This window comes from Mustelus asterias, chromosome 20, assembly GCF_964213995.1.
Source record: "Mustelus asterias chromosome 20, sMusAst1.hap1.1, whole genome shotgun sequence".
Classification (NCBI taxonomy): Eukaryota; Metazoa; Chordata; class Chondrichthyes; order Carcharhiniformes; family Triakidae; genus Mustelus; species Mustelus asterias.
The window spans coordinates 49720522-49781754 of NC_135820.1; the positions used below are offsets into that span (position 1 = coordinate 49720522).

At 43.0% G+C, this 61233-nt stretch overlaps 1 protein-coding gene across 1 annotated transcript; it reads right to left on the bottom strand.

Annotated features, from left to right (window-relative positions):
- Positions 1-2000: 2000 nt before the first annotated feature.
- On the bottom strand, positions 2001-16272 carry LOC144508518 (peptidase inhibitor R3HDML-like). The gene is made up of 5 exons (XM_078236508.1): positions 16000-16272; positions 8551-8669; positions 6644-6776; positions 3500-3615; positions 2001-2136 (listed from the first exon to the last, which is right to left on the bottom strand). Exons 1-5 carry the CDS (start codon positions 16270-16272, stop codon positions 2001-2003), a joined length of 777 nt encoding a protein of 258 aa, XP_078092634.1.
- Positions 16273-61233: the final 44961 nt, after the last annotated feature.

A 61233-nucleotide genomic window follows, 5' to 3' on the forward strand; every position in this document is an offset into this window, starting at 1 on the left:
TGCATTGAAGCACAGGTGTGCAACAATGGCGTTAAAATCTTCTCTTGACATTTGCCATTTGGAAACATCATTGTACAGGATTTTCCACTGACTGAATGGGCTTCCAGCTGATGGTAACATGTTCTGGTGACACACTGTCATTCATGAGTGTATGGTGGCAAGGATCAGGTTGCAATCTGCAAAATGTTCATTCCACAAACAAACACCACCAGAAACACAGGTATCACTGGAGGGAAGGAAATGTTTAACCCCCTGGATTGACACAATTATAGGAACTTTCTGAGAACTTCTCGGGTGGACTTGAAACTCAACATAAAACTCCAATATGCCAGGATGTGTTTTTTCTTTTTAAGAAAGGGAAACTTCAATTAGTCACAGCTCAATTGTCAATGCGGAAACAGTGGGTGAATGATTATGCAACTGACCTACCACCTATTAGTCTATTTCACCCCAAATGACTTTGTCAAGTGATCAGTGGGAAAAAATAATTGCCTGATGGTCACGATTGGACATTTTAAAATCAGGTGCCATCCATTGGAAATCCAGCATTTTTAAAAAATAAGGCGCCAGGCCAGTGGGCCCAGTTTTGCCACTGGATCTCATGAATAATTTATATTTGGAAGCCAGACTTTCCTCAGGGCAGTGAATTTTAAAATTAAATGATTGTAATTTAAGTGCTCTTTGTTCATTTGTAAAGGAGGGGTCAAATTGACAGATGTAGCAGCCATGCTCAGGCCCCATATCTTGACAGGCATTTAAAGTTTACTCTTAGTACGGCACTATACTCCTGAAATAGCCGCATGCGACAGAGATCATGGCCGAGATTCTCCGGCCTCCGAGCCGTGTGTTTCCTGCCGCCGGGAGGTGGCGTGTTGTTTGCTAGCGGCGGGATTCTCTGGGCCCGCCGCTGTCAATGGGGATTCCCATTGATGTCACCCCACGAAGGCGGGAAACCCACAGGCGGGAGTGTGCTGCCTGCGGGACTGGAGAATCCTGCCGGCACGAATGGCCGGAGAATTCTGACCCATATTTTTATTGTTGGTTGTTGTTGATCAGCTGGAAAGCTGAGAATGCCATCGTAGTAAAATAATGGATAATAAAAATGCTTACGTAAGGTTCAACTTCACTCTACAATATCACAACGATCATCTTGTGACATCGCAGTTGTTGAGATATGACCAATAGAGGGTGATCTTGAATTGCATTTCTCTTTGTGATGTTCATTCCAAGCTCATGTATTCATAAATAAGGTACATTATTTAATACCAATTGTTCATGGTGCCTTTAGCCACAGATGAAAATGGATCTGATATGTTGTAACTGTATTAAGTGATACCTTTAAAATACTGACATTTTGAAGATTATGTTACAATATTTTATACAGTTGGAAGTTCTACCCTACGGGATTCTCTCGTGTGTGGTAGAACTGAACCAATTACCCATTCGTACAAAGGAAAGAGTTGAGTGATTACCCCATCAATGAGGAGGTAAAAATCTCTACTCATGTTCAAACACATACAATTATAAATATACAGAACAATCTCTGCAAATACCTTTGACAACGTCATCAGGAAGAGGAGTGATAACCACCTGTTTTCTTTGCTTTGAAACAGACTCAAATGGGGCAGCTATTGCCAGTGCTGTCGGTTGCCTGGGATACCAGAACACGGAAACCATTCAGATTTACTCTGTTTTTTAAAAAAAATCACAACACTTCATACAATCAGTACTGTCTTTTCGAAGGTCTGGAAATCACTGAGGATTTGTCAGGGGTAATGATCTCATTCATAATGAAATACATTGAATAGTTGGATCAGCTTTTTAAGTAAACCTCGCACAGCTACTTTGTTGAGACAGCATTGAGAGTTATTTTTTCCTCCAGATTATTTCTGATAACTGTTTATGTCAAATGACTTGGTTTAATAATTTTAGTTACAAGTCGGAAACCAGACACTCATGTTAACCTCTTCCCATTTTCATCAAAATATACACAGCATAAGTTACTTGAATGGGAACAACCGATTTGACTTGACCCCTGGAACACATAGGTTGTTACTACAGGAGCCTCCATAGCTGGGTGGGCAAGCTGAACATGGTTTCCCTGCCTTGTATGGAGCTTCTCCAATCCAGTTTCCCCTGTGGTAGAAAAATATAATGACAAGCATCATTGTAATGTGCTATAGTTTATACAATATTATAAACCATGCAGAAAGCATGACTCACGTTCATGCTTAGTTCCTTCTGTCAGAACGACAGCTCAGGTTTGGGGGCGGTACAGTGGCGCAGTGGTTAGCACTGCTGCCTCACAGCAAGAAGTTTAACAACACCAGGTTAAAGTCCAACAGGTTTATTTGGTAGCAAAAGCCACACACAGCACCAGGGACCCGAGTTCAATTCCGGCCTCGGGTCACTGTGTGGAATTTGCGTGTTCTCCCCATGTCTGCGTAGGTTTCATCCAGGTGCTCTGGTTTCCTCCCACAGTCCAAAGATGTGGGGGTTAGGTTGATTGGCCATGCTAAATTGCCCCTAGTGTCAGGGGATTAGCAGGGTTAAAAAAAAAAGTGTGGTAAATGTGTGGTTAGGGGGCGTGGTTAGGCCCTGGTGAGATTGTGGTCGGTGCAGAGTCCTTCTGCACTGTGGGGATTCTATGATTCAACTTTGCAAGAGTAATGTTGGTGAAACTGTCAGCATTCACCATCATTACTGTTCTGAAACTGGCAGCAACTTGTGGAGTTCACAAATGTGCAGTTAAACACAGAAATCCAGAGGTTGCTGGCAGTAATTCTATGCTTTCCCATTGCGTGCAATGTTGAAGACACTCCAGGTTGCTAGCTGTGTTAATGTAAATGTGAGCTGAGAGAGATAATGCTGTGTTACTCTAATGTGTCAAATTCTTAATAAAGCATGTGATTATTGAAGATTTTATGATCAGTTGCAGGTTGGAAATGATTGAACAGTTTATTTCCAACAATTGACACTGCTTTCTTACCTTACCATTTCATTTTAAAGTAACACAAACTACAGCTCTCAGAAGATTCATTAATATAAAACGGCAAAACACTATATTAATATAATTTAATTCAGTGACCTGGATTAAATCTTACATATAGTTCATAGTGTGGTATTATTGTCATAGGATGGCCTTAAGAAGATAATTTTAACATCTGTTGCGAACCAAGATTATGGCTGGAATTCTCCAGCTGTTCACGCCGGTGGGATTCTCCGGTCCCGCTGCAGTGAATGAAGATTTGGCTGAGTACCAAATTCTCCGCCCTCGCTCGCAGCGGCAGTGGGGCGTGCAAGTCCGAAGAATTCTGCCCAATGTTATCATTAAAAGCACGCAACTTGCCTGACACAACTGTTCATTTTCTTTTAATTGTGTTTTGGACGGGGATTACAATTTAGATAACCCTGTTGTGTTACGTTTACATTTGCTGTGGGTGCGCCATCCCTGAAAATGCTCACGATGAGTGTAGTTTAAACTAAAACTAACACTTACTTTATCGAATAGTTGCACACGAGGAATGTGGAGCGACGCCATACAGATCCCCAGACGTTCATGTTATTGCAAGTGTGCACAGCACACCCAATTCTGTTTGATGCAGCCCAGACCATCTGAAAAATAGAGAACAATCCTAATCTCAATCAACTTTAAAATCACCGCAATGAACATGGTAACTGAGCTACATTATCAACACTTCATGTGTTGATACCTTCAGCTGAGAATATCAAAATACGTGGTTAAAAATACATATATTTCATTAAGAAAATAGATTTTTAAAATGTTGCTACTGAAATACAAAAGACTATGTGGGGGCAATTTTGAGTCCACATTAGCCGTCAGCATAATCGATGACGCAGGCACAAAACTCACGCAAGTCGGGAAACGAGATTCTCGCCAGCAAGATCTCGTTTGCCGATTTTCCACGCCCCTCGCTTGTGATGTAACGAGGATCCCACCCGTCCCATTTTCATAAATTTAAATTGAAAATAATAATTTAATTGGCACAACTCGGCTGCAACTGTACAAAACTCTGGTGCGGCTGCACTTGGAGTATTGCGTACAGTTCTGGTCACCGCATTATAGGAAAGATGTGGAAGCATTGAACAAACAAAGAACAAAGAACAATACAGCACAGGAACAGGCCCTTCGGCCCTCCAAGCCCGTGCCGCTCTCTGGTCCAAACTAGACCATTCTTTTGTATCCCTCCATTCCCACTCTGTTCATATGGCTATCTAGATAAGTCTTAAACGTTCCCAGTGTGTCCGCCTCCACCACCTTGCCTGGCAGTGCATTCCAGGCCCCCACCACCCTCTGTGTAAAATATGTCCTTCTGATATCTGTGTTAAACCTCCCCCCCTTCACCTTGAACCTATGACCCCTCGTGAACGTCACCACCGACCTGGGGAAAAGCTTCCCACCGTTCACCCTATCTATGCCTTTCATAATTTTATACACCTCTATTAAGTGCCCCCTCATCCTCCGTCTTTCCAGGGAGATTGGAAAGGGTGCAGAGGAGATTTACCAGGATGTTGCCTGGTATGGTGGGAAGATCATATGAGGAAAGGCTGAGGGACTTGAGGTTGTTTTCGTTAGAGAGAAGAAGGTTGAGAGGTGACTTAATAGAGGCATACAAGATGATCAGAGGATTAGATAGGGTGGATAGTGAGAGCCTTTTTCCTCGGATGGTGATGGCTAACACGAGGGGACATAGCTTTAAATTGAGCGGTGAGAGATATAGGACAGATATTAGAGGTAGGTTCTTTACTCAGAGTAGTAAAGGCGTGGAATTCCCTGCCTGCAGCAGTAGTGGACTCATCAACATTAAGAGCATTCAAATGGTTATTGGCTAAACATATGGATGATATTGGAATAGTGTAGATTAGAGGGATTTAGATTGGTTTCACTGGTCGGCGCAACATCAAGGGCCGAAGGGCCTGTACTGCGCTGTAATGTTCTATGTTCTAACTACTGCTGGAATATTGACAGTGCCAACAGACTTTGCAGTGTTCATTGCCTTCAGCCATTTCTTGATATCACGTGGAGTGAATCAAATTGGCTGATGTTATGATGTTGGAGACTTCTGGAGGAAGCCAAGATGGATCCACTCGGCACTTAAGGCTGAAGATTTGTTGTGAATACTTCAGCCTTATTTTTTGCACTGAAGTGCTTGGGCTCCTCCACCATTGAGGATGGGCATATTTATGGAGCCTCCTCCTCCACTGACTTGTTTAATTGTCCACAACTATTCACGGCTGAATGTGTCAAGATTGCAGAGCTCAGATCCGATCCATTGGTTGTGAGATTGCTGATCTCTGTCTTTTACTTGCTGCTTATGCCATTCGGCACGCAAGTAATTCTGTTTTGTAGCTTCACCAGGTTGACACCTCATTTTTAGATATGCCTGGTGCTACCCCTGGCATGCCCTCCTGCACTCCAGATTGAGTAAGAAGTTTAACAACACCAGGTTAAAGTCCAACAGGTTTATTTGGTAGCAAAAGCCACACAAGCTTTCGGAGCTCTAAGCCCCTTCTTCAGGTGAGTGGGAACTCTGTTCACAAACAGAGCTTATAAAGACACAGACTCAATTTACATGAATAATGGTTGGAATGCGAATACTTACAACTAATCAAGTCTTTAAGAAACTAAACAATGTGAATGGAGAGAGCATCAAATTTGCTACCAAATAAACCTGTTGGACTTTAACCTGGTGTTGTTAAACTTCTTACTGTGTTTACCCCAGTCCAACGCCGGCATCTCCACATCATGACTCCAGATTGAACCAGGGTTCAATCCCCTTGCTTGGTGGTAGACCGGAGGATATGCCAAGACATGAGGTTACGAGTTATGGTTGAGTACAATTCGGTTGCTGCTGATGGCCCAAAGCGCCTCATGGATGCCCAATCTTGAGTTGCTAGATCGCTTTGAAATCTATCCCATTGAACATGCTGGTAGTACCACACAACACAATGGAGGTTATCCTATATGTGAAGACATGACTTTGTCTCCACAAGGACTGTGTGTTGGTCACTCCTAGATACCGTATGGACAAATGCATCTGTGGCAGGCAGGTTGGTGAGGAAGTTCTTCCCTCTTGTTGCTTCCCTCACCACCTGCCGCAATCCCAGTCCAGCAGCTATGTCCTTTAGGATCTGGCCAGCTCGATCTGTGATGGTACTACTAAGCCACTCTGGTGGTGGATAAGGAAGTCCCCCACCCAGAGCACATTCTGTGCCTTTCCACCCTCAAATTTCCTCCAAGTGGTGTTCAACCTGGAGGAGTGATGATTCATCAGCTGAGGGGGGAACGGTACATGGTAATCAGCAGAAGGTTTCCTGCCCATATTTGACCTGGTGCCATGAGATTTTCTGTCGTCCAGAGTCAATATTCAAGATTAGTAAAAATGAGCAAATCTAATGCAAAGATGTGCCTGCCAAATATTTCCAGCATTTGCTGTTTATGTTTCAGGATTCCAGTACAATAAAAACTATAGCTGTTTGATGCCACATAGACATTATTTATACTAATTTTGGGACTCACTGACGAATGTGCATTCCACAAATTATTTCCCATTGTAACAGTATATTATTCCACCGAAGAATAATCAGTGTCCTTTATATAAATAAATTAGTTTTCAAGTACCTGTGTATAGTGGGAACAAACTGCTCCACTGCATGTATTGGGACATTTTGGATTGCATTCTGTAGGATACGGAAAGGAATAATGACGCCTTTCATCATACCAGGATCTCACGAGATCTAAAATAGACCGATAGCTGAGAAAAAAACAAATACATTATTTTTTGCAAAAAATAATTAGCACAACGTTCAACAATCTCTTCACTGAAATAATTCAGTCTATATAGAAATGTAGGAACTGGAGTAACCCAACAAGCCTGTTACATCATTCATTGAGATTATGTATGAACACAACATCTCTGAAATATAAATCAATAACATCTTACATCTAACAAGAAAATACTTAGTGAATAAAATTAAAAACTTGAACAGAATTACTGCATTAATTTAATGGTAATAACATTAATCATGCTTCACAAAAAATACACCATTGGTGAAGAAAGATACTTTATTTACTTCAACTGCTAAAGTTTCTTTTCAAAATTCTGTTGGACTGACAGAATCTTACTCACCAGTCAGGGAACCGGTGAGGGACACTCTGTCAGTTCCATGGGGGATGCTTGGTGGGAATTCAATGGTAACATGTCAGGACTTACCCGCGATTTAGCTTCCCAGTGGTGGAAGAACCAGTGGGAGCGGTACTAGCTGACAGCAATGCACCCACCAGAGGTCCAGGTTCATTGTGAAACCCCTGAGTAAAAGGGGGATGGGGGTTGTGGTGTAAGGGTTGCAGAAAGGGTGTAGGGAGTCAGAGGCGAGGGCTAAGGGGTGGCTTTCAACTTCTCCCCACAGCCCACCAATGCCTTCCTGATGCAGGTCTCTCAATCAGGCACACACTCCCGACTATGTAGGCCCATCATTTAGGGTGGCTGCCAAATCGACAGCCTTATGGTCCTCATTTAATCAGTGAGCCATTACTAATTTATGATGGGCTCAAGAATAATGGGTATCAATTGGTTCATCAATGGGTCGAATTGACATCCTTCCACCAGTGGCTGGGGATCCCACAACAGCCTCTGTCACCCTCCGACCTAATCCGGGATGTTTTACTGGAAGACTGATCATAGAATCCCTACAGTGCAAAAGGAGGCCATTCAGCCCATCGAGGCTGCACCAACCACAATCCCACCCAGGCCCTATTCCCATAACCCCGCATATTTACCCTGCTAATCTCCCTGACACTAAGGGGCAATTTCACATGGCTAACCAACCTAACCCCCATATCTTTGGACTGTGGGAGGAAACTGGAGCACCCGGAAGAAACCGACGCTGACACGGGGAGAATGTGCAAACTCCACACAGACAGTGACCCAAAGCCGGAATTGAACTCGAGTCCCTGGCGCTGTGAGGCAGCAGTGCTAACCACTGTGCCACCATGCTGCCCGTGATTTGAGGCCCCTCTCGCAATTAAGGGGGGACTGGTCATATTTGCTGTTGAGACGGACGGCACGAAATTCAGCGCAGCACTATTCCTCATCACCAACCAATGCTGAAGAGATACACAGGTATAAACATTGGGTGAAGATTAATCTTGGCTTTGATGCTTTCATGGTGAACAGCCTCTTGACACTCACTGATTATGTTCACAGATAAAGAAAGACCTTTTGAGTAAGAAACTAGAGAAACAAACATTGTATGAAGAACCTGAGCTGAGTTAACTTAAAAGAAAGACGCAGAAATATTAAATTGCACCTGACAGTGAATTGGCCACAGCACATTATGGGGAATTCTCACATAGGAAAGACTGTGGCCAAGACACACATTATATTCTCCAATGTCACTTTCTATTGAGAAATGAAAAAACAGACAGAATGTGTAACAATCTGGAACTAATAATTTTCTGCAGGTCCCAAACCTTCCATAAACACGTTGTTCTTACCCTGAATTAGGGAATGGGCCTCCTTTACTTACCGGCCTGACTGAATAGACATATTTTGACCAACATATTTCAACAAGCTTGATGGTCCATGATCCCATATGCAATGAGCTGCCCATGCTTCAGCAGACTTCACTAGTCTGTCATCCCAGAGCTGTGAGAGGAGCAAAATGAAACTTCATTTGATATACTGAATGTCGAAATTATCCTCGCTGATCTAAAGAATTAACAGATTGATGGAAAACATATACACCTAATGTTCTGTTTTTCTTTCAGCACTTTTGATTGTAAGACTACCATTGAAAAATGTGCACCAACATTTTCCAAATCTGTAATGGCACAATGGCTGGAGTCAATTTTATCTGAATCTTCAACATTCTATGAATCCAAATACAGCAAAACTTGTCAGACACATGACGGGGTTTGGGGGGGGGTTTATGTAAACAGTTCTTCTCAAAGTTTCTCTTATCTAAGAGAATGCCCTCTTCTCTTCTCTTACCTTGTCTATGACTCTATGAGATGTTCGATGGATTATCATGAAAATGCATGCATGACGTGATGATGAATTTTTTGTTTTAATAGTTTTGGGAATTTTTAAAAAATTCATTTTACGGGATGTAGGCTTCACTGGTTAGGTTGGCATTTATTGCCCATCCCGAGTTACATTTGAGAAAGTTGTGGTGAGCTGCCTTCTTGAACTGTTGCAATCCTTAAGGTGTAAGTACACCCACAGTGCTGTTAGGGAAGGAGTTCCATGTTTTTGACCCAGCTACAGTGAATGAACGGGGATATATTTCCAAGTCAAGATGGTGAGTGGAGGCATTCTGTAAAGAATGCTTGTCCATGATTAATTGAACTGTGGGAAGGTTAATAGAGACAGTTTGTGGGAACTGAGAGATAAAAAAGGTAAAGTTGTTAGGTTCAGGCATTGTAATGAGAGGTTATGGTGAGGTTGGCTTTACAGTAAATAAGTTGAATTTAAAATTTGCATTCTGAGATAAGCAGGGACTTAACTTTTCAACTGTTGAATTTCAACAGGATGTTCTGTCATGACAAGGAATGTTTACAACTTACCAAGGTTCCATAAGTAAACAGGGAAAGGTATATTAAATTTTATTGACCTGAAAGTGGAGGCAATAGGAAAACATGAAAGATTTTTATATTTGGAAATACTGAGTTCAAAGATGTGTTTGAGGACATTTAAATCTGAGATGAATGGGGAAAAAGATACTTAAGGAAAGATGTTTAGCTGGGTTGTCGTCGGTGCAGACTCGATGGGCCGAATGGCCTCTTTCTGTGCTGTAGGGTTTCTATGATTCTATGAGTTGAAGTAGCTGTGCGGGGGAAAATGTCCTGGGACCAGATCCGTGATGGGAGAAGGTGTGAAAGTTGTGAATATGAAGTAGCCATCCAGTGAAGCCAGAAAAGTATATCTGTTTTCAGAAGGCAGTCTGTTTCTGAACCTTTCTTTTGGATTTCCACATCAGAATAGATGTGTTTGAGGAGTCATGCGATATACCTTTATTAAATTGGCAGCAGTTCTTTGTCTTGGATAATATTACTGGAATTTTATCCAGTCCAAAGATTTGTGGGTTAGGTTGATTGGCCATGCGAAATTGCCCCTTAGTGTTCCAGGGTGTGTAGGTTGGGATTAATGGGGTAAATAGGTGGGGTGACAGGGATAAGGTCTAGGTAAGATGCTTTCTTGGAGAGAGTTGGTACAGACTTAATGGGCTGAATGGCCTGCTTCTGCACTGTAGGGATTCTATGATTATCTATAAGGGAGTTGTTGACAAGATGGGGGTTTACTTGTGTGTTCTGACCAAATGGGATATTTTGGGGGCTGTTTTGTAAGACTGTTTTAACTGTGAAAATTTAATCTTATGGCCTTAAGTGTTTCTTTCTTCTTAATAGATCTTTTATTTTTTTAAATCCTTAATGTCTTACTGGAGTTCAATGCTACTGAGGTCAATAGTTTTGCCTCCTAATTTTCAAAATGCAAACAAAAAGGTTATGAACAGTAAGACAGGTTTCCCTCTGGGATTTGGCTTGCTCAACAATAACATCTGCTGTGGTTGTAACAATGGCTGTGGAAACATTTCTTGTTGCAGGAACTTTGTGTAGTAAATTGCTACAGTGAGGCACCACTGTAATAATAGAATGTCTCAATATAGATCATGTGGTTTTTATGATGCCTTTGGTTCCCCACATCTCAAAGCAGATAAAGATTGAAAACTCAATGAGAAGGTCTCATAAGACGTCTCTGTTGGTAACATTCAAATTAAACTACATCCCAGTTAGTGCAAGACTGAAGACTTGTCATAAGAGAGATGTGTAGCCAACGGTCAGCAACCTAAAGTATTCCAGAATAAAGTGAAAAATGCAATGCTTCTCTTGGCTAATCAATAGTGAACAATCCTGTCATTGCTATGGATAAATATTGAATAGGTTGAAAATAGCCTGTCTAACTTTCAGGCGTGGGACCCCGATTTTAAATTTGAATACAATGTTGCATGTGAGAAACTCAGTCTTGCTCCAGAAACGTGACCCAGCAACATTAATTCCCACGCCTCATTTAAAACCCACCAGACTTCTCTCCATTCTGAGTGGAAGATTGATGGGAGTAGAGTGAATCATGTGGATCAGAGACCACTGGCATTAGAGAGATGACAGGATCAGCTGATAGATATGCCTCATAGGAGTTTCATGATTGAGAAGGAGGAAAGAGTCCAGAGCAGGGGATCCCTTAGCTTTCCCTATGGGGACTTGAAGGTATACTCATGCTCCTCTTTTTGTAGGTGCAGGCTTGATGGGTCAAATACCCTCCTTCTGCGCTGTAGGGATTCCATTCTATGATTCTCTCTGAATTCTTCTCTTGGCTGTCTTCACCTGTTGAGGTATGAGTACAATTGGGTGCTTATGATGTTGATGCATGATGCTGTGACTCAGGACTTTCAGGATCTAATAGCTGTTAGTAAACCCTCTGATCAATGTATGACTCAGTGAAATGGTAATGGCTAGAGTCAGCCTGCCTGATACCACCATCTCTCAGCATGGCAGCACATGTCATTCCCTCAGAATAGCACATCAGTGAGAAGTGGCATGAGATTCATAGAATCCCTACAGTGCAGAAGGAGGGCATTTGGCCCATCAAGTCTGCATCAGCCACAATCCCACTCAGGCTCTATTCCATCTATTTACCCTGCTAGTCCCCCTAACACTAAGGGGCCAATCAACCTAACCTGCACATCTTTGAACTGTGGGAGGAAACCAGAGCACCCAGAGGAAACCCACGCAGACACGGGGAGAATGTGCAGACTCCACACTGACAGTGACCCGAGGCCGGAATTGAACCCGGGCCCCTGGCGCTGTGAGGCAGCAGTGCTAACCACTGTGCCACCGTGCCACCCGATTGTCAAAGAGCAAGTTCCAGAAATGCAGCCAGAAATGACACCCTGCCAGAAACAAATTCTCATTAGACTAGAACCACCTCAGTCCCATCACCCTATTGTAGTGCATGAACAACCAATTACCTCTCCTAATACTGACCCTCAGTTTGCATCCATAGAAACCATTGGACTGGGTGAAAGAAGTTACCACAACATGATATTTACATTGAAAAAAATGGAAGTCCTCCATTCTTTCTGAGGGGCTATTCGACAGGAGCACACAAAGCAATGTGGGTGCATTTGATTGCATCATGGACCTTGTGAAGCCAGCAACCCCATAAAACTGAATGATCATTTATTGCTGCTGTCTTGTGCTGGTGATATTGGGAAGGATTCCATAGTTCTCATGTGAGATACATCAGTGAATGGAATCTACACCACATGTAGGAAATTGTCCAAAATTGGTGAAAAATGACAGAAGCATTCATTGATGTTGGACAGCCCTCATTTGCCCTCGTGTTTTTAAATGGGAATTCCTATTCTCAACAGAATCTCCAGATGACAATATAATTTTAAATAGTTAAAAATCTCAGGCGATTAGAAAGCAAATATTGTTTTAACAATGAATAGCACATAAATACATTTTGCCAAAACACTTATTCAGAGCAGAGCATGGTCACAATAATCACCATATTCAGTATTAGCAAATTGATGTGATATCTTTTTACTCTTAGTACTGCAAGGAAGATATTTCCTATATTAGAATATATTAATGTCAAATCTCACAATAGGTACCATGAAGAGATCAATGTATGCTTGTTGCTTCATCTTAAAGAATGGTTAATTAACAAATTAATACATAATATTAATGTTTGCTTCAAAAGACGATAATGAAGTTTGATGAATGAAGTTTGGTTTGCAGTCATAGAATCATAGAATCCTTACAATGCAGAAGGAGGCCATTCAGCCCATCGAGTCTGCACCGACCACAATCCCACCCAGGCCCTATTCCCGTAACCCCACATATTTACCCTGACATGAGGGTCAATTTAGCATGGCCAATCAACCTAAACCGCACATCTTTGGACTGTGGGAGGAAACCAGAGCACCCGGAAGAAACCCACGCAGACACGGGGGGAACATGCAAACTCCACACAGACACTGACCCAAGGCCGGAATTGAACCTGGGTCCCTGGCGCTCTGAGGCAGCAGTGCTAACCACTGTGCCACCGTGCCACCCTAAGGCGGCATTCTGAGGCATCAACTCATCAGGTAGCATTTGAACCAACCTAATTGTGGGTCAAATTGAAAAGGTCAAAACTTTTGGCTCAAATTCTTGAATCAAAAGTATTGTACAAGGCAGGAATGAAACTCATGCATTAAAACAGGTAATATTCAGTGTTGCAATAATTCCATATGATCTAGATATGTATCTCAGATATGGTATTTTACAGGTTATACACCTTGCAATAGTTTTGAAGGCATTTTACTGATGGATTTTGACCCAGGCACAGATTTTATTCAACCAGAAACCCAAATGTCACACAACAAAGTAAGTCCATCACAAGAAATAAAATAATTGGGCCCCAATTTACTCTCAAACTAGTGGTGAGGCTAATGGTGCTCATTGTTACTAATGCACAAATGAGGCAGAACAAATCTGCAGTTAAACATGAAAACTTTGAGGTTTCTGTCTGAGATATTCCAAGCTCCCATTAGTTTCACAAAAATGGCATCTCACTGATGGGCTCCCATTCAGATGTGTTGAATGGCATGAAGTTTCTGTACTTGCCTATTCAATTAAACTCACCACACAAGTTAGGGCTTGTCCATTTTAGTCTAAATTACATTTTCAACAGTGTAATAAGGATTAATTACTGCCCAAAAATCTCTTTGATGCTGAAAATTAACTTTTCTAAGTGTGAAGCCTTATTCTTTCAACTTGTAATTGTTGGAAATTTAAATCAATTAACTAATTTTTTTAAAAATCGACTTTCTCTTAATTCAATCTTTCTTCCCCATTATTCTTGTTTCAGTGTCTGATTTGATATTAGATACACCATTCCAGCTTACACTTCCTGGTTCTGATTTTGTGTTGCTCAATGATAATCCTTCGCTCTGATCGGTTAAGGAGTTACAGTTGTTTGCTCTATTCCCACAGATTCCAGATGCCCTGTAGGAGGTGCTGTGCCATTTCAACCCCCTCCACCCCACCCGAAGTTGGTGGAGTGGGCAGATAGGTGGCAGATGAAGGTCAACGCAGAGAAGCGTGAGGTAATGCATTTTGGTAGGACAAACATGAATAACCAATGTAAAATAAGGAGTACAATTCTTAAGGGGATGCAGGAGCAGAGGATGATAGATCATTGCAGGCTGGACAGGTGGAGAGAGCAGTTAATAAAGCAGACAGTATCCTGAGCTTTATTAATAGGGGCATAGAGTACAAAAACAAGGAGGTTATGATGAATGTACACAAGACATCAGTTAAAACTCAGCTGGAATATTGTGTACAGTTCCAGGCAACACACTATACGAAGGATGCAAATGCATTGGAAAGAACACAGAAGAGGTTTACAAGGATGGTTCCAGGAATGAGAAACTTCAGTTTTGAGGATAGATTGGAGAGGCTGGGATTGCTCTCCATGAAGAGAAGGCCAAGAGGAGATTTGATAGAGATGTTCAAAATCATGAGGGGGCTGGACAGAGTTGATAGGGAGAAACTGATCCCACTCGTAAAAGGATCAAGGAGGAAAGGGCATGGATTTAAAGTGATTTGTAAAAGAAGCGAATGCAATATGAGAAAAAAACTTTTTCACTTTGAAGTAATAGAGAGCGGTCTGATCTGCCAAGTGCCTGTGGAAGCTGTGCTCCATAAACAAATCTCTCCCCACAATGTCCTTTGTGCTATTCGCCAGTAAAGCAACAGGATACTGATGCTTAAGAGTCAAGAACCAGGCAACTGCTTTTCAAATGGAACCACAAAGAAGTCCAGAGAGTGAAGCCAAGCTAATGAAGAATTCCAGCCAGATTTGCATTCCTTGGATCCCATCTTAAGAAATCTCAGAACACCAGTTTAAAATCCAACAGGTTTATTTGGAATCACGAGCTTTCAGAGCACTGCTCCTTCATCAGGTGAAGGAGCTGCGCTTCGAAAGCTCGTAATTCCAAATAAACTTGTTGGACTTTAACCTGGTGTTGTGAGACTTCTTACTGTGCCCACCCCAGTCCAACACTGGCATCTCCACATCATGGATCTCACCTGGCACTCCCTCTGAATAGTTTAATATTTTGAAATATTTAGATGATCCCTGCTCTCGAAACATTACAATTCAGCTTCTCCCAGGATTACAGACTTTGTAAAGTGGGGTTGACCCTGCGGTGGGTTTTACAATTCATTCTGTGTCAGACAGAAGTGGAGGCAGACGACCTACCCTCAGGAGTCGCATTCCCTTTTCTGGAGAAGCGGTTTGAACACTGATGCCGGAATTTTACCGGCACGCCCGCCCTGGAATCGGGGCAGGCGAGGCTTGCAGAACGGCATTCTCCATTGGCCTCGGACGGGATCTTACGAGTCTCGGGTGGGCAAGGCGGTAAAATTCTGGCATGAATCTGGATTACGGGATTCACATTTCCAGCTCAGGACTGGTGCAATGCACAGAACAAGCGTGTGCAGACACGATGGTCCGAATGGCCTCCTTCTGAAGAATACCAATTCTGTCAATGCAGATGGATCTGCTAACCTGTGCTCCTCTAAGTGGCTACTGGGATCAAAGCAGAAGGTGCTGTGTGATAGCATTCCAAAATTTAGAATAGACAGGGCAGCAAGGTTTGTCTCAATCACAGGAAATGCTGGAAAATCTCAGCAGGTCTGACAGCATCTATGGAGAGAGAATAGAGTCAACGTTTGGAGTCAGGACAAGTGTTGGCTCTATTCTCTCTCCACAGATTTTCTGGTTTTTTCAGATTCCAGCATGCGCAGTAATTCCCTTTTATCTTGAGGTTTATCTCAAACCCATTTAGCTTCATTCTTTTTCATGATATCCGATTTATTGAAACGAGTTATAGATTTGATGGGATCAGATTAATCCCACTCACCATGTATTCCATGTTGGCGGCAGGTGGGAATACCTGCGACCTCACCCTGTTGTGATAATCCAGGATCTCGTTTCGGTCTCTTGGGGAGATGTGCCGCTTGCGTCTGCTGCGGGGAACTCCGCCGGCAAAGGGAAACTTGCCCAAGTCAGGGTCGGTCTCCGCCGTTGGGTTCAGTGTCAGTTCGGTGACATTGGAGAACACAAGCGCCTCAGACTTCTGAGTGACCCATAATAGCAAGGTTGTCAAATACAGGTGGAAGTGTAAATGAGCCATCGTGACACCGCCTGCACACTCAAACCGGGTTTCCAAATTAAGATCTGAATCAAATATATATTAAAAAAAGAGCTAATTTCAATAGTTGCAATTCAAAAAAAAAGTCACATCCTGCTTGTCTTTTTGCAAGATAAAGAACGCAGGATTAACTCTGCATCTTAACTAAATAAACCCGAAGTGTGAACTCTGCCACATACCTGAGCCTGTTAGCCAAGAACAGCAGAGACCCAAACTGGAGCCTGGCGTTTACCAACACTTCAGCATGTGGGAAGGAAATGAATCAGGTCAGTTTCAGCACGCTTCTGCTGCAATTTAACAGATGGACCTGTATAAAGTTCCCCGGGGGAAACGTCAACGTGTTTGAAGACCTGTGATAGGCTATGGAGGTATTTAGAGTTTCCTGTGCAGAGCACATCATCACCAGTTCATTCCAATTCCTCTGAACAGTGAGCTATTCAGTGTTCACTTTGCACAACATACAGGACATTAGAAGTTAAAGGAAAGCAACCAGCAGTAGCATATGTACTAAATTAAAGTGTTGATATTAGTTTTGATATTTAGTTCACTTCATTGAGACATGAGGGCCTGAGCTCTGAGCTAGATCTATATGTTTAAGTGTGTCATGATTTTTAAAGATAAAGTAAGCCAAATATAAAGCAATATTCAATGTGCCTGTTCATCACATATGGGTTTGGACCAGAACACTCTGATTTAGTCATTAGCTTTCTATCATATTCCCTGAATTACCTGCTTGACTTTTACATCCCCTAATAGGCCACCATGGTAGCACAGTGGTTAGCACTGCTGCCTCACGGTGCCAGGGATCTGGGTTCGATTCCCGGCTTGGGTCACTGTCTGTGTGGAGCCTACACGTTCTACCTGTGTCTGTGTGGGTTTCCTCTGGTTTCCTTCTGCAGTCTAAAAGACGAGCTGGTTATGCTAAAAAATTCTCCCTCAGTGTACCAGAACAGGTGCTGGAGTATGGTGACTCGGGGCCTTTCACAGTAGCTTCATTGCAGTGTTACTTGTGACACTAATAAATAATCTTTAATATAAACCTTCATATAGAGGACAGTGTTCATTTAGCCCTATAATTCATTAGCAGGTGCAAATACCTTCTACTCCTGTGCATTGTAATGCTTGATGGCAGGAAAATAAAATGCAAACTCAGACGTGTTGCTCCTCTCTATCTGAATTTCCTGTGTTTGGTGAACCAGCACAGCACCAGACAAATGGAGACTTGAGCATGGGGGAATATTGATGATATACAGTGGTGATGCTGCACTTTAGAATGTATGCAGCCTTCGTTCAGAGGCATATGGCTGACTTCACCCCGGTAAGACTGACCAGAGGAATAAGTTTCTTTCTTAGTCCATTCAGTCCTGAACGACCCTATTTGTACTAATTACACTGCCCTGAAATTAGCCCAGGATTCCCCGGATGATCTGCCCTACCTTTAGTGGTAATTGTGGATTCTGCCATAGGCCAGAATCTCCGAGGAGTGACAGTCACCATTGGATTACCACTTGGCTCGTGTTAATTTACCTCAGTCAAGAGCTGCGTACTCCTGTAGAAGGGTCATTTAGATCCAAAATGTTAACTCTGTTGCTCTCCACAGATGCTGCCAGGCCTGTCGAGTTTACCCAGCATTTTCTGTTTTTATTGCTATATACTTTTCGGCCGACCTTCAGATTCTGGTCTGGTGAGAAATGTGCATGTAGTGCCTCCTGTGGACTCTGAATGGCTTGGGGGTGGGGGGGGGGGGGGGGGGGGGGTGAAATCCATCACGCAAACCAGACGCCCATCTATTGACTCTGTCTATACTTCCCGCTGCCTCGGCAAAGCAGCCAGCATAATTAAGGACACGACTCACCCTGGACATTCTCTCTTCCACCTTCGCCCGTTGGGAAAAAGATACAAAAGTCTGAGGTCACGTACCAACCGACTCAAGAACAGCTTCTTCCCTGCTGCTGTCAGACTTTTGAATGGACTTACCTTGCATTAAGTTGATCTTTCTCTGCACCCTAGCTATGACTGTAACACTACATTCTGCATTCTCTCGTTTCCTTCTCTATGAGCGGGATGCTTTGTCTGCATAGTGCACAAGAAACAATACTTTTCACTGTACACTAATACATGTGACAATAATAAATAAAATCAAATTAAAGGTCTCACCCCTTTTATGACACTAGCTGCTATAAAGCAGGTATGTTTGAAGGTCCCAGTCACTTTGAGAAGTCAGGGAAAAGGTAAGTGTGTAAGCTAAGTGGGTAGGATTGGGAGTGGAGGGGGTAGTTGTGGGGTTGGATGGATCAAGGGGATGGGTCAGGTGGTCATCCAGGGGGTTTTTGAGAGACCAATTGAGGAGGGGGAGTGTGTAGTCAGGGGTGGGCAGGGGTTTGGGAGGGTGAACTTGGGTGGGAGTATAGTTGGGGATTGAGGGCAAGTCAGGGGTGGGGATTAATCGGGGGGATTGGGAGCATCTCTGAGGGGTTGGGGTAGTCATGAGGTTGGGAGGGTCGTCGGGATGGAGATTAGTTGGAGTGGACATTAGTTGGGGCACCAGGAAAGTGATTGGGTGGTGGTGGGGGATTGTTGATAGAGTGAGGGAGTGGGCAGGGGGGAAGTCGAGGGTGGGCAGGGGGGGGATCCAGTGGCGGTTACTAGGGTCAATACTACAGTTATCCAACAGTTATAAACAGGGGTGGCATGATGGCACAGTGGTTAGCATTGCTGCCTCGCAGCGCCAGGGGCCCAGGTTCAATTCTGGCCTTGGGTCACTGTCTGTATGCAGTTTGCACTTTCCGTGTCTGCATGGGTTTCCTCAGGGTGCTCCAGTTTCCTCCTACAGTCCAAAGGTGTGGTTAATTGGCCATGCTATATTGACCTTAGTGTCGGGAGATTAGCAGGGTAAATGTGCGGGATTACAGGATTAGGGCCTGAGTGGGATTGTGGTCAGTACAGACACGATGGGCCAAATGGTCTCCTTTTGTACTGTAGGGATTCTATGATAAGTGGTTTTAATCCTTCGAAATTTTTCTGTATAACTATTCTGGTAAGACAATCGGAACCATCTGAAATCTTCGACTTAATTTGGACTATTGGCTGGTTTGCAGTGCAGGGGAGATACTCGTCACAAGTTCAAGCTTCATAGGTAATTCCTGTGCAGTCCATGGGGACCTCTGATGTGTTTACAGGTGGCACAGTGGCATAGTGGTTAGCACTGCTGCCCCACAATGCCAGGGGCCCAGGTTCAATTCCGGCCTCGGGTGACTGTGTGGAATTTACACATTCTCTCCATGTCTGCGTGGGTTTCCTCCTGGTGCTCCGGTTTCCTCCCACACTCCAAAGATGCGCAGGTTAGGTTAATTGCCCATGCTAAATTGACCCTTAGTGTCGGGGGATTAGCGGGGTAAATAGGTGAGGTTATGTGGCTAGGGCCTGGGTGGGATTGTTGTCAGTCCAGGCTCGATGGGCCGAATGGCCTCCTTCTGCACTGTAGGGATTCTATGATTCTCCAGTGCATCTTCTGCGGTACCTCCAGAGTACAACCCCCTGGGGAATGCAAGTTTTGGGCCAAGCATGACATGCCAATTTCAGGCAAATTAAGCTGAAAGGTCCAGTGCAAATGAACAGCACTCTATCCAATGATGCATAGGTATCCTGGGTTTTAATATGAGATATCCGATAACCGTCATGGATTCAAATCTGTGGTTGATTTGTTAACAGCACAAAGGATAAAAAAAATTTAAGTGGAAGGAAGGAACAATTAGGTGATAGCAAATTTGGATAAAAATTAAAATAATCTGAAATATAGCTGAGGTTAAGAAATTTCCCAACAGTGTAGGATCTGTTACAATGCATTTTTATTTCAACAACTAATTGAAAACAGACTGAGGATTAGGCCTCTAGCCCTCCTCATCTGCATTACCCCCAGCCATTGGATCATCCTTGAAGCAGGGCTGGCTGAACACTTCTCAAAGGTTCCTGTGAATTATGACACAGTTGAATCCTGCTCTAGCACTGCTGTTGTTGCAGTTTATTAACTAAATTAATAAAAGTAAATTAATTTAACATCACTATGATTTTATGCCAAATAATGCAAGAAATGTTTTCTGTGAAATGAAATTGATATATCATGTTGGATACTGCAAACCACTGTACAAACCTGCAGAGCTCCTTGCCAAATTTATATTTTTGTAAGTATATCTATACAACATTGAACTAATATTGGGCATCTAAAGACATATGGCAAAGTGAAAAGTTCAAACAAGGAATGGGCATGAGTGACTTATAGAAGTGAACAAACTTTCTTAAAATGCAGTCAGTAGTGAAATTCATGCAAGTTATAACATGTACTTTACCCCCAGCCTGCTGAATAAACTAAAACTCAATTTAGAACATCGAATGCTTGACAAGTGTTGTAAGAGTTTAACTACGTTCCACACTACGTCAGTAAATCCACATCATTTCTATATTCAATTGTAGTAAATATAAATTAACATCCAAAATATTGCTTTAGGACTGGATTAAATTTCAGAACATTTACATTAGTAGGAAGTGTGTACAATAAATCAATCCTTAATGAGCATGCATTGGACTTAACATCGATCAGCTATTTTCCGGCTCTCTTTATTTATGGTGGAAACTGATCTAAGGTTGCCATCTTTGGCAGGTGGTCCTTAATCGCAAGGGTTTTTCTGGATGAGATGACTCTACTGCAGTATCCACTGCATGGAGACGTTATGTGGCTCCGAGACCCAAAATAGGGTCAGTAGTTTTTTTTTTCTGGTTGGACCAGTGGTGTGATTGCATTCTGAGCTCTGTGTAGCTGAAAATCCATGTAAGGGTTGGTAGTCAGCTAATCAAAATCCAGTTGAAGAGATGGGTGGTTGCTTCAAAATGGGCAGCTGGAGTCGAGAGAAACAGGCAAGAATGTTGAAAATTAAAAAGAAGATAAGACAAAAAAAATACATAAATGTGAAAATATTGCACCTTAGCAACTAGAATTGAAAGAGAGAGGCTAGGAAAACAGAAACAGGAAAGAGATGTATGCCTCAATATTAACCCCTCTGCATTGGGAAGGGAGGGACTTAACCGAGTAAATATGCATAATGTGACCAGAACCTGCTGCATACAGGCCCAATATAGATTTTACAGCAATGGATTAGGTGGTGTCCAAGTCTCTTATTTAAATCACGGTCCCACTCTTCAATTGAGAGCCTGATTTCAAATAACTGCTGCTGCATGTGTTTCTCAGGGTTTGGGAAATCCAGCAATGAAAATGGATTCTTGAACTTCTGTCCCTCTAAAGTGCTTTCTTTACCATTCCTTATTGACTGCAGGAGAAGGAGCCAGGCTCTTCAACCAAGCCATTAGACTCACCATTGCCAACCATGGCCCCTCTCTATCCCTCCTGATTGTGAACTCTCTCTTCCTATTGTGTCCCTGTGTGGCACTGTGGCACAATGGTTAGCACTGCTGCCTCACAGCGCCAGGGACCTGGGTTCAATTCCGGTCTTGGGTGACTATCTGTGTGGAGTTGGCACATTCTCCCTGTGTCTGTGTGGGTTTCCTCCGGATGCTCTGGTTTCCTCCCATAGTCCAAAGATGTGTCGGTTAAGTGGATTGGCAACTCTAAATTGCCTCTTAGTGTCCAAGGATGCATAGGTCAAGTGAATTAGTCATGGTAAATGTGCAGTGTTATGGGGATAGGACAGAGCAAGAGTAGGCCTGAGTAAGATGCTCTTTTGGAGAGTCGGTGCAGATTTGATTGGCCAAATGACCTCCTTCTGTACTGTAGGGATTCTATTGTTCCATCGGCTACAAAGTCTGACCTCACATCTGCTACAATGATCAATTATCCCCCCTTCCAAAATGCCATGGACCATCTACAGCTGCGGCTTTCTGCCACTGTCTTTGCCTCTTGACTGCTGGACAAGTTGCCAGGTGGGACATGGATCTAAAAAATGAAGGTGAGGTCCTGCATTAAGTTCGACAGGACCTCCATGTTCCCAGCCATGCGGCTTAGATCTGGAGATTAGCTGTTCCATGAGAGTTCTTTAGATTGGTGGAGCTCTTGGAGAAATGGGGCAAATGGTTAATGGTGAATATTGCAACAGGAGATTGAGAGACCCCAGGGCAAATTCAGAATTTAGAACAATATAAATTTTCCTGAAACTACAGTTTAAACACATTTCACAAGTTATGTTATAGTTGACGTATGAAGCCTTTAGAGGAAATCTGTACCTTTTCTGCACAATTGTTAGAAATGTTATCAACTCTGTGGTACAAGAAAGGCAATGAAGTGTATAATTACTGTTTCTGTGAAGGAATTCACATTCTTCTGTCAGGGAACAGTTTTTATTTTGTAATAGTTTATAGGTAAAAAGACAGCAGTGATTTCCAGCATGTATTAAAAATGGTCACATCAGTAATACTCTCAAGGGGCACTTGTAAGCATGATTTCATGCCACAATTTGCATTTGTTTAATTGCATTTTCAAATGTACTTGTATAGAGCTTTGAACAATTGCTTTGTCTTTGCGCCAGGTGTAATATACTGTACCCAGACTACAACATGTGCCAAAGTATACTCTGTGTGTTGGCAAAGAAAAGAATTGGAAACATTTCAACCAAAATAAAAATGATAGATACTAAGAAATCAGATGAACAAATGCACTGTGCATTGCAAGACTAGAACAGGAAACCTTTTTTTGTTGAACTGAGATTCAAAGAAAAAAGAACAAAGAAGAGTTGGAGCAGAGAAGACTGAAAGGCAGCCTGATCGAGGTGTACAAGTTTGCAAGAGACATGGACAGAGTAGATAAGGAGCAGCTATTTCCCTTAGTTGAAGGATCAGTCACGAGGGGACATAGGTTCAAGGTGAGGGGCAAGAGGTTTAGGGGGGATGTGAGGAAAAATGTTTTTACCCAGAGGGTGGTGACAGCCTGGAATGCACTGCCTGGGAGGGCGGTGGAGGCAGGTTGTCTCACATCCTTTAAAATGTATCTGGATGAGCACTTGGCACATGATAACATTCAGGGCTATGGGTCAAGTGCTGGAAAATGGGATTAGGTGGGATTTCAGGGGTTTCTAATCTGTCGGTGCGGACGTAATGGGTCGAAGTACCTCTTGTGCGCTGTATGATTCTATGATTCTAAAAGTACAGCACAGGAACAGGCCCTTTGACCCGTCAAACCTGTGCCACTCATGATGCCCTAACTAAACTAAAATAAAACCCTTTCTGCCCTTACTCGGTCCGTATCCCTCTATTCCCTCCCTATTCATGTACCCATCCAGATGCCTCTTAACTGTTGCTAATGTGCCTGCTTCCACCACCTGCTCTGGCAGCATTTTCAAGGCACCCACCATCCTTTAAACTTTCCCCCTCTCACCTTGAGCCTTGTGCCGCCTTCATACCATATCCATTCGTAAAATGGAAAACTAGCATTGATTTGCAATGGGTCTTCTTTTTGATATAAAATTCCTGACTTCACCCAAAGTATTTCTATGGATTTCATAGATACGGGAAGGGATATCTATTTCTTCCCAAAAATCCCAGTCCTTATTTGGTTTAAAGGGTAATAGCTTCATTCAAATATTTAATCAAACATTTTCTTTTTCTATGAGGGATAGGTGTAAATGTAAGTTTTTTGCATGTTTAGGATTCTGCAAATAACACCACGTTGAGTTTGAGGGCAATTTATATATAATAGCACATAACAAGGTTTTCGAACACATTCTATAAAAATAGTCCCCCTTTATGTATGAAATAATTAGTGGCTTAAACAATTTTGTATTCAGATACAAAGAATCTTATTGCTTGGTGAGGGAATTGTAGATAGTTTCAGCCCTCTCGATACATCTAATTTTTGTTAATTATTGATAGTCTTGTGTTTATGTGCGATTTACTCATATAGAAAGGAGATCTCTCACTTCATCTCTCTCTCTCACTCTATTTTCTATCTGAATGAAGATACAAATGTAAGGGGACTACAACAGTATTGCATATCAAAAGCAATAAACGCTCACCAGTTTTAAAATACAATTACTATTCCATAGATAGCCTGCCAGTTCATTGAACAAACAATTTTTCTAACGAGAACCTTTAAAACATAATATAAATAGTTAACAAAGGTGAGGTCGGCCTGTTTGACCTTCGTGGTTCATATGATAGCCACAAAATTCCATCTTCAAACCCTTTACTGAGTAAGGTCATACACCATATGACTCACTGCAAGGAATTTTTGTTGGGATTAAATGGACATTCAGGGCATTTTGTCTTTCATAAATAAACAGTGATCCAATATCTTTGTAGAATATACCTTTGAAGTCCGTCCAAAATATGTATATTTTTCTAAGCCCGATGGAAAAGGAGCAGTGAACCTTGAATTTAAAGCTAAAGGGGTGAATGAGTGCAGGGCAGACGTCTGACCTCAGCTGGAAGGGATTCAGGAAGACAAGGACCATGTTCATAGACATGATTGCTTTCTGCAACGGAACAATTTACTCACATAAGGTCAAATTGGGAAAGCAACAAAGAGTAGCAGTAAATGTGAGTAGCTATAACACCTTTATTTGTTGACCAGTGCATCAGAAGGGATTAGTTTGCATTGAATTTGAATGAGAGATCAAATTGTAGAGATAATTTAACGTAGAGACTATTTATTCTAAAGAGTGGGAAGTGGCACCTGGCCAGTGACAGGAGTGAAATTCAGAGTGGCAGGAGGGTACCAGCTGGCATTAAATGGAACAGACCCCAGCAACAAGACATGGACAAGGAGTTTTAGGAAGGTTTCAAGTTTGGAAAAGACAGGAGCCCAGGAAAGGAGAGGCCTAGAAATCCTGGAGCCTGCTCATAAGGAAAGTTTATAGGCGAACATACCAGTTTGACCATTTTGGACTCCCTCCATCCTCTTACCATTCACTTCCCGACTGGGAATCCTGCAAATGACTTCCCCATTCAGGGAAGAGCAGGCGAAGGTAGAGGACAAAAGGAGTAAATCAGGCAAATGTCATGGCTGATTTTAACTTCCTGCCAACTCAGTTTCTACCTGGTGGTTTGGGTTAAAATAATCTCTAAAGAATTTGCAGTGGAGTATTTTACATGCCGGACACTCTGCATCTGAAAATAGGGTGAATATGGGACTAAAACTGCAAGTTTTGGATCCTGTCCAAAAAATATATCTGCTATTTAAATACAAGGAGGCATGTCTGAGGGAATCCTCACCCTCCTAACAGTATCCATTGATCCAAGACAAAATATACCAATATTTCCTGAAGAATAGTGGCCCAAATTCTCTGGCTGTTCCCGACCCGCCGCTGTTGCCAGCAAGAACATAGAATTTGACACTCTGCCAAATCTCCATTCACTACAGTGGGACTGGAAAATCCCAGCTGCGGCGAGGTTGGAAAATCCAGACCAATGTCCCACCCACGCTCGCCCCAAAACCGGAAAATCCCGCCTGAGGGTCAACGGGCCTTTGCATGGTTCCCTCCCCTCCCCCCACCCCACCCCGCTACGATTCCCGTGGTGGGCGGGATGGGTAAATTCCCTCCATTATTTTTTAGCCTTCCGATGGAGAGTAAGTAGCACATTGAGCATCTCCAGTTCACTGATTTATTTTGTTATACCCAGCCACAAAAATGGTATGGGCACCACACTAGTTCTTTCCAGCATGAAGAGCATACGCCATGTACTGTCTGCCAAATTAATAGGATACAAATAACAAGAGCCTCTAGACCTGTATCTGCGTTTCATTTTTAAATTCCCAGTATGGCCTAGTCTAATTTGGTCTATTGTAGCCTGATCTCGTCTGATGTGGCATTCTGCGGCACCCAGCCACCCCCCACCCCCCCCCCCCTCCCCCCCAACCCCCTCCACAACCCCATTGCCGGGCCACCATTATCTGCTTCTTTCTCTATAACTTTTCGGTATCACCTCTCCCCCTGCTACTTCTGTTTACACTCACCTGATGAAGGAACAGCGCTTCGAAAGCTCGTGATACCAAATAAACCTGTTGGACTTTAACCTGGTGTTGTGAGACTTCTTTCTGTTTCCACTGCCCTTGCTATCGATGCTCCTGCTGCCGCTACCACAGCAGCTGCACCAGTTCCTGCTGGGACCGCACTTGCAAGCAATGCGCTCGCCAGTGGATTGGAAGTTTCTGAGTTTGAAGTCCTTTCACTAGTCTTTGGCAAAACGGTTTCTTGACTGGTGAGAAAATTCTGCTCCCTCATTAGCTTGCAGCTTTTATGCCTGCAAGACCTGATCAGTTTGAACTGCTTATAGAATGGTTCATTGTACATCTGGTATTCAGTAGTCAAAGGGTTAAACCTGCAGTGCATTGTTTTATTTTTCCCATGAATAGTCTTCTAATTTTATCTGTTTGTAGCAAAGATTGATGATCAGTAAGTAATGTGAGGTTCATATACTTACACCGGTGACCTCTATGCTTATAGATCCTTGTCAACAAGACTTTGAAACTTAGTGTAAAAGTCGAGGTCAACAGCATAGCATAAGACACTAGTCCCACACTTACAACCTTGAATTTCACAGGAAGAAAGTTAATCATTTTCTTTTCATCGTAGTTGCCATGAGAATAATATATAGGGGTGGGGAGGGTGGCGAGGGGGGTGGGGGAGGGAAGATATTGGTGATCTTTAGTTAGGTGTAGTTTGCTACATTTACTGTAAGAAGAAAACTCTAAGGATAATTTTACACAAGTGATGTTCCTGCATAGAGATGCCTCTATACAAATGAAAAATTTGGGTATGTTTCTGCCCCCTTCCTGACCACCCCCTGACCCCAGCCCCCACCAAACATGATTTTCAGTCTCTTCACTAAAATAAGAGTTGGAACCAACTACAGAGGAGAGACAGACCTCAAACATAGGGTGAATTTTCCAGTCCCTGTGATCCCTGTCACTGGGAAAATAGATGGGGTCCTGACGGAATTTCTCCCAGACACATTCTCGCTGCTGGAGAAGTTTCCCAGGGGTGGGGAGGGCCCTAGATCAGCTGCCTGCTTCAAAAGGTAGGCAGCCAAAATATGCAATTTATGGATCAAATTCTGCAGGCGTTCTGGCATTTTGATGCCCGTGCAACCCTTAAACCCCCACCACCAGGCGCAGAAGCTGCCAGCTCAATGGAGACAGCCTTCTCATTACAGGCTGGCAAGCTCTTGAAGCAGAAGGTGCCAAATGAATCACCCGGATGAGTTTCCCCTCCACTTCAATGGGCCTAATAACTTTGGCCCTATAACCTTTAGTGTTCAATGTACACCTCTGAGGATGCCTCCAGATTGAGCCACCCTCGAGGTCCTCATCCTGCCTCAGCAGTGTCCACTTCTCCCAATGGCACTGCCACTACTCAAGAACTGCTGGCCTGCTGATTGAGCTGGCACAAGTAGGAGACCACACGCTGCCCTTACAAGGCTGGTGAGTGCGGACAATTGGGAGGCTGCCTCTGGAAAGATTGTGCCACTATGTATACTCCTGATAAGTGCAGGCTTGGGACTCGCATTTTGTCCTGAAATTGGAGTCTCAAAGACAATAAGAAAATCTAGTCAGTTATCTCTGTTTCTCTTTTCACAGATGCTGCCCGACCTGCTGAGAATTTCCATCATTTTCTGTTTTGATTTCTGCCTTATTTTACTCTTATATTTAGTGAGATGCCTTGTCATCTTCTGTAGATTATGAGTTCAGGGTCTATAGGACAATCAATAAGGATTTTGTGCATTTTTATTTGAGTTGTTATACATAAGGCCGGAATGTTACGACCGTTCACACTGGTAGGAGTTTCCCATCCCGCTGCAGTGAACGGAGATTTGGGTGGGCGCTAAACTCTCCGACTTCGCTGCAGCAGGAGCGTGGCTTGAATGGTTGGTAAGATTGCGTCTTTATTTGACAGATCAAAAGAAAATGAAAATTATTTTTCTGAATTCAGTTGAACAAATTAGAACAAATCGCAATAAAAGTCCTTTCTCATTGCAATGATTCAAGAGCCTAGCTCAAAGCTGTAAGATAGTTCCAATCATATTCTAGTAGATAGTTGACATTTCAGCAAAAGAAACCTGTAACCACTGTACTCCTTTTCAATCAGTGCTCATTTGACTTTCCTACTCAAGAGGCCACAAAGATGATCAGTTTTGGAAATGCAAAGTCACAATAATTTAATGCAGAGCATTCTCATCCTGGGGCATAAGTATTTTGCCTGAAGATAGATGCAAATATTGCAGATTAAGTATTTTAATTTGAAGGGCCATTTTATCATTCAGGGCTTCTTTTCCTCTTTTCTTGATCAGTATTAATTATTATTTAACCACTAACAAAATGAATTCAGTGATGTTTTATTCGCACAAGACATTACTTCGGGCACAGTTGGAGTGTTGCCTGCAAGTTATGGGAAAACCATTATCGCAAGAATATGAAATCCTCATTACGACAAAATTCACCAGAATGATCAAAAGAATGAGAAGATATAGTTAGAAAGAAGTATTACTGAAGAAAAAAGGTTTTAGGGAAATCTAATACAAATTTGTTGCATTAGTTGCAGATTGATACCAAGGGAACAGAAAGTCAGATGCGTCACTAGTTTTGAAGGTAAAATAAATTCTTTAAGAAGTTTTTACAACGTGTAAAATGTTACCTTGATTGGTTAGCATGACGGATTATCATAGAATCATGGATTGATCATAGAATCCCTACCAGTGCAGAAGGAGGCCATTCGGTCCATCGGTTCTGTACCGACCACAGTCTCACCCAGGCCCTATTCCTGTAATCCCACATATTTACCCTGCTAATACCCTGACACTAGGGTTAATTTAGCATGGCCAATCAACCTAACCCGCACATCTTTGGAGTGTGGGAGGAAAGCGGAGCACCCAGGGGAAACCCACGCAGGAAGGAATTGGATACATTTTGAAAGAGAAGAATATAACATGATGGAGGAAAATGGGATTGGAATAGATTTTCCTAGCCAAAAATGTTTGTTTTGGCACAGACAAAATGTATGCTATATTATCATTTATTTGATTTAGTGAGAGAACTAAGTCTAAAGTAAAAGTTACCTACTTTTATATTCCATTCCCTTTGCAATAAATGACACGTTTTATTTGTCTTCCTGATTACTTCCTGTAAGTAAAAACTAACTTTTAAGTGAATCATGTAGCAGGACACTGATCACTCTGCATCACTGAGTTCTGCAATTGCTCTCCACTTAAATAGGATGCCATCTTTCTATTCTTCCTGCCAAAGTGGACAATTTCACATTTTCCCACATTATACTCGGTGCCATTTTCTGTCCACTCACCTAGCCTATCTATATCACTTTGCAGACTCTTTCCAGCCCCACCCACCACCAGGAACGCCCACTCTCGGCTCAAGTAAATGGACCTTTGACTGGGCCGCCACATCCCCCATGGTGGGCCCTGATATAATCCTGGCCTTTATCTGCCTTTGACAACATACCTTCTTCTCTACCGTAGTTTAATCGGCAACTTTAGCTACCAAACCTGATTATCAGGGGGGCGATTCTCCCCAAAAAATTATGTGTCGAATTCACATAAAAACTGGAGTAAATTGTGTTGTTTTTATCAGCGGGGTTTCAAAATTCAAAATGAATCTCCCACACTCTGTGCACTGCAGAGTGAACTAGCGTAAATCAGTCAAAAAAGCTGGAGGCTGGGCCTATTCTCGCTGGAGAGGCCGGCAGCATAGCGCTGAGCGAGCCACTGTGCATGTGCCAATTTGTCAGTGTTGTGATCCATGCATGCGCAGTCGTCCCTGTCTGCTGGCCTCCCGATTGCTGGCCAGCTCAATTGCTGGCCAGTCCTGTGACCCTCACATCGCCGACCATGCGCCCTTGTTTTCCTTCCAACCCCACTTTCCTTATCCTAATTTTCCCCATTCTATTATTCTACTTTCTACTTTACAACAATCTGAGGTCCCGATCTGCTTCAAGAAGATGACCATCATCCCGGTACCTAAGAAAAACCAAGCAAGGTGCCTTAATGACTATCGGCCGGTGGCTCTGACATCCATCATTATGAAGTGCTTCGAAAGGTTAGTCATGGCACAAATCAATTCCAGCCTCCCGGACTCCCTGGATCCACTGCAGTTTGCCTACTGCTGCAACAGGTCCACAGCAGACGCCATTTCCCTAGCCCTGCACTAAATCCTGGAACACCTAGGTAACAAGGACACCTATGTCAGACTCCTATTTATTGACTACAGCTCAGCCTTCAACACTATTATTCCCACGAAACTCATCTCCAAACTCCGTGGCCTGGGCCTCGGCACCTCCTTCTGTGGACTGGATCCTGAACTTCTTAACTCACAGACCACAATCAGTAAGGATAGGCAACAACACCTCCTCCATGATCATCCTCAACACTGGTGTCCCACAAGGCTGCGTTCTCAGCCCCCTACTATACTCTGTGTACACTTATGACTATGCAGCCAAATTCCCCTCCAATTCGATTTTCAAGTTTGCTGACGACACCACCGTAATGGGTTGGATCTCAAACAATGACGAGACAGAGTACAGGAATGAGATAGAGAATCTGGTGAACTGGTGCGGCAACAATACTCTCTTCCTCAATGTCAACAAAACGAAGGAGATTGTCATCGACTTCAGGAAGCGTAAAGGAGAACATGCCCCTGTCTACATCAATGGGGATGAAGTAGAAAGTGTCGAGAGCTTCAAGTTTTTAGGTGTCCAGATCACCAACAATCTGTCCTGGTCCCCCCATGCCGACACTATAGTTAAGAAAGCCCACCAACGCCTCTACTTTCTCAGAAGACTAAGGAAATTTAGCATGTCAACTACAACTCTCACCAACTTTTACAGATGCACCATAGAAAGCATTCTTTCTGGTTGTATCACAGCTTGGTATGGCTCCTGCTCTGCCCAAGACCGCAAGAAACTACAAAAGGTCGTGAATGTAGCCCAATCCATCACGCAAACCAGCCTCCCATCCTTTGACCCTGTCTACACTTTCCGATGCCTCGGCAAAGTAGCCAGCATAATTAAGGATCCCATGCACCCCGGACATTCTCTCTTCCACCTTCCTCTTTTGGGAAAAAGATACAAAATTTTGAGGTCACGTACCAACCAACTCAAGAACAGCTTCTTCCCTGCTGCTGTCAGACTTTTGAATGGACTTACCTTGCATTAAGTTGATCTTTCTCTACACCCTAGCTATGACTGTAACACTACATTCTGCACCCTCTCCTTTCCTTCTCTATGAACGGTATGTTTTGTCTGTACAGCACGCATGAAACAATGCTTTTCACTGTATGTTAATACATGTGACAATAATAAATCAAATCAAATCAAACTTTCAGATAGCTACAAGAGAAGAGAGAGCAACTGAAGAAGAGGCATTGTCATTTGATCTGACACTCGCAGCCACCGCCTCAGGTACTTCGAGAATAAAATAGAGTTGGGACCTGAAAGTGGTCAGTGACTGTGCACAACTGGGCTCCAGCTGCGCCATGAGGAAATGATGGTTCATGTGCCACTTTACCAGAGAGTGAGATCGCAGATGAGCTCTGCCGCGGTGGACTCAGATGAGGACCACAATGGAGAAGTGTGGTGGACTTCAGTTGTGCCTTTGTCCTACATGGACCACCGTTGTGTGTTTGTCATGCCTGGACACATCCCCTGCCGGCTCGGCTCCTCCCCTCGTCACCTAGTATAAAGATAGCTGTCTCCTCCCCCTTGTTCAGTTCGGGTCGGTTACCTGTTGGGATGTGCTCCTGATTCTGTTATGAATAAAAGCCTACAGTTGTATTGGCACACAAGTAGTCTTTTGCCTAATTGATAGTGCATCAAGAAGCATATAAGAGAAGGCTGGTGGGAATACACATTAACGTGCTTGGCAGGCCTGTGAGACAGCCTCATATCACTTTCAAGGAGCATGAAGGAGTCTGGCTGCAACTTTGCAGAGGGCTTCATGCAGAGATTCCCGACTCTGCAGGCTCTTTTCCATCTTCTTGTCATGCTGCAGACTAAGAGGTGTCACAGCTGAATTCTCCATACCTGTTCCAACCTATATGTGGACAAGCCACTCAATCCTTTACCCTCTATGTGAGGATGCAATGCCATTCATTCCCTGCTGAATGTAGGAACTCACCACAATACCGCCAAAAACACTCCAGAGTACTTCCAATGTTTTTTTTTCAGTCGTGGAAGTTCTTCTTGCCTGCAAGTAGGGTCTTTATGTAACTCTAGCACAGGGCCCATCTTGCAACTGGGTGCTCAATCTTTTGTGAGTGACATACAAATTCTTTTAATGGACCTGAATGATTGAACTGTGGAAACAAAGAATCAGCTGGGTGGTCTGTGAGACATCATGATAGGACCAATTAACACCACTGAACCCAGGAAAGCAGGTCATTAAATGTGTACCAGTGAGTCTGTTAACTGGAACAAAAGGCCAGACATACCAATAAAGTGCACTTGAATATAGTACTGAATAGTTTGATTAAGAACATTCACTTTTAGGGTGCTTTGCAATTTGACATTTTTTCATTGCACAGAAGATAAGGCATCAGATGTCCAAAAATAGTTGTCCAGAAATAAACATAACAGACACATGCAGTTTTCTGCACCAAATATACAGATAAAACAAAAAGCAGTGCCATGATTGTAAATAGGCTCAGAAGAAAGTTATCATGAAAATTTGCCAAAATAACTGGGAAAGCTGAGCCAATGAATTCATGACATATTTGTCTCTCGACTCCAGTGAGTGGACTTTTGCTGAAGTGTATATAGATCTATAATTTGATGTCAAAATAATGAACATTTAGCGATGCATGGGATAAGCAATAAGAGCTAGAATAACTTTGTTAAAAGAAAGTCATGCTTGCAAATATTAATTGATTTTCTATCAAGTGACTATTACTATAGACAACAGGAATACAATCTATGTCAATTTTTGGGAAAGAATTTGGTTAAATGTCTCACAAGATGCATGCTGCAAACCTCTGGTGTAAATTACTGTATAAAATTAAATATAGCAGATTTGATAGAGAGTTAGTTGACAGAGAGGAAATTAAGACTTTAGGCAAATAGGTGTCAGGCCTTGTGTGTTTTGTTATTTTGTCTTAGAAATTATTTGGAATAAAGTTTAAGTCTAAATGTTGAGTTTTTAAATGAAGATGGGTCACAAACAAAAATAGAAAATGCTGGAAACTCTCAGCAGGTCTGACAGTATCTGTGGAGAGAGAATAGAGCTAATGTTTCGAATCTGGAGCCAGACTTGAAACGTTGGCTCTATTCTCCTTGCACAGGTACTGTCAGACCTGCTGAGAGTTTCCAGCATTTTCCTTTTTTGTTTCAGATTCCAGCATCCGCAGTATTGTGCGTTTTTCCAGGATCATAAACAGTTCTTTAAAAAAAATACCGTTGTGAAAGGTAATTTAAATGTACATGAACTGGGCAGAAAAGTTGTTTCCCAAAAGATTAGAGACAATAATCAAATTCATCAGCCTGATTAGTTATCTGATGATGTTAAGAAAACTATACTTGTTGAGGGCCAAGTTTGGAAATGTCAACTCCCAACAGACCTCAGAGCTTTTGCGCGTGCACTGACCATGACGCAGCCAGTTCTGCAATTTTTAGGTTCTTTGAGCCCAGCTTTCCTGTGCAAGGAGAAAAATGGTGCAAAAATGCAGGGCAGGTAGTGAAGTGACTTGAAAGACTAATGCCCCTGGCACGGGACAAAGAAAGAGAAGAGGGAGAGGACCCAAAGTATGAGGGAACAGGGAAAGCTTCAAAAAATAGGGTTCTTGACATGGGACAGGGACAGGAGGAGGGCCCAGTTCAGTTCAAAGAGAGGAGCAGAGAAACAGGCTCCAAACAGGAAAAAGGTTACAGAGAGCAAACTTCAAGTGAAAAAGGCAGCCGAAGTTTGATGACTCCATGTTGCGGGCTGTTGGGGCAAAGGTATCTCTTTGGAGCAGTAGTGTTCTACTTGGTGTGGCCAAAGAGCTGAAGGTGTGCTTGTGTGTTGGTGTTTGAGTGCACAGTCCGGAATCCAGTGGAATGGAATCTCAGAAGATGGAAACCCTGAGAGGTTGGCTATTGTTGATTCCGTTTGAATTGGAATGAATTTTGGAGAGAATTCTAAGGCACAATATTCAAAGGTGAAGACTGGAATCCCGCGTGAGAGAGACAGAGTTTCGGTGAGATAGGGTGACTCACAGTGTTACTGGCATCTGTTTTTTTGTTAAGAAATCCATGGAGTCTATCCTGGTCACATCTGTATTTATTGTGTAGTGGGATGTGTTCAACTACAGGTGTCTCCTTAATTCACATGTGCCTTATATTAACCTTGAATGTTAGAATGTAAGATGGACATTATAAATTGTTTTATTCTTCTGATCTTGTAAAGTTTTTTTATTTGCTCCAAACCTGTGGAACCTTGTGACTTTATTCACTGAGCAAGTGTCTTGAAACTCAAAAGTTTGTTTACTTTAAACAAAATGTTATTGGTCCTTAACTGGATCTTACCAACAACTTGGCGGTCGGTCCAAGCATCAGAACAATAAACATCTTACACCCATTGAGTTGGAAGTCTGTAATCCCAGGTGCTTCCGGGGGCTTATCTGATTTAGGCCCTTTCCTTTTGTAGTGAAAACGTAGAGGTTACATAGGGACAAAAACACTTGGGTAAATTTTCATCTTTATCACCTGGATAGTAATCTGGCAGAGTGATCATCCACCTATCACAAAAACCACACAATTTTAATTCCTTTTCCCCCTTAGTGACAGTCTAACTTTAAAGTAACCATGGAATCCCTACAGTGTAAAAAGAGGTCATTGGGCCCATCTAGCCTGCACCGATGACACTCCCAACTAGGCCTTATCCCCGTATTTACCCTGTTAATGCCCCTGATAAACCCAAATAAAACTGTTGGACTTTAACCTGGTGTTGTTAAACTTCTTACTGTATTTACCCCAGTCCAACGCCGGCATCTCCACATCATAATGTCCCTGATACCTAGGGGGTAATTTAGAATGGCCAATCAATCTAACCTGCACACCTTTGGAGGAAACCAGAGCACCCGGAGGAAACCCACACAGACACAGAGAGAGTGTGCAAACTCCACACTGGCAGTCACCAAAGGCCGGAATTGAACCCAGGTCCCTGGCACTGTGAGGCAGGAGTGGTAACCACTGTGCCTCCATGCCAGCTTCTGGTGCTGGATAACATATTATTTGATATCTCGCATTCGTAGCTCACCATCCAATATGTGCTGGGAACATCATGATAGGTATGTTAATAACTTGACTTCACATGAATGTAAAAAGTCGTTTCAGTGCTCTGAAGGTACATAGGTACAAACTGGTTAAGACTTGAGAAACCTCCCGCACCTGTTACACTTGCTTGATTACTGAAGAATATATGAAGGTATCAGACATTTTTTCCTTTTGTAAAACTTGCAATATATGAACAATTTCCCTTCACCCAAGATGGAATCCAGGCCTCAGGTGACTCTGAGATTTCTGCACAGTCAGAAACTAACTCATGTCTCTGGAAAGACATTAAAATATAAATGTCTGGATGGAGCAATGGAATCTACAACTGCTATTGTCTGGATATTTACAGAAACTCAAATAAAATCAGCGCCTGCAAACTCAAATCCTAACAAAGAGGTGTGAGGAACCTATTCTTACAACAAACATGTGCAGATGACTGACATTGATTCCTATTGTGTGGCAAATGTCCCCAACATCCTATCATCTGTGTGGATGATGTAAGTATTGATTCTGCGATCACATGATCAAAACTGACTTGAGATAACATATCGTATTATCTCAAGGACCAGCAGGGGCAAGTCAGTCTGGGACAAACAGCACAGAGGAGACTACAACCCAGCAAAGAGAACAGAGTCCTATCTAAACAGACAGTCAACTCAGGCAATGAAAGGGAGTTTAAATTGTTCCCACCTGGAAGGGTATGTCTCTTTTCTATAAAGGTTTAGCTACAGCTTTGTATGCAAATCCAGAGTCTTTAAACCTCCATCTATCTTCAAAGAGCCAAGAAAAGGAACTCAACAGACTTGCAATATTTTCATCTTGAAGAACTCATTAAGAACACAATTATTTCTTGTTATTCTGTTAGTAGTCTAAGTGCATGTGTCATCTTTAGAACTCATCTTTACTCTGGGTATATATCTGTGTACTTGAGGGAATGTGTTTTCATTGCATTTACATTTCCGGGGTTGTGTTAATATATGTTTATTCTTTATTTTGATTTAAATTCACTAGAAATCCTGTTTATGTCTATCCATTAAAATCACAATACACGAAAGATTTAAAACACTCCCTCTAAAATAGGTATCTTGTTGCAAACAGCCAAAGATGAGGGTAAATGTGGAAAGTTGTTCCACCCCAACTCTTCCCATCTGTAATGCACCCCGTTATGAGTGTCTGTATTGAATAATTCATTAGCACAAACCTATCAATAGGCTTTTTAAGTTCACGTTGGTGGAACAGGTGGGCAGCTATGGTCAAGGTTCATGGAACAGTGCACATCAATCCAGAAAAGAGGCAAATAACAGGACTGATATATTATCCCAGTCATAAATAGGTCATTTGAAAAGTGGCATTAATTCTGTACAACATAACTTTTTTTTTAATGCAATGCATTCACATACTCTAAAAAATGACTCACAGTATGGTGACAGAAATCCGCATAGTTTTTAAAAAACATTTTATTTGGTATTTTTGATAATGTCCTTTCTCACTGTATCCACCCACTGAATTCCCACACAAAAGGACAGATTTGACAGCTAAGTAGAAATCTTCAAGATGGCCCTGACAAAGCATTTTTTCCCTCTGCATAATCTGATTTTATACCACTCCTGTTATGCAAATGCCATTGTAACCAAAAGCAAAGATAATTACAATTCCTCCCAATAAATACATATTTCCATGGTCTTGCTGAGATGTGTGTTTTGTTCACCGTGAATAAGGTGAATTCCAAATAAGGAATTCTATTTGACTGAGTGGTTTATAACAAAGACTTTTGACTATATCAAGTTATACTCTTTAAAACTAACAACGTGTTAGTCCTTCTTGCCCTATTTGTGGATACCAGTTTAGTGACTCAGTTACTCTCACACTCAAGTTTGCAATACTACACAGATTATATAAACCATCCACAGAGAACCTGTGAATATTTGCAAATACCTCAGCATGCTTCTGTCTAAGTGACCTCATACCATATTTTACCGTTTGATCTTAATGATTGTGTTGTTTGGAGCTCGACTTCATGGAAAAAAATGAGGTATCACTATAGTGCAACAATTCAGAAAGTCAACAGCAGAATATGGTGGTGTTATTCTAAAAGCCTTTCATTCATCAAATGGAACTGGTCATTAAACTGAGAAAAAGATATTAAACACAACAATATTTTTCCCACTTTCAAACAAAATGTGGATCGGATCTCACTTCATATTGAAAGCATTTGAACAGAAGTGGCACTGTTAGAGGTCATTTCATCAAAATTCAAGAGTGATTATCTCATGTAAGTTACTCCATGATGCAGAATCAATGGAAGGGAATTTGCTATGAATGGTGTCGGCTTTCACTTTCCCACAGACTTTTTATGGAATTTTGCACGGCAAGTTTCTGTCAGTCAAACATCCAGGAGATATGACTTCCTCTAGAGGGCATCTGGAACCAGTCTGAACGAGGTAAGCAATTGCGTCACCTTAAACAATCAGATTGAAAAATCATTAATGAGCAGTTCACGGTGTGAGGCAGAAAGTGTAAGCTTTAACATTTTGCTCAATGTCAAACCAGGTACAAAAAACAAAATGAAGAGAGAGAGAAAGATGGGATCAAGAGAAGGCGTTAAAGGAGATAGAGAGACAATTAAAACAATAATTCTCCAACAATAATTAAAACCCAAAGGAATGAGACCCCACATTTGTAAAAGTTTATTTTCAGTGCCAGAAAAGTTATTTGCAGTAATTATGACTTACTTTGTCATTACACAGCACAATTATTTATTTTTTAATTGCTGTGGAGCTGGAAGGAGCAGGATTGCTCTGCCTGGTTACAAGATATTCCTGAGGGTCATTGCTGGTCAGGGCCATTCACCCTCCTGCTGTCCCCATTTCGGACTTAGTTGAGAGTCACTGCTGCCAATGTGGGTGGTCTGGAATCTCATTCTAGGGCAAGCTACAGTGGAAACACAGGAGACACCAACAGCTCACCCAGAATATTTACAAGAGTTTCAGGGTACAATTTCTTGTATTCTCAGACCTTTGACTTGCGATGAAGGTATCATTCCTTGCATCAGTTTGATACTTCCAAAATATACCAGGAATGTTGCTTGCAAGGAAAAAAGAGTTAGCAAAAGATTTCTATATCTAGTGAGCCTGTATGAAATGAATGTCACATTCTAGCACAGGAATCAACCAGTCATGATGTTCAGACATTTTGCACTCTCTATTTTTGCCAGTATTGTAAATGTTTGAATAGAGCATATTCACACTAGGCAAGTACAAGTTCCGTGGTGTCATCATGTTGAAGGATCCATTCATAGATATTGATAATATTATTGCACCTTTTTGTACACCAGTGAAATCAACGGATTTAGATCAGCATTTTCGCAGCGAGTGATTGATTATAACTTTCTGTACCTTGCAGTGTTCTGGATGTCTAGGAAGACAGTGCATCTAACTAGGCAGATTCATCGCCAGTCAAGCAATCAAAAGTTATGGGGATAAGGTGGGAAAGTGGAGTTGAGGATTATCATTTCAGATCAATCATGACCTCTTTGAATGGTGGAGGACACTCGATGGGCTGAATGGCCTGCTTCTGCTGCTACATCTTATGGTTTTATGGTCTAATGAACAGTAGGTAAATGCAATGCTGTCTCTGGACACTTTGAAGTGCATTCATCAAATGCAATAAATTCAGCCCATTCTTCAAATTTAGATTATTTTGCAGGGTGCAACTATAACATTTGAAACCATATAAATATAGATATATGAATAATATATATGAATACATAGTGAACACAGAACAAGTACAGGTATTTGAAAATCTTCAGTTACATTATTGATGTGTTTAGACTCATATTTCTGTTGGATAGCTAAAGGTCTGTGCTGACAGCATAGATTCACATCTGCATAACTACTGTTAGAGAACAATGAGCCCACTCTGGAGATCCTAACGCCTTGTGTTCTCAATTATTTTAATAATATTAGTTGGTGTTGCACAGAATGAGTGCCATTCCTCTTGACACAGCTGCTAATTTTATCTGCGATGACTCATTCAGCGCAGCTCATTCTGCTCAATTACACAGTCCAGGCCGACCTGGCCTGATTCACGAGTACATTTACAATAATTCATGTCACACTGGCATTTAGAACTGCTGCACTCAAATTAAGTAGGAAAGGTATCTGTATATTATTAGCCCGCAACATTCAATTAAAAGAGAATTGTTGCTAGGACACAGATATCAGCCAATCTTTCAGTGCATCATATATCATCTGGCATTATTCCTCCGATTACATGATGCCAATGATAATTGAGCAATTATGGTCAAGTTGCACCAGAGTAACATGCTGGATATTTCTTGCTGGCAGCATTTAGGATTAATACAAGTGAGCAAGAAATATCTCTTGTGAAATTTTGGAGTCATGACATCACACAGAAGGAGACCATTTGGCCCATTGTGCCAGTGCCAGCTCTTTGAAAGAGTTATCCAGTTATTTACATCACCCTGTTCTTTATCTAAAGCCCCAGCGATATTTTCCTTTTCAAGTATTTTCCAATTCCCTTTTGAAAGTTATTACTGCATCTGCTTCCAACATCCTGTCAGGCAATGCATTCTAGATCAGAACAACCCACTGCTTTAAAAAAAAATTCCACTTTTGGCAACCTTTTAAATCTGTGCCTCTTAGTTACTGACCCCTCTGTCATTGGAAATAATTTGTCCTTACTTAATCCATCAAAACTGTGGCACGGTGGCACAGTGGTTAGCACTGCTGCCTCACAGCACCAGGGACATGGGTTCGAGTTTGACCCCAGGTGACTATGGAGTTTGCACATTCTCCCTGTGTCTGCGTGGGTTTCCTCCGGGTTCTCTGGTTTCCTCCCACAGTCCAAAGATGTGCTGGTTAGGTTAACGGGACATGTTAAATTGCCTCTTAGTGTAAGAGGGATTAGCAGGATAAATATATGGGATAGGGCCTGGGTTGGATTGTTGTTAGTGCAGGTTTGATGGGCTTAATGGCCTCCTTTCGCATTGAGGGATTCTATAATTTTACGATAAACATCACTATTAAACCTCCCTTTAACCTTCCCTGCTGTAGGACGAATAAGCAAATAAAGTGTGATCTGGAGAATTGACCTTAGCATTCCACCTGAGATCTAATCAATGTTTTACAAAGGCATTACTTTCTTTACTCTGTGCCTCTGTTTATAAAGCCCAGGATCCTGTAAGCCTTACTAACAACCATTCAATTTGTCCTGTTACCTTCAAAGACCTGTGTACGTTTACCTCTCTCTCTTCATGTGCCCATTTACAATTGCACATTTAGTTTGTTTTATTTCTCCTTAATTCTCCTGCTAAACTTAATTACCCTGTCATCTGTAAATTTTAAAGTATCCAAAACCATTATTACCATGCATCAGAAAGAGCAATTCTCCCAACACTGACCCGTGGGGGACACAATTGCACTCTCCCCCCTCCAGTCTGAAAATCAACTATTCTTTCGCTTTGCCAACTTCCTACCTACGCAGACATTTTTTGTTTAATTCTGCAGACTTCAATTATACTAACAAGTATGTTCTGGTATACTTTATCAAATGCCTTTTGAAAGTTCATGGGCGTGATTTTCTGGCCGCACTCACCCCAAAACTGGAAAATCCCACATGAGGCCAACAGACCTGTGTATCGTCTGCCCCCCCTCCCACTATGATTTCCATGGCGGGCGAGATGGAAAAATTCCCCCCAAATTCATGACAATTATTTGAGGATGTGACTAAACACATTGATGAAGGAAGAGCAGTAGATGTAGTATATATGGACTTCAGCAAGGCATTTGATAAGGTGCCCCATGCAAGGCTTATTGAAAAAGTGAGGGGGCATGGGATCCAAGGGGACATTGCTTTGTGGATCCAGAATTGGCTTGCCCACAGAAGGCAAAGAGTGGTTATAGATGGGTCATATTCTGCATGGAGGTTGGTCACCAGTGGAGTGCCCCAGGGATCTGTCCTGGGACCCTTACTCTTTGTGATTTTTATAAATGACCTGGATGAAGAAGTGGAGGGATGGGTTGGTAAGTTTGCTGATGACACAAAGGTTGGAGGTGTTGTGGATAGTGTGGAGGGATGTCAGAAGTTGCAGCGAGACATTGGTAGGATGCAAGACTGGGCGGAGAAGTGGCAGATGGAGTTCAGCTCAAATAGGATGGCGGAATATAATATTAATGGTAGGACTCTTGGCAGAGTGGAAGATCAGAAGGATCTTGGGGTCCGAGTTCATAGGACGCTCAAAGCAGCTGTGCAGGTTGAGGTTGTGGTTAAGAAGGCGTATGGCGTACTGGCCTTCATCAATCGAGGAATTGAGTTTAGGAGTCGTGAGATAATGTTGCAGCTATATAAGACCCTGGTCAGACCACACTTCGAGTACTGTGCTCAGTTCTGGTCGTCTCATTACAGGAAGGATGTGGAAGCCATAGAAAGGGTGCAGAGGAGATTTACAAGGATGTTGCCTGGGTTGGGGAGCATGCCTTATGAGGATAGGTTGAGTGAGCTCGGCCTTTTCTCCTTGGAGAGACGAAGGATGAGGGGTGACCTGATAGAGGTGTATAAGATGTTGAGAGATATTGATCGAGTGGATAGTCAGAGGCTTTTTCCCAGGGCTGAAATGGTTTCCACAAGAGGACACAGGTTTAAGGTGCTGGGGAGTAGGTACAGAAGAGATGTCAGGGGTAAGTTTTTCACTCAGAGGGTGTTGGGTGCGTGGAATGGACTGCCAGCAATGGTGGTGGAGGCGGATTCGATAGGGTCTTTTAAGAGACTTTTAGATAAGTACATGGAACTCAGTAAGATAGAGAGTTATAGGTAAACCTAGTAATTGCTAAGGTAGGGACATGTTCGGCACAACTTTGTGGGCTGAAGGGCCTGTATTGTGCTGTAGTTTTTCTATGTTTCTTCTATGTTTCTCTATCAGCCCCCTCCATTACTTCATCAATGAACACAATCAAGTTCGTCTCACGTGATATGCTTTTAACAAATTTGTGCTGGCTTCTATTTAGTAATCCATATTTTTCTAAGTTCTAAATTAATGCCTCTGCAAAGTTCCCTACTGCTGACGTCGAGGCTGATTGACCTATTGCTGTATCTATCCTTGTCCTATTTTGTACACAGGGATGTAACATTTTAAATCTTTCATTCCTCTGGCACTACTCCCACATCTAAGGGAATCTGAAAGATTGTGTTTTGAGTCTCAGCTATTTCCCTCTGCAATCTAGGATGCATCCCATCCAGACTGGGTGACTTTTCTACTTACTGCCAACCTCTTAATTGCACCCTCTTTATAAATATTTATTATATCAAATTTCTCTACTACCTCCTCCTTTACTGTGACATTGGCAGAATCCTTGTTAGTGAAGACAGAGTATACATTTAGTACTTCAAATATGTCCTCTGCCTTCATAAGAAGATTTCCTTTTTTGATCCCCACTGACCCATCCTTTTTTGACTTCCCCTTTACTTTTTATATGATGTGAAAGCCCTTTGGGTTTCTTTCAGTTTACCTGCTAATTTTTTCTCATACATTCTCTTTGTCCCTCCTATTTTTTTAGTTCCTGCATTTACTTTTTGTATTTAGCTTGGTTCTCTATTGAACTTTGAACCGCAAATTTATTATAACCTTCATTCTTCTGCTTAATATGAATCTCATCCAGGGAGCTCCAGCTTTTATACCCTTCCTTTCCCCTGCAAGTATCTAGTCTGTTCCTGAAACGCCACTTTTTTGAAGGCCTTCCATTTCTTGTTTCCTGTTGTACCTGCCTGGCTTTGATTTAAATCAATCTGCACCAAATCCCTGAAATTAGCTCTCCTCCAGTTAATATTTTCACATTTGCTTTTATTCTTGTCCTTTTTCCTAATTACGTTAAACCTAACAATATTATGGTCACTGTTTCTCAAAGGCACTCCAACTGAAACATGCTAAACTTGCCCCACTCTATTCCCCAGAGCTAACTGTAGATCTGGCAATAGTTCCTACCTCAATTGGCTGGAAATATGCTTAAAATGATAGCTCTCTTGTACTCATTTCAGGCCCCTCTCTGTCTTTTATATTGTTGTTTTAGTCTAGTTAAAATAATTGAAGTCCCTCAGTATTACTACTCTGTGATTCTCACCCCTTTCAGCATTTCCTCCTCAATCTCCACACCATTTGTTGACCTTTAGTATGCACTGTGTAATAGCTCCATTATTGTTCCTTATTTCTAACCTAATAGATGCTGCCTTTGAGCATTCAAGTGTACTACAGATCGATCATGCCAGCCCTTGTTCCCTTTTTCCCTGGATGAGATTAATATTAAACAGAAGAATGAACGTTATAATAAATTTGAGGTTCAAAATTCAATAAAGGACCAAGCTAATTGTAGTTAATTTCTCCAGTCATGCACTAACCTGTTTGCCTATATCCAAAAGTACACCACGCAGGGAATAGTCTAGAGATTACTACATTTCAGGTCCTATTATTTAACTTCTTCTTTGTTTTTGAAACACTGGGTTGGATTATCTGGCCGGAAAATCCCACCCAAGGTCAATGGACTTTTGTGTGGTCCGCTCCCCCCGCCAGGAATATTAAGTGACCATTCCTCCCCTTGTCTGAGCCAGGTCTCCATTATTAACACTAGATCATAATCCCATGTGGCTACTTGTGCCTACAGCTCACCAACCTTATTTACCACACTCTGGACATTTACGCAGATGTATACTAAACTTATCTCCCTGTGTCTTGTATCTTCAACCTGTCTAATCCCTTCGAGTACTGAGCTATTCTTTATCCTAACCTTGTTTGCCTATCCTCTTGGCATTTCATGCGTGGGATTTTCTGGCCATGCGTGCCCCAAAATCAGAAATTCCCGTCCGAGTTCAACTGACCTTTAAATGGTCTGCCGAATTTTTATTCTTGCCTGCTATGATTCCTGTGGCGGGTGGGATGGGAAATTTCCAGTCCATATCTCTTCCTTATTATTTCATACTAATGTCCTTTCCACTGTCAAAATAGTTCAAACCCTCCCTTCAGCAAGTTAACCTCTCCACAGGTACATTGACTTCAGCCCTACTGAGATGCTACCCTTCTATCCTATATGGCTCCCTTCTGTCCCAGTGTCTCTGAAATTTGAAGCTCTCATTCCTGCACCATTTCTCCAGTCATGCACTAACCTGTTTATCTATACACATAAGCACATCAGGCAGGGAGTATTCTAGACTTTACTACATTTCAGGTCCTGTTATTTAACTTCCTTTTAGTTTTCGAAACATGGGGTGGGATTTTCCGGCCGGGCTCACTCTAAAACCAAACAATCCTGCCCAAGGTCAACGGACGTTTACATAGTCCAACCTCCCCCCCACCACCCCCCGCCCACTACGATTCCCGTGGTGGACGGGATGGGAAGATTTCCCCCACTGTCTGTAGGATTTCAACCCTCTTGCTACCTAGTCGTTGGTTCTAACATAGATTATGGCTTCTTGCTGTTCCCCTGAAAAAATGTTGTGCACTCATTTATCAAACTTGCCAAACATCTTTGATCAATGCCCATTTTATTCTAAGCATGCTAGTTAGGGGAATTCTTGGTAGGAAACTCGTTGGAGTTCCCGTGAGGTGGAACATTTTTCAATTTGTTGCTCCTAGCGGCCTGATTGCCATCCTAAAAATCAGATGGACTGTTCTTGAAAATCCAGCCTTAAGTTAATTTTAGCAACATATTCATGGATGTTATAAATTTAGGGACATGGGAAGAATTAGAATGGTTGCTGTCAGAAGTAATATTGTAATTATATATATTTATGAAGATTTCCTGTTCTAAAACCAGTATGAACACATTACAACCATGCTGACTAGGAAATATATTGCTGTTACTTCACCGTCGCTGGGTCAAAATCCTGCAATTCTCTCCCTAACAGGTGGGAATGGATGGGCGTACCTACACCTCAGGGACTGCAGCAATTAAAGGAGGCAGTTCACCACCACCTTCTCAAAGGCAACGAGGGATAGGCAATAAATGGCCACACTCAATAAATTAATTTTAAAAATCACAAAAAGTGCTATCCAAATCATGAATAAATACATTTATGATGCAAGTAGACAAAGTGGCTGCACAAATTTTTACCCAGTTATTTTTCAGATAATCTTCTTGTTTTCAAGATGTTCTTAACAACTGATAATTCTGGAGTTTGAGGTTTTAAAGTAAGTCACCACTAAATCTGAACAGATGTCATGCTTGAATCTGCGCAGCACTGCCAGATTACATCTATTCAAAGACTTGGCAAACAACATAACAGCCAATTGAATGACAATTCTGAAGGAAGCTCAAAAAAGAAACGGATTTCAATTTTAGTAACAGTCATGCCCATGTAAATTCTGTCAGTTGGTTAATAGTTCTCTCACTAAATATGGAGTGCATGGGAAAATGTTAGATCCTAAAATAAAGTTATTAATCAAGGGAAAAAAAATCTTGCAATGTGGACAAATATCTGCTGAAGTAGTATGTTCTCACGTCATGTGAAAGTAAAAATTAAAAAATACACTGTATTTCAAGAAAGTCCAGTTCATTGAGGTAATGCAGCATCAGAATGCGCATAGATAGTGGATAGGTTGTTCCTTGTGTTTTTTCAGAGAGAATCTTTCCAGATAAATGTCCCCCAATACTTTGGAATATTGAAGCAAAAGGAGCAGCAATTGTAGTGGGGGGTTCTTATTGGTGGCCTGATTCTCTTAAAACCTTAAGAAAACTGAAGAATTAAATTTGCAAAGGCAAAACTTAGCTCAAGACATAACTAAAATTTATTAAAAGCATGAAAAATTATTGCAAGACAGACAAGACATTAACCTACGGCCATGGGAGGCCTTTGGGTGATCAAATAGCTCTGGATCAATGCTAAAGGCCTCTCTAAAGATCTGAGGCACTGAGCCAAAATTCAGTGCAATTATACCTTTTGCTATCTAAGATTCACCTTCTAATTAGCTTAGATTTGGTTTCATTTCATATTAACATGTCAGTCCAAAACATGACAGATTACCTCAGCCAATTGCGATGCACTACTTGACTTAATGATTTCCATTTGCCAATCCAAAAAAACGATTTCGTCCCTCTAGTATTTCCTTGTTGCTATGTATCTAAGGATGCTTCCACCCAAATACTCATAGGCATATTGTCAAAACAATCGGATAGCGTCTTTTCTGAGCTCAAGAAATGTCAGTTTCTACGTCTTGGACAACAGAGCCTTATAATTTAGACATTAAATATTTCAATAACTGTCCCTCGACTCAAAATTATATTGTATATTCTGCTGACTAATGGATTTAGCTATTGAACCCTTGAATTTTCCATTGTCTTTGCAGTGTTCGCATTTTGACTGAGGCGAACAAATATATTAGTGTTATACTTAATATATTAAAATATATTTTTTAACATACAAATATAGATACCTAACATTAAAATCACATCTCATTTATTTCAACAGTGTTATAGCATTCACTTGTGAGCAAACTGTTCACATAATCTTGTTAGGCGAAAATCATCTTATCTCTTTCCTTCCCAGCTGTTACTAAAACTAAAAATCTGCCTGTGGCTCTGCTGGCTAACTCGGAACTCCCTTCCACAACAATAAAAGTGAAATTATTTTCAGGACAAACAGATAACAAGCCTGGAGCCTGAGTAATGAATGGATTTTAAACTCCAAGCTATTTTGCTTAATATTGCTGCTTTTCACACTCTCCCCTGAATTGATATTAGCAAGAAATCCATTGCTATAAATGATGGCAGAATAATAAAATCTATTTTAATTCTGAAAAATTACTAAACCCAACAGCATGATTCTGGGGGTAGATTGGAGGCTTCCTGCCCAGCAGAAACAGTATGGGAGTGCCCCAGAACTGGTGATGAATGACTCACAGTCAGATTATCAGTTGGTTTGCTGTACACTTTTCCCATGTCCATCACCAGGCAGTAGGAGTGTCCTCTGTCAGGGCTGAAGGTCCCAGTTAAAATGGCAGAAGGATCAGCAGGATTAGGTTGGTAAATTTTACACTCTGATTTTGAGCAGAGTATTTTAATGTTCAATCAGGAAAAATACTGTCTACCCATGTATTTTCTCAACAATGTAGATTTCCATTTTGCCTTATCCTTTTCTCCCAATCTATGACTGAGGATTTTAATTATTGTCACATTGCATGAGGCACAAATTGGTTTCAGCTCACAGCTCTCATACCTTGCAGATATGCATAAAAAGTGGTGTTGGTGGTGTAGTTCACAGGCCTTATCTTCCCTTCACATCCAATTGTCCCTTGCTGCAAGGTGCTGGCTGCCAAGCAGATATTGCTTCCCGGTCCCTCCATGCCTTCATGCTGGGTTAATGTTCAAACAGTTGCTGAGTGGGTGCCCTTCCTTGTTGGGAGCTGCAAACCGGATGGGAGGTGGTCACAACAGATGTGGAGTTCTGGGTGCAACCACTCGATCAACAACTCGACAGCCCCTTGCCCTCTGCTGCTCAGGTGAAGAGATGCAAAATTGAGCTGCTGTAATCCTGATGGATGGATGGGAGGTTTGCTCCTTCTCTGAACGGGGTCCCGGGAAGAGTGGCTGAGGGTTGGGGGGAGATGGGGTTGCCTGCGGAAGAGCTTCTTCACTCTGTCCTCAGCGTGGGAGAGACATAGCACAGCTATTCTCACACCTGAAGGAATGAAGCGCTGGGTGTGTGAGACTGGGTGGGTGAGAGATGAGGGTGAGAGATGAAGGTGGAGATGGGAGGGGTGTGCGAGAAGGTCCAGAAAAGGATGGCAGGAGGCTCACTTATCCTGGGTCTGCTGAGCTTGGTGGTATGAAATGTCAGGGTGGAGGCTCTGTGAGTGAACGGAATGATTTATTATTTATTGCTATATAAAGCCGTGAGTTTTTTATTCTAGTGCCTACTTTCAATGTGCCAACTAGATGCCTATCACTTCTTAATCTTTCTCACCCTCCCACTACATCTAGGTGCTTTCCCAGCATTGGCAGCTGAAGTTGAGGAGGTCTGCTGACTTCCACGCCTGTTACCTGAGATGACATTGGCGGCTCCTCTAAGGGGCCTGCACCTTGAGGACCCTGGCTTGATTTCGAGCCCTCATCAATGTGTGGGGCTGCGGGAGTGTCGCTCACAGGAAGGGGAACTCAGATAGGCTGGACACCCCCAGGGTCTTCTGGATGGAAGGCCTCGAGCTGTGAACCAGACAATGCTCGTCCTTTCGGGTGCCCGATGAGCCCAGTATTTCTCCAGCGCAGCTGGAGTGAGGTCCCAAAGCCCCAACATCCTCTGGCGCAGACACTCATCAATTGCTACCAAGCCTGCAACAGTTGAAGCCCAGTACCATGGAGGTTATGCCCTCAGACTTGGAGGACATGAGGTGAACCATGGTGCGGACATCTCCTGTCATGGAGCGCATGTCCTGCACCAAGGTCTCCACTGCAGATGCCACCCCCACAATGTTGGCCTCGCTGCGCTGGAGTGACAGCTCCATCTCCTTGGATAGAAGGTGATGAGGTTCCCCCAGTCAGCCGTGCAGTCTGAGGAGGGTAGCTGTCATTACTTCCTGATGCTCGCGACTGTGCCCTTGCAGTTCCGTCAACTCTGGGATGACCAGGTCCAGGGGCATATCATCGACAATGGCCTCAGCACAGTCCTCGGCACCGGCATCCTTCCGAGTGCTGGTACTCTGGGATGTCCCGCCTCCACCTGCCGTGGATCTTCAACTGTGAGGTGCTCACCACTGAATGACCCAGAAGCCTCAAGGCATAGTGAACCCACCAAGGTGTGGGTATCTGCACTGGTACTGGGTGCAGGTGACAGCCTCTTCCATGGTGGGACCTGTGAAGCCTCCCTCAGAACTGGTTGTGCCCGTTGGGTCCAAGAGACATGAGGATAGTCCGGCCTGTTTGGCTGTTTTATTTGCAAGAGAAGGGCGATGGCATTAGTGCATCACAGGGAATAAAGGAAGGGACATCGATTACTCATTGAGATTTGAGGAATTTCAGTATGTCTTGAGGATTCTCACGTTTGTCTGCTGCCCCCACTCCACCATCAGCACAAGTGCACCTCCTCCTCCCTGGCCAGCTCGAGTGTTCTCTTCGCAAATGGCATAAGGGTTCTGAGCTCTGACATTACTCCAACTGGACGTGCTTGTTCATGCTTGTTGTGGTTGAGTTTGTGCTGCAATGACACACAGGAGAGTGTAGGTGGAAATATTGACATTTAAGATGGTGATGAAGTGTGGCAACCATGGGTCTTGAGTGGGAGGACCATGGCAATGAGATTGGGGGGAGGGGGATGGATATGGTGATTGGGGAAGGGAGAGGAGGGCTCCCTTACAGGTGTTGGAAATGCCCAAAATGGCTGGGTGAGAGACGAAAGTGGAGAAAGGAGGGGTGTGCGAGGAAAAAGACTGTCGGAGGCTCACTTATCCTGGCTGAGCAAAGAAGATCATTTATATTTGTGTGGCATTGCTGCCATGTCCTCTTTTGCAGTGAGCTGATGCTCACCAGGGCTGCATTCCAGTGAGGGTGGTGATCTTGGTAGGACTTCTCCTGGAACAGGGGTGGAGTGCATCCCAGCTCTGTTGTACTCCATCCAGCAGTCTGCTGAGTGCTCCCTGCAGAATCATGGTGCGGCTTTCCTGGCTGCCATCCCCTGCAGTAGCTGTGCAACAAGCGCTGGGGAATGGCTTATATGGAGCTCCCCAGTGAAGAGCCGCACAACTGCTGCAGGGGATGGCAGCCAGGAAAGCCTCACCACGATTCTCACAGGGAGCAGTTGAGCCGGGGCGGAGGAATCAGAGGTGGATGCAGCATGATTCTCATGGTCATAAAAAGTTTTGTCAGTGAGCCTCAAGATTCGGTCTGAAACTATGATGGAGTCATTGGCGGGATTCACTCCATCTTTCCTTGCCGGAACTGACACATTGCCAAATTCTGATAAGATCACCCCCCCTCACCCCCAAGTCTGTTTATAACCTACAACAATGGGGGACAAAATCATTGTATTGAGTTTCATTAATCATTAAAAATAAGTAGTTAAAAGATTAACTGAAAAGTTATCCTGACAAATGTCTGATGAATGGATCTCAGCTGCATGAACCTGGTTACACAGAAACCACTGAGCGAAACCTTTCAGCCTCAACATACGTCACTAAGGATAAAACTACGTAAGTCAGTTCTGCTGATACGTTTTAATGCTCGATATTTCATGTCAGTAGCGGCACGGTTTTGGCTCACTGCAGTTTCCTGTGTCCATTAATAAGCTTCTGACTTGAAAAGATAATAAACGTTCTGGTTACAAGCAGAGTCAGCCCTTTCCTATATTATAAAAATTATCTAAACTGATTAGCCAAGTGTACTGCGTTGAATTATCTATGTGAGGATTAATATTGATTATAGTAGCTTTCTATATATATTCTATTACATTTATTGTTTAGAGTTAGTAAATATGCACGCACGCACCCCAGACATACTCTCTTCCTCCTTCTTCATGTTGGGAAAAGACACAAACTTCTGAGGTCACGTACCAACCGACTCAAGAACAGCTTCTTCCCTGCTGCCATCAGACTTTTGAATGGACCTACCTTGCATTAAGTTGACCTTTCTCTACACCCTAGCTATGACTGTAACACTACATTCTGCACTCTCTCCTTTCCTTCTCTATGAACGGTATGCTTTGTCTGTACAGTGCATAAGAAACAATACTTTTCACTGTATACCAATACATGTGACAATAATAAATCAGATCAAATCAAATCGAATCAAATCAGATACTAGTTTCTTCCTCTTATTGATGCAGATTAGATAAAGATTAGATGAAGTAAGATCAAAAAGCCAGGAAAGATTTGGCAGCCTGAGTGATCTCCATTTGTTTTATCCTTTCATAGGCTATGGGCATCACTGCTAGGCCAGAATCTGTTGCTCATCCCTAATTGCACTTGAGAAGATAAATGCCTGTACTATAAATGCCTGTACTATAAATGCCTGTGGTTTGAAGTAATACTCATGTCTCTGTATCGTATTTGTTAAAAACTATTACAAGTACCGGACCCCTTATTTGGCGTCCCAAAATCTACAAGGATCCAAAAACTGGACACTGTACTGGAAACTACAGTGACCTTTTATAAAGCACACGGATCAGCCAACACCTGCTCAGGGAGTAAAACAGGTCATGAATTTCAGGTGTAACCTTAAGCAGAACTGATGATTGAGAAAACATTTTAATAAGAAATAAAAACAGAAAAATGTAGAAGAGGCAGTTTCATTTCAGACTTCCAGCATTGACACCACAGGACCCAAAATCTGGAAAACCCCCCTATAATCCGAATCTGGCTCTGAGCTTCCTGGTTAGGGATGAACAAAGAACAATACAGCACAGGAATAGGCCCTACAGCCAATCAAACATGCACTGATACTTGGTTTCTATCCTTCTGTTCACTTCCCATTCATGTTTCTATCAAGAAACACCTTGAACGTTGCTAATGTGCCGTTTCCACCACCTCCGCTAGCAGTGCAAGAACCCATCACCATCTGTGTGAAAAACTTATCTTGCACATCTCTCCTAAACTTACCCCCTCTCACCTTAAACCTGTGCCCTCTTGTAGTCAACCCTTCCGACACTGGGAAAGAGCCTTTGGCTATCCATCCTATTCATTATATATTTGTTAAAATGGTGCTGCTCTGCAGCATTTTCATTGATCATTTTTTGTCTTCGTTGTTAGATGAAGGCTCAGCTCATGTATAGGAAGGAAGATGTTACAGATATTTTTACAGATATAGAAGAGAAACATTAATGGAACAGAAAGATAACACAAAAGAAATTCAAGAAGGAACGAAGACTCACATGTGTTTCGGCTAGCACAGTGCACCTTATAAAATGTTGAAAAAAATTTCAAAAGTGGAAGAGAAATTAATTAATTTTAACCTTGTATCTTGAAATTTCACTTACTTCAAAATTAAAGGAAAAATTCTCGAAGGTTGAGTGAACAATGGGAAGATTCTCCTTTCACCATATAAAACATGGATACTTTGGATGGATAGTTCACTCCAAACCCCACTGACTGCCATGGAAAGAGAAAACTTTGACAGAGTCTCCTGCTTGACCATCTCAAATAATGACTTTAAAAACAATTATAGTTTTGTGTAAGGTGACTAAAATATAAAATAGTCACATAGTTTTCAGCTTTAAAACTGTCGAGAAAAGATCTGCAAAGGAGACAAGGGCCAAAATTGCAAAGAATGCAGCAAACACTAAGGAATGTTTCAATGAAGGTAGGTGCATGGGTTTGGATATTGATCAGGGTGAAATCCCAGGAAATGTGAGTAAGTCAGCAATCAGACTCCAACACTTCCATATTTAACTGCAGCATGTTCAGCTGTTTGCCTATGGATATCAATGTCACTATATGGATGGCAATGTGGCACAGTAGTTAGCACTTGCTGCCTCCTTACGCCAGGGACCTGGGTTCGATTCCCGGCTTGGGTCACTGTCTGTATGCAGTTTGTATGTTCTCCCTGTGTCTGCGTGGGTTTCCTTTGGGTGCTCCGGTTTCCTCCCACAGTTCAAAGATGTGCGGATTAGCTGGATTGGCCATGCTAATTTGACCCTTAGTGTCAGGGGATTAGAAGGGTAAATAAATGGGGTTGTGGGGGTAGGGCCTGTGTGGGATTGTTGTTGGCGCAGGCTCAATTGGCCGAATGGCCTCCTTCTGCACCAGGGATTCTCTGTTAATCACCCAATTACTATGACATTAATGTGTGTTTTGGAGTTTCATTTTGGCTCATTGGATTTTCTGGCCATTCTGGAACTCAGGAGTGAAATGAAGGTAGATACATACAGGCAACAGAGGGGATTGAGACAATGACAGGAACATATGCCAGTATTGCTTGCACACACTCGTTCTCCTCCTGCTTCTGTGGAAATGTTTGCCCACAGCACTCGTGCTGAGAGGTTGCTATTCCTGTTTTCTAGGAGTCATCGACACTTGGGAGCTTTGGAACGCTGACCTGCACTTTGAGGGTTCGATCTATTAGATCAGCATGGGTGACATTTACACTGTGTTCCTTTGAACCTCAGGAGCAGCAGGTACACCAGCTACAGGGTACTGCTCACAGAGCTGCAGCTCCATAGGAGAAAAGAGGAGCAGAAGAGAGATGTAGCTCACAGGAGGCCAGACATGATACAGGCAGATGCTAAGCTCCCTTATCATGTCAGAACACCAATGTCTCCGATGGCTTAGGGGATCACCTCAGGCAGTGGCAGACATTTTTACTGCTCTGGGACATGACCTGCTGCCAACTGGATATAATGATCATTCTTTACCAGCAGCTGCCAAAGTCACAACTGCTGTCAACTCCTTTGCCTGTAGATCCTTTGCTGGCTCATTTGAAGACATCTGCAGGATTTTACATCCGGTAGCACATTGATTTATAAGATAGGTGAGTGATGGCTTCTTTGTCCGGATTGGCAATGATATCAACTTCACCCGTGATGACCCCAGTCAGAATGAGTGGATGCTCAGGTTTGAAGCATCAGCTGGCTTCCCATAGCAGCTAGGGCAGGACATCATCAACAGCATCAAAGGACCCATAGAATGTTCATTAACTGCAAGGTATTTCATTCCATCAATGTGCTGTTGGTGTGCAAACATAAACTGATCTTTATTCAGGCATGCAAAATTTCTAGGCAGCTGCCATGATGTTTTCATCCTCCGAAGCCTAAATGTTTTTGCTCCGAGATGCAGAATTTTTGCCCGCTGCATGGGTACAAGGATACAAAGATACTTAAAAGCTGACTGATGCCACCTCTCAGAAACCCAAAAATAGCGTTCAAGGCTGATACAACTGATGTCACATAATCACCAGATACGCCATAGAACAAGCTACCAATGTGTTGAAGATGCACCTCAAAGACCTAAACAGATCTGGAGCTGCCCTTCAATCTGGACCTGCCAGGATAGTCTCCAGAATAGTTGTGGTGTGCTGCACTTGCACAACAAGGTTTGGACTTCCATGCGGAGGAAGGCACAGAGCACCAAACCTTCTTTGGGCAATTCCAGTGAACAAAACAAAATAAAATGAGGAAGAAGATGAAGAGGAAGTGAAAGGTGAAAGGTGATGCAGGCAATGCAACACCAGCAGCGTACATTGTTGCTAAGATGGCCTAATTTCCAAGGCTCAATTGCAGTGATCTTCAGTGCCTCCTGCAAATGTCAATTGAGAGATAGCTGGAGGGCCACCTCCAGTTCTCTACCTCTCCATTGCATTCTGTGATCTCTTCACCTCCAGGAGAGAAATGAAAGACCTATGAATGGAAGTTATTGGCTGAGTGGATGGATGGAGAGCATTGGTTGAGTGGGGCTATGAGGGAAAAGCAGGGGATGAGGGTGAGTGTCTGGAGTGGATAGACAGATGGAACTTGATGGAGTGCGTAGACAGAGAGCGATGGGTGGACTTGCAACATTTGTTGGTGAGCAATGTTGATGTGCTGGAGTAAGCCTGAGATGGCAGAATGAGGGAGTTGAGGTGATATGTGTTTCAGGTGGCAGGTGGACATACCATTGCTCTCCCCTTACTTGGTCTGCTGAAGTAATTGTACCACTTTCTACATTGCATCCAGGAGCTTGACATCATGCTCCTACTGCTCACTTCCTCTGTGACTCCCAAATGCCATGATGTGGAGATTCTGGCGTTGGACTGGGGTAAGCACAGTAAGAAGTCTCGCAACACCAGGTTAAAGTCTAACAAGTTTATTTGGCAGCACAAGCTTTCGGAGCGCTGCTCCTTCATCAGGTGAGTGAGGACTTGTGAACACGTTAAAGAAGCCATCCCCTACGGACAAGCCCTCCAGATAGACAGATGAGGAGAATCGCAACAGGCACCTACAGATGCCCTCATAAGAACAGGATATGGTGCTTGACTCATCAATCGACAGTTCCAACGTGCCACAGCGAAAAACCGCACCGACCTCCTCAGAAGACAAACACGGGACACGGTGGACAGAGTACCCTTCGCCGTCCAGTACTTCCCCGGAGCGGAGAAGCTACGATACCTTCTCCGGAGCCTTCAACATGTCATCGATAAAGACAAACATCTCGCCAAGGCCATCCCCACACCCCCACCTCTTGCCTTTAAACAACCGCACAACCTCAAACAGACCATTGTCCGCAGCAAACTACCCAGCCTTCAGGTGAACAGTGACCACGACACCACACAACCCTGCCACAGCAACCTCTGCAAGATGTGCCGGATCATCGACACGGATGCCATCATTTCATGTGAGAACACCATCCACTAGGTACACGGTACATACTCTTGCGACTCGGCCAACGTTGTCTACCTGATACGCTGCAGGAAAGGATGTCCCGAGGCATGGTACATTGGGGAGACCATGCAGACGCTAGGACAATGGATGAATGAACACCGCTGACAATTACCAGGCAAGAGTGTTCCCTTTCAGTTGGGGAACACTTCAACAGTCACGGGTATTCAGCCTCTGACCTTCGCGTAAGCATTTCCCAAGGTGGCCTTCATGACACACGACAGCGCAGAGTCGCTGAGCAGAAACTGATAGTCAAGTTCCGCACACATGAGGACGGTCTCAACCGGGATCTTGGGTTCATGTCACACTATCTGTAGCCCCCACGACTTGCCTGGGCTTGCAAAATCTCACTAATTGTCCTGGCTGGAGACAATACACATCTCTTTAACCTGTGCTTAACCCTCTCTCCACTCACATTGTCTGTACCTTTAAGACTTGATTACCTGTAAAGACTCGCATTCCAACCATTATCTTGTAAATTGAGTCTGTGTCTATGTATGCCCTGTTTGTGAACACATGTCCTCATTCACCTGAAGAAGGAGCAGCACTCTGAAAGCTTGTGCTGCCAAATGAACCTGTTGGACTTTAACCTGGTGTTGTGAGACTTCTTACTGTACTCCCAAATGCGCCAAGTCTTCAGTCAGCTTCTTTCTCTCAGTGTTAGAGAATAGTCTATCACTCCCCGGCATCATGTTCAATGTGGTGTCATTGACTTTCTTGGCTCCATTTCTCCTCTTTGGCTCCAACCTCTGACAGATTACATGCTTGGAGGTTTCCTTTAAAGATTGAAGTTGAAATCTTGGGAGCGATTCTCCCAAAAGTGCTGAATTGGTGGGAAAACTGTTCTAGATCACGACTGCTTTCTCAGTGCAGATTCAGACCTGAATCTCCGCACTCTGTGCACTGCAGAGGTCCCAATCGTGAATCTTATTAAAAACCCAGGGGGGCAGGGCTTATTCGCTCCAGAGTCTGACAGTTCTGGAGCTCTGCGCAGTGGCCCCGATTTGTCAGTCTCCCCATTTGCTGGCCAGCTTGATCGCTGGCCAGCCCGGGACCCCCACAGTGCTGCCCCTCCAGCCCCTACCCCATGGCCCAATTGCGGCCCCTTCGACAATTCCCGGGCCAGCCCTGACCCCTCCACCCCGGAGCGCCCCGATGTCCAGCTCAACCCCCTCCCAGCAGTGGCGATACCCCTACTCCCCTCACCCAGCCGGCCCCCACCCCCAGCCCGCCCCGATCGCTGGCCTCTCTCCAACCGAGACTGATCCCCATGCAGAATGGCAGTGGGACTCCCCACCCTGACTGATTGCTCATAGGCCCCACCCACAATAGGCCCTGCCCCCATGGCACTGCCCAATGCCTGATGTGCAGTGACAAGGGCACTTTGCCTCTTGGACCGTGCCGGGGGCACAGGCTGGTACTGCCAGGGTGCCCATGCCCAGGGATCACCACCCCCCTGCCGCCCAACTCCCTGGGGCACCCTGATTGCCCCCCCTTCATTCTGGCGAGGTCTCCCGCTTGTTCCCCGAACATGAGGAGCTACTCTAAACCCTGCTGAAATGAAGTACTCCTGGCGGGAGATTCAATCGGGCCTGGCAAGTTCCAGATAATCACATGCAAAACACATTAATACTACATTAAAAAAAAGATTCACATGACTTACCCCTCTTCCCATTGGTTTCCAGCGCGGTCTGGACTGCGACTGTTCTCCGGCTCTGGGAGATGCGCATGCGTTCCTGGCACATGAGCAAATCCCGGAACAAGGCCGACGACTCGCATCTCCCAAGCCCGACCTGCCAGAAAAGTTGCAGGTCGCGATGAGAGAATGGCCCTCCTTATCAATCGGGTTAGTCATTTTGACTCGAATTGGTCAAGAAAACTGGAAAAGATATTGGAATGATAAGATTAAAATGACATCAATGGATGAACTGCATTGGTTTTTTGATATCCCAGGCACTAATCCTGTTCCCAGTACATTACAAACATTAAATCCAGCCCTCTAGTCACTCAGTCTATCATTCTGCAGCTCCCCTCTGTCTCATGCATGTTTAAAATGTGATTTAACTTTGTGTTATTATCCTTACTAAGACTCCTGCCACAAAAACATATTGGTCTCTTTTATACAGATTTATTACAATAACAATTCCTAGTCCTGCTTTACTGTTCCCTGTTAATGTGGCGGAATTAAGTCAGGCCATTTAAACATGTCATTGCTCCATGTGAGTAAACGTTCACTTGTTATAGCTGCTCTCTCTATTCCCTCTCACAAACATTTGTCAGAAAGTGCTTATTGGATACAGATTTTGCTAAACTTTGGAAGATTTCAAATCGGCAAAATTAGGAGGCAAGATACGTTGGAAATGTTTGACAGCACACCAGAAGAGAAATATCAACTCACGCAGCTCTGCAGATTAATAGTACTGGGGAATAGCCCACTTTTCCCATTTCAGACACTCAGCAGAGTCATCATTAAGTATTTCCAGGTGAGGTATAACGTGGCCAGCTGCAGAGCATGGCCGGAATTTTACCGGCAGGTTTGCCCCAGAATCGGGGCAGGCAAGGCTCACAGAACGGCATTCTCTATTGGCCTCGGGTGGGATCTTATGAGCCTCGGGCAGGCGAGGCGGTAAAATTCTGACACACATCTTTAACCCAATATTATGACAGAGGATAGTGATAGACATTAAGAGTAAGAGTTTTAACAACACCAGGTTAAAGTCCAACAGGTTTATTTGGTAGCAAATACCATTAGCTTTCGGAGCGCTGCTCCTTTGTCAGATGGAGTGGAAATGACATTAAGAGGACAGAGAAAGGATGGGTGAATAATCTGATGTGTGGCAGATAGAAATGAATGCACAGAAATTTGAAGTGATGCATTTGAAGTGATGCATTTGAAGTGATGCAACTCCACACTGTCTGTGTGGAGTTTGCACATTCTCCTCGTGTCTGCGTGGGTTTCCTCCGGGTGCTCCGGTTTCCTCCCACAGTCCAAAGATGTGCAGGTTAGGTTGATTGGCCAGGTTAAAAATTGCCCCTTAGAGTCCTGAGATGCGTAGGTTGGAGGGATTAGCGGGTAAATATGTGGGGGTAGGGCCTGGGTGGGATTGTGGTCGGTGCAGACTCGATGGGCCGAATGGCCTCCTTCTGCACTGTAGGGTTTCTATGTTTCTATGTTCTATGTTTATAGGAAGAATGAGGAGAGGCAATATGATATAAAGGATGAAATTCTCAAGAGGTTGCAGGAGAAGCAAGACTTGGAGGTATGTGTGCACAAATTCTTGAATATGGCAAGGCAGATGAAGAATGTGATTAAAAATGTGTTGAGAGGATCCTGGGTTTTATAAATAGGGGCATAAAGTATAAAAGCAAGGAAGTTATCATGAGTCCTTGTAAAACACATGTTTTGCCACAACTAGAATATTCTGTTCGATTCTGGGCACCTCAATTTAGGAAGGATGTGAAGGCATTAGAGAGGGTGCAGGAAAGATTTATGAGAATGTTTCCATGGATGAGAAACTTCAGTTACATGGGTACAATAGCGAAGCCTGGCTGGTTCCTTAATGGTTCCCCTTAGCAGATGGGTTGCGAACTAAAGGACACTGATATATGGTGGATGGCAAAAAAATGACAACATGAGGAAAAACTTTTTTATGCAACAAATAGTTAGGAGATGGGATGCACTGCCTGAGAGCTTGATGGAGGAAGCTTCGATCATGGCTTTCAGAAGAAAATTCGACAAGAATCTGAAGAAAAATAAATTAATATGGGGAAAGGAATGGGGGTGTGGCTGGCTGATTTGGTGTTGTAGAAGGCTGGCATGGACAAGAAGGGCCAAATGGTCTCTTTCTGTGCTGAAGTTGCTCTATGTTTCTCTTCTATGCTTCCAATATAATTTCCTAACCTCAAACATGGAAGTCTGCTCCCTACTGTAACATTACCATGCCAGCCATTTTTATTATGTTTCTGACCAATGTTGCCAAATTAGTGTGTACTAGATGTTACATCCACTGCCAGTTAATTTGTGATTTTCTAAATTCATTTCATATTGAACTCATAGTCAACTGCACATGGAGATGTCCATCCCAATGCTCAGGGCTTGAAGTAACAGGACAACATTGAATCGTCCTATCTTCTGCAACTTGTTGGCTAGGCTAAAGTTCCTGTGCATTTTTGGGTCAGCACAGATCCATCGATATAACCCAACAAAAGAAAGGGAGTTCTACCAGTGTTGTAATCAACCAAAACCAGCAAGAATATATAAATTAATCATTCATTTCATTGGTAATTTTGAGAGCACATTATGCACAAAGTATCTACAGCATTTGTCAGCGTAAAAGCAGTTACTGCACTTCAAAGTGTTAGAATGTAACCGGTGATAACATTGGATCTGTTGTAATGTGGCCAATGATAACAAGCTGTAAAGGCCAGCTGACTCAATAAGTCATGTGACCAATGGCAGAATGATGTGATGATAAAGAACAAAGAACAAAGAACAGTACAGCACAGGAAACAGGCCCTTCGGCCCTCCAAGCCTGTGCCGCTCCTTGGTCCAACTAGACCAATCATTTGTATCCCTCTATTCCCAGGCTGCTCATGTGACTATCCAGGTAAGTCTTAAACGATGTCAGCATGCCTGCCTCCACCACCCTACTTGGCAGCGCATTCCAGGCCCCCACCACCCTCTGTGTAAAAAACATCCCTCTGATATCTGAGTTATACTTCGCCCCTCTCACATTGAGCCCGTGACCCTTCGTGATCGTCACCTCCGACCTGGGAAGAAGCTTCCCACTGTTCACCCTATCTATCCCCTTCATAATCTTGTACACCTCTATTAGATCTCCCCTCATTCTCCGTCTTTCCAGGGAGAACAACCCCAGTTTACCCAATCTCTCCTCATAGCTAAGACCCTCCATACCAGGCAACATCCTGGTAAACCTTCTCTGCACTCTCTCTAACGCCTCCACGTCCTCCATGATCAGCTGACCAGCTGACTCAGTATAAATAAGAATCTGTTGGGAATTGTTAAATTGCTTGGAATGGCCCAGGGTGAGGCCTCAAGTTTGGAGTAATGAAGTTTTTTTATTAAACCTTTTCTTTGATTTATAAGTTGGAGTAAGTTTTGTTATATCTTTATTGTCTACACTGGAAGAGTTCCTTCTGGATTAACGCAAAATAATCCTTCATGAAATGCTGAGCTCTCTTGAAGAAGCAAACCATTATTTCAAAGATATTTCTATCAGAGCAAAGTTTTTCTTCCATTTATACATAATAAACCAGTGTATAGATTTAAATATGAAGCAAGCGGAACAGGCACACAGAGTGCTCAGTTTGGTTGTGTTGAGGTAGTTGAACT

Coding starts and splice junctions, on each gene's coding strand:
- LOC144508518 (XM_078236508.1), bottom strand. CDS start 16,272: ATGGCTCATTTACACTTCCACCTGTATTTGACAACCTTGCTATTATGG. Junction 8,670..15,999: donor CCGCCAACATGGAATACATG/GTGAGTGGGATT, acceptor CTCCTCTCACAG/CTCTGGGATGACAGACTAGT. Junction 3,616..6,643: donor TTTGTTCCCACTATACACAG/GTACTTGAAAAC, acceptor TCTATTTTTCAG/ATGGTCTGGGCTGCATCAAA.